At 40.8% G+C, this 60948-nt stretch overlaps 1 protein-coding gene and 1 non-coding gene across 2 annotated transcripts; both read right to left on the reverse strand.

The window, feature by feature from the left end:
• Nucleotides 1-6502: 6502 nt before the first annotated feature.
• On the reverse strand, nucleotides 6503-59502 carry ANXA3 (annexin A3). The gene is made up of 13 exons (XM_042936113.1): nucleotides 59375-59502; nucleotides 56395-56446; nucleotides 39028-39115; nucleotides 34200-34294; nucleotides 30948-31061; nucleotides 27169-27259; nucleotides 23217-23296; nucleotides 20052-20108; nucleotides 19548-19641; nucleotides 17790-17885; nucleotides 16803-16861; nucleotides 14638-14760; nucleotides 6503-7066 (listed from the first exon to the last, which is right to left on the reverse strand). Exons 2-13 carry the CDS (start codon nucleotides 56407-56409, stop codon nucleotides 7007-7009), a joined length of 972 nt encoding a protein of 323 aa, XP_042792047.1. The 5' UTR covers nucleotides 56410-56446; nucleotides 59375-59502; the 3' UTR covers nucleotides 6503-7006.
• Nucleotides 33662-33768, reverse strand: LOC122218751. The gene has a single exon (XR_006202083.1). It is a non-coding gene; the product is annotated as a U6 spliceosomal RNA (small nuclear RNA).
• Nucleotides 59503-60948: the final 1446 nt, after the last annotated feature.

The raw sequence follows: 60948 nt of genomic DNA on the forward strand, positions 1-60948 counted from the left end.
TATCATTTCTTTATTTTCTCGAATGTTTATTTTTTGAGAGAGAGAGAGAGAGAGAACGAGAGAGCAGGGGCAGGGGAGAGAGAGAGAGACAGAGGATCCGAAGTAGGCTCTGCACTGACAGCAGAGAGCTCCATGGGGGGCTCGAACTCACAAACTGTGAGGTGAGCCAAGTCGGACTTGAGCCAAAGTCAGCCTCTCAACCGACTGAGCCACCCAGGTGCCCCTCATTTCTTTATTCTGCAAGTGCGTTTTGAACACCTACTATCTGCTGTTTGCTGGGCAAACCTATACTTATGGACTAACTACTTTTGACTGAGTTCAATTCTTCACATGCTTCATTCACTTAACCCTCACAACAACTCTTTACGGTAGATGCTTTTATTATAGCCAAGAACTGAACTGTAAAGAAGTTAAGTATTCGTCAAATACTTACTGGTATAAATACTGCTTTAACAGATAGTGGAGTAATGAAGGCACCATTTCAGTCTCACTGGATCTGACTCTAAAAGCAATGCTTTAAAGACAGATTATCAGGGGGGCCTGAGTGGTTCAGTCAGTTAAGCAGCCGACCTTGGCCCCAGTCATGATCCTCTCAGTTTGTGGGTTTGAGCCCTGCATTGGGCTCCGTGCTCACAGCTCAGAGCCTCCTTCGGATTCCATGTCTCCCTCTCTCTTTGCCACTCCCCTGCTCACACTCTCTCTCGAAAATAAATAAACATTAAAAATTTTTTAAAGACAAATTGTTAAAATTAGAGGTTATCAATTAGAATTAGAAAAATGGAAAAATGGAGAAGATACACAAAAGTCTGAATTATGCTATCTTGAAATTTCCTTCAATACACTCTCAGAAACAGGCTCATGAATCCCCTATTCAACATCTTCATTTGTCATTTTGTAGCTCCTAATGAGCTACATTATCCCTCTAGAACGAGGCATGCCAACCTCCTGCCTTCTGCAGCTCACCAGTCACGGAGTCCAGGACTCCCTCCAGCTTGCTGATTCTCTCTTCTTCACGGTCCTCGGGGCCTCAACTTGGAGTGTGCTGAGACGACCTGAATGTACTCACTTGGGCAGGTGATCCATGGAAGAGTTAATGCAGATGGTCTTGGGAGTCATGAGAAACAAGAGGATTAAGTTAAATGATCCATATATTCCATTAAGAATTTTACAACAACAGTAAGATGCCCAGACCATAACAAATATTCTATGGACAATATAATGAAGATGTTTCCAACAGTTCAGATTTGGCCCAGTTATTCTGAAGCAATTAAAGCAGACTTCACCTTTGGGACACAGAGCCGTGGGGTCCACTTTGAACTCGACCTGCCACCTTGTGGAAATTGAAGGCAATAAAAACATGGCCTTTGAATAGTACACTGTGATAATATGATCTAAGCCAACATTGAGGGCTTAGCATATGCTATGTACTATGCTCAATGCTTTTTAAATGCTTTCTCATCTACTTATCAAAATAGCTTTACAAGGCAGGAACTGTTATTGTCCCCAATTTAAAGGTGATGAATATGTAACTTAGCAAGGTAAAATAACTTGCCTAAGGTCGCAGATCTGGGCAGCATGACCCCAGGGCCCATGCACTTAATCATGGCACTGCCTGTGCCCTCTACTGCCCCTCTCATTTTTGAATTGTATTTAAATATTTAAATAAGCATTGTAGTTCTTTGGAAGGATCACTAACAACAACCCTCCATCTTGAGAGGGCCATGTTCCATCACAATCATCAGAATTGTGCATTGAGCAGCTACTAGCTGGTCCAATGCATGCGAGGCAAGAAGGATGAGAGTAGAGGGTTGGAGGAGGAGAGCTTTCCTGGGAGTCTCTCATTATTTCAGTGTTCTTTCTCTTTGCAGCTTTCTATTAAGGGGTCATCACTTCCTTCAGGTTCTCACGTTCCTCCTACTCACTCACACACAGACACCAATAGGCCCAGATCCTAAACCTTGGCCTCCCTGCTGTGTAACCTTGGGCTAGTAACCTAACCTATCTGGGCCTCATTTTCCTCATCTGTAAAATGGGGATAACACTGATATGTATAACCATGCTTAGTTCCATAAAGTACTTAAGATAGATAAATAACATTACAACTCTGAGAATAAATGAGATCTAAAATATCTAGCATAGTACTGGAACATAGTAAGTTCTTGACTCATATACACAACAAAAATTGATTATGCTACATAAACTCTACAATTCTTTGTTACATTTGAGTAACATTCAATACTTTAGAAGGTAGCTGTAATCATTTTTTCCTGCGCTGCTTACAACAATCTGATACAACTGGCAGAAAAGGTCTATTACCCCACTTTACAAATCATTGTCATTAAAATTTATTATGTACCAACTATGAATAGGGAACTGGGCTAGGGATTTAGAGATATAGAACACACACTGGCATTTACAATGGGTTCATGGTTGTTCTTTGTCGTAACAGAGTATGCAGTCAATCCCTGGGAAAGGAAGAGTATGAGATAATAGAAAAAAAATATATTGGTCTTTATCTCTGGCTCCTGGCACAGAGCTCTTAAAACCCTTGTAATTTCCTAAGTGATAAGAGTACTTTTACTCTTATTGACTCTTATTTACTCTTATCACTTATTGACTTATCAATAAGTGATAAGTCTTTTACTTTAATATTTGGTCTTTGCTAATGAGGAGGAGACTCTGGAAGGGTTCCAGATGGTTCCTGGATGAGGGCTGGTCACCAGAAAGACCAAACCGTGATTAGAAGCTGAAAATGTTCACCCCTGCCTCCCACTCTCTTGAGAAGGGAGAAAGGCTGAAAACGGAATTAATGATTGATCATGCCTGCATGATGAAGTCTCCATAAATACCCCAACTGTATGGAGCTCAGAGAGCTTCCAGGTTGGTGAACATGTGATGGTGCTGGGAGACAGGTGCCCCAGGAGGGGGCAGGGAAGCTCCTCGCCCCTTCCCACACACCTTGCCCTATGCATTTATTCCATTTAGAGTTCATCTGCATCCTTTATTATATGCCTTTGTAATAAGCTGGTAAGTGTAAACAAATGTTTCCCTGAGTTCGGGGAGCCTGTCTAGCAAATTAATCACACCCAAGGAACCTCCGATCCATATAGGCAGTGGGTCAGAAGCACAGATGACAACCTGGACTTGTGATTGGCATCTGAAGTTGGCAGGGGGCAGTCTTGTGGGACTAGCCCTTAACCTATGAGACCTAATGCTAAATCCAGGTAGATGCTGATAGAACTGAGTTGAATTGTATGACATCCAGCTGGTGGTGGAGCATTGCTTGTTGGAACCCCCGCCCAACGTTGGAAATTGGTGATCGGCACCCATTAAAGAGAAAAATCCAGGTTGTTCCTAGTTTCATGACTGGAGATGAAAGCTACCTCTGTGGCCATAGTGAGGCACTATAGCTTCAAAGAAGCCTGGGGCAGGGAGGGGAGGGTGGTGTACCTGGGTAGCTTAGTCACTTAAGCATCAGACTTCAGCTCAGGTCATGATCTCATAGTTTGTGGGTTCAAGCCCTGAGTCGGGCTCTGTGTTGACAGCCCAGAGCCTGGAGCCTGCTTTGAATTCTGTGTCTCCCTCTGTCTCTGCCCCTCCTCCACTTATACTCTGTCTCTCAAATATAAATGAATGTTAATTTTTTTTTTTTTAAGCACAAGGGGTAGGGAGCCAGATGAAATTATGCTTTCCTTACTTCCTTGAGGGCAACTTTGTGGCCTCCTAGAATGATGACTTTACACAGTGGAATGATATGTGACAGTCAACATAAATAAAATACATGACATGCAATGATATGGATATCATTTTACAAAATAATGTTAAATGAAAAAAAGAAGTCCCAGAGGCTTAATTAGTAAAGAAAAACAAATTGAATGAAAAATAATATAAAAAGCAAGGGGACAATGAACATGTAATTCGAAATGAAAGGTCAGGTGGGGAGATGGAGGGAGGATGGCAGAGGAAGGTCATGTGGTTGGTAGTAGTTTAAGGTCCTAGTATTCATGTTGGAGAGTGCTTTCCAAAATGCTTATTACATTACAGAGATCAATAAAGAGAGAGAAGAATGAATGGGAGAGAAGGACAAAGGAAACAGACAAGGAAGGAGGAAGGAAGGAAGGAAGGAAAGAAGGAAAGAAAATGTATGTGGGAGAGTGCTAGTGAAGCAAACCATTTTTCCAGAGGAAAAGGGAACAGTTAGTATCAAAATCCAAAGGGGGTAGGGATTACTTCTCCATGAGTTTGGAGAATGTGACCAAGATTAAAATCTTGTAACGCCATTTCAGGAATTTAGCTTGATGTTAAGTAAAGGAGAGCCTACAGGTGTTTGAACTTGTTGCTTCTCCAGAAGTCCCAATACCCTGGCCAGCTTCATAATATATTCCTTTCTACAGTGATGGGTAGTGTGGAAGAAGTGCTCTGCATATGGGTAAAATTTCTGAACTTTTCTCCAAGTCTACCTTTAGTGTAGTGATGTTAGTTTCTTTTCCCAAGCCTGGGAAGCGGAGATTCAGGTATACCTACAAATGTTTAAAAAACTGCCCTAAATTCACTTATATAGGTCAAAGGCGTAGGGGAAAAAGAACTTCATTCACCCAATAAAGATTTATCATGTGCCTTTTATGTGCCAAGCATGTTCTAAGAATTAGGAATATTGCAGTGAATGCAACAGACAAAAACCCCTGCATTCAAATAACTTACATTGCAGGGTTGAAAGGAACAGTGAACCCAAGGCAGGATAAATTCTAAGGCAATTAGCGGCTAAGAGCCTGGACACTGGAGTTGGCTGCTGGATTTAAATCCTGGCTCTTCCAATGGTCAAGCTCCTTAATTTCTCTAAGGTTCCATTCCTGTATCTGTGATTTAGTGTCTACATTGTAAAGTTCCTTCAGGATTAATGATTTGACATGTACAAAACTGTTTAACATAGTGCCTGATACATAGTAAGTACTCAATGAGTATTAGTAATGATTTACTGCTTGGTGAGACACTCATTCACTAAATCAAGCCAAAATCATGGAGCAAACTTGACACCTAACTACCTTGATTACCATATTCTATTAGTTTTATCTTTTAAACATTTCTTAAGTGTGTTCATGGGTTTTTGTCCTCCCTTGCCATTATCTTAGCTCAGGCTGATACTTCGAGACTTGATTAGAGAACTTGCCAAGGGAGCTCCTGCCTCTAGCTTTCTTCTCCCAAACATCCTTCTCCCTTGAGCAAAAATTTGACATCATTTCCCCGATTGAAATCTTCCTGGAATGCTCCTTCCATCCATGACTCTCCCTTGCTTGAGACTCTTTAGCATGAGACAGTTGTGATCTGGCCCCTGCCTATCACCGGTCACCATACCCCCACCTTGTTTTTTAAGCCTCCATACACAACCTTTGGGTAGCACTGTGCACACATTGTGCTAGTTCATAACTCTGTGACTTTGCAAGTGCTCTCAGCTATCTGGAGAGCCTCTCTTCTTCTTCTTTACTGGTGGAGTTTGTAACCTTCGATAGGCTGAATTACTGATCCAGCCTCCATACCACTTCCGTTTCTTACACAATGTTATTTCCCTCAATGCACGTGGTACATTTGTGTTGTGATTATATGCACACGCCATGCTCCCTGAACAGATTTTAAGGTCCTTGGCGAAAGGAAATGAGTCTCAGTCCCCTTGGTGCATCCAATACCTACTTAGCACAGAGCTTGGCACGTGGTAGATAAACCGAAGTCTGTTGAAGAATGCTGCAACGCTGTCATGGTCGTTTTGATGTTGCTTGGTAATAATAATAATAACTTGGTAATTGAGCACTTAACCATAGGGCTAAGTGCTTCAAAGGCATTATCTTTCTTAATCTTTTAAACACCCTATGAGAAAGGTAGGTGCTATAATTATCACCATTTTACAGATGAGAAAACTTCGGTTTAGCAGGGTTTAGAAGTTTTCAGGGTCACAGAACTAGTAAGCGGTAGGGCAGGAAGTCAAAACTGGCAGGTGTGCCTGACTCTAAATCTTTGTGCTTTTTTCCTGTATGCAGTCTGGAAATCCCAGAACAAGAAATAATTTGCTCTCCTTCTGAAAGTTCTCAGAATGTTTGCCAGTGGAATGCATTGATTAAAAGCTCTGGATTCACACATCCCTATTTTTAGTTCTCATACATTTATCATTTCTATTCAAGTCCAGACTGATAACTCCAACTGGAAAGTTTTACCTCATATATTTCATATTAGTCAAGGTATTTGATATTAGGTCCCTTTCAAAGATAACATGAAGGATTTTCTTTAAATGCATAGTTTTGCCAACTTATTTTAGAGGAAAAGAAACTTTAAAGAATTGATTCTACATAGCCATTCTGGGAAAGTAGTATTTAGCATGAAACAACCACAATTCATGCTTGCCATTTTGACAGGAAGTGGTTAGATTAATAGTTCAGCAGATGTTTTCCGGGGGCTGAAATAACTTATCATGCACTGCCACTCCTATAGCTTGATCACAACTAGAAAGAGCAGGCCAGGATTACATTCATTTTATTCCTTTCTTAAAGATAAATGCGATTAATAAGGTAATACATAAAGTAAAGCAGCAATAGCTTTTATAACAAAAATGCGTTTTAAAATATCATTAACTGTTAGCGACCAGCAAGACAATGTTGGTATGGGCTAAAAAACAGACAAATTACCTTTAACAAAGGCAACAGCTTTTATTAATGCTGCTTACACATTCAATGTGTTAGAATTCTGCAAAGGTTCTCACTTCCTAAGCTGAAATATAATTTATCTTGTATTAGTAGATCCTTAATACCACTTAAAAATTTCATTTATGAATTCCTACATGATGCTGAGATGCTCTGCTAGAATCACTTTTTGTCGTTATTATGGAACGATGGAAGTGTGTGTTAGGAAAACAGGTTGCTGTTTACGCTTGCTTGGGGTTTTCAAAACTCTGAGAAAGGAGTAAGAGCTGTTGGAAAGGCCCGTTGTGGGAGCAGCGGCCTTCGGAGATTGCGTTCTTCACTCAGTCATCTCTTCCACAGATCTTCAAGAGCGTGGTTTCATAGTTTCCAGAAGTATCTGACTGTAAGGAACAGGACCGATGGAGAGAAGGACAGATATAGCATAAATAATGAGGGGACCAAAACGAATGAAATCCCACAGTCCTGGGTGATTCAGTGGGGTGAGACTCATGACTTGTCCCATTTTGTGAAATGCATCTGTAATTCTGTTATTCATTCATACCTGAGTGTGATTATGTTCCAGCCTAGCATCTTCTTTACAATATATAATGTTTAAATTCTTCCTGATTCATGGCAGTTAAATTTCAATTTGGATTTGAAAAATAAGATTGCATCGATTATGTAACATTACATAATATTACGTTTCTAACAAAACTTTAAAAATGATAATCTTAATAACATATTAATATTCATCAAACACTTGCTCTTGGAAGGGTTAACTACTTTAACCTTATAACCCTTATGACCCTATGCAGTAGGTAGCCTAAGTATGTCCATTTAATAGACAGATAAAATGAGAAAAACAGAGGTTAGGAAATCATATAGAGACTAATGAACAGGTAGGGCCTGGCCCCTTAACACCATACTACATTGCCTGACATTCCCAAAGTGCATACTTCTCAGTTCCTTTCCCCTAGGCTAGCCGAAAAAGATCTTTGTTTAGACAGACAACATGTGAGATTCAGGCTTGTGTACAAAGATGCCATGTTTGCTAGGCAAAACAGGTAAAACTTTTGCATAGCATTGGAGGTAAAACTTGGCTTTTAATCTAGACTGTTTAAAATCCTCACACTATTCTCATTTTATTCAAGGCAACTCAAACAGTGAGCACTTCTTACACCCAAGTTTCACACCAGGATAAATATTAGAGTAAGCAGTAATGCAAAAGACACAATGAAGAAAGGTTATTTAGAGGTTATGTGTTGCTTTCACAATGAGACACAATAGGCGTTAATATACATTCTCTTATTTTATATAGACTGTGGTTCTTCCTCTGTTGGGCTTTCCAAGTTTTGCTCTGCCAGATGTAATAATCTCTGGAACTGCAGATAAACCAACAGTGCTCTCACTGGGTGTTAAAACAGCTCCCTTTACCATCTCCGACCAAGTTGTAAACAATTATTAGTGGTTCTATCAGTTAGACAAGAAAATACATCCAAGTAGTTACAGGTGCCTGGGTGGCTCAGTCGGGTAAGTGTCTGACATCGGCTCAGGTCATGGTCTTACAGTTCATGGGTTTGAGCCCCGCGTCGGGCTCTGTGCTGACAGCTCAGAGCCTGGGGCCTGCTTCAGATTCTGTGTCTCCCTCCCTCTCTGCCCCTCCCCTGCTCGCACTCTGTCTCTCACTCTCTCTCTGTCTCAAAAATAAATAAACATTAAAAAAAAATTTAAGAAAAAGAAAATACGTCCAAGTAGCTTAACATAAAATGCAGATCCATTCTCAGTACTAAACAAATGTTCATCCTTTCTTCTACCTCTATACCTTTATGCCTTCTAGTCAAATGGCTATTCTAGAAATTTTACAACCACAAAAAAGTTAATGTATTTTCAAAGTCTTTGAACATAATTTATGTCTTCCGAATTAGGCCATATTAATTGCTCTTAAGAAGTTAAATGTCTGTGTTGGTGTATTTTAACAGTGGTACCACTGATTCTTTCTTCTCCCAACTTTGATCCCATCTTTTATTCTCTACATTTAATCCATCCTGCCAATTATTTCTTTGCAGTGGTTTTTACGTTATTCCTTTTTCCATTCTGACCATGACAAATCTGCTTTAGGCTCCCATCTCTTGTCACTAGTTTCCTTGGCTCTAGATTCATCAACTGTATTCTCCCACTGTTAATTCTTACTGTTCTCAATTCTAAGCTTTTTTCTCTTTTATATTTCTTCTCTTCTATACTCTTACCTATATTTTCTCCTTAGAGGATTTTCATTCACGTCCAGCTATTCAGTAACATAACTGACTCTGAAAATATATCTTATACCACTAGCTCCTGACATGACAATTCCACTTCCATGTTTCGAAGACATCTCTAACTCAACACGTGTAAAACCAAACTCATGAACTTCTCCCCCATTCCCAAAAAAGAAAAGTAAAAAAACAAAAACAAACAAACAAACAAACAAACAAACAAACACACCTAAAGCCTGACCTTCGTGCAGGGAATGGCATCACTATCTGTTCCCAAGTTAGAAACCTGGAAGTCATCCTTGACATCTTTTCTTTGTGTTCCTTCTACCAAGGTAACACAAGTCCCCTAAGTTTTAATTCCTAAATATCTTTTGAGCCTTTGCTCTTTGATCTCTTTGCATTATTACTTTGCAATCCCCAGTTGTAGCAGCTCCAGTATGACTAATAAAAGAACTCAACACCCCCAAATCTCTTCCTTCTTCTCTCCAATGCAGTCTGTGATCACAGGCATCTTTTCAAAATGTACTTCTGATCATGACACTATGCACTTAAGTGGAAAACTCTTCAAGGTTCTTGGGCTCAAGACAAAATCTTCAAAGGTTGACAAATGGTCCTGGGTGATCTGGTCCCTTCAGCCTTATTTCTCATTATGTTTCTTTACCATGAGGTCTTTCCCCTTGTAATTCCTTTTACTTTTGTTGAAATGCTTTACTGATTCTCCAACCCCACAACCTTTGTCTACTCATTTTTAGAACTCAATCATAACTTCTTCATGGAAGCTTTTCCTATCCCTATCCTATGGTCTGACAGCACTGTATCTCTTTCCTTTACATTTGACATAGTTGTAACTTTACATTTATTTGTAATTCCATAAGGACAGGGAAACTTTTTTTTTCTTTGCTTGTAATTGTAACTCTGAACCAGGTACATAATATGCATTTAGTAAATATCTCTAGTGGATGAATGAAATACAAATTCTGTGACCTCAAAACTCTCTTTCATCTGAATTCATCTTGCCAGTTGGATTTTGTTTTTCAGTATTCCCCAAGGTAGATCGCCTCATCAATCAAGTGCCTTACTGCTTCTGTCCCTCCTACTCCTAACCATACATACATTTCTAGAGCATTCACCTGAGTCCCTGTTGAGCAGCATAGCACCTGGCCCACAGGAGGCACTCAACACAAGCTTATTAAACCTCAAAGGTAGGCTCAAGACCCACTTCCCCAAGAAACATTCCCTATCTAACCCCAAACTTCTTTACTCTGAATTCCTGTGTTGCTCTCCTCTGTACCACAGTATTTAATTTAATTGTATGTTGTTTCATAGTATATTCTTCTAATTATCTTACTTATGTTCACCTCAAATCTCCACATAGACTATGCATTGAGGATGGCTACTATGATTTCCATTAAAGACCTTGGAATTGTACTATTTATTAAATAGCTACTTAGTTTGTTGCTCAGTGAAATCTTATTAATGTAATTTTATCCAAATTTTGTATTAATGTCTTACTACTAAGTAATGAGAGGGACACATTTGTGTTTCCTACTCTCTCTCTCTCTCCTCCTCTCCCCCACCAATCACCAACACCAGAAAGGTGTAATGAGCAGAAAAATGAGCAGAAAAATGTCCAAACTATAGGCAGAAAGAAGAGGAGGCAGAACCAAAAGTCGGGTGATATGCAATTATAGAAATTTAGAATTATAGAAATTTAATTTAATTTAATTTAATTCTATAATTTAGAATTATAGAAATTTAAACATCAAAAAAATCCTATGTGTCAGTATTGAAAATGTAATGAGATTACTTAATAGTAAATAATGTTATACTTAATAGTATACTTAATAACACATTTTCTTTTGTCATTTTTGCAATGTGATTTGTGCTTCTGAAGTTTTATTTAAAAATTCTTTCCTTGCTCCTGGGTCACAAAGGTAACTCTTGTATTTTCTTGGATTAACTTTCTAATTTTATCTTTTATCTTTGGGTTTTTAGTTCATCTGCAGTTTACCAATGATATGGGGTTGGGCAGGATCCAGTTTTATTTTTCACTGTAGAATTGACCAGATTTCCCAAATACATTTTTACTAAATTATCTGTCCCTTCCCTACTGATTTATGGTTTTCCCTCTATCCTATGAGTTTCCACAAACAATTGAATTTGTCTCTAAGGTCTCCAATCTGTTCCATTGCTTAATTTGTCTGTTCTTACTCCAAAACTACACTTAAAACAATAATGGCTTTGTACCATGTCAGTCTCTAATAGGACTAGCCCTTTCCCTATCTTTACTCTTTTTTTAAGTTTATTTATTTATTTTTGTGAGAGAGAACACAAGCAGGGGAGGAGCAGAGAGACAGAGGGAAACACAGAATCAGAAGCAGGTTCCAGGCTCTCAGCTATCAGCGTAGAGCCCAACGTGGGGCTTGAACCCTTGAACTGTGAGATCATGACCTGAGCCAAAGTGGGATGCTTAACCGACTGAGTCACCCAGGTGCCCCTTTACTCTTATTCAAGGTTGATTAATCATGAATCTTTATTCCTTCACATAAATATTAGAGTAAGTTAACCAAGTTCCTCAAAGAAATCTAGCTGGAATATTGATTGAAATTGCATTTGATTTATATGGCTTACTTTGAGGAATTACTGACATCTTTACAATATCCTATCATATTACTCAAGTGATATGAACCAGCTCTCCATTTACTGACATATTTTATGCTCTTCAGAACAGTCTTAAAGTTTTCTCCATAGAGTTATATAGTTTTTGTTTCTATTATGAATGGTAGCTTAATTCTGATTATATAGTCTAAGAAGGACTATTAATTTTTACAGGTTGATCTTTAACTGGCAACACTGTAGAATTTTTATTACTGATAATAATTTATAATTCCTGTTGATTTTTTCTAGAAAGATGATTGTATCTACTGAAAATAACGGAAGCTTCAACACTTCCCTTTGAATCTTTACACATGTTTTTTTCTTCCTTTCCAATACTGTCCAGGACCCCTAGTCCTCTGTAAGATAGCATTAAGGTATATTAATGGTAGTAGTAGCATGGTATGTATTAGTATGTAGGGAATATTATTGTTCTGATCCTTATCTTAAAGGAATTGCATCTAAAGTTTCTCCACCGAGTATAAATATGTATTTGTTATAATATGTTGGTATGTAAGCTTTATCAATTTAAGGAGGTTTGCTTCTATTCTTAATTTGGTAAATGTTTTTATCATAAATAGGTATTGGCCCTTTTCAAAAGCTTTTTCTGAAAATATTGAAATAATTATATAATTATCTTTTATATGTGTGCAATGTGGGCAATCGTATTAATTTTCTGATGTTGAGCCATTCTTTCATTCCTGGATTAAACCTCACTTGATTTTGATGCGTTATTTTTTTTGATAAACTGATACATTCAGGGGAGACTGGGTGGCTCAGTTGGTTAAGCGTCCCACTTCAGATCAGGTCGTGATCTTGCAGTTTGTGAGTTCGAGCCCCGCGTCGGGCTCTGTGCTGACAGCTCAGAGCCTGGAGCCTGCTTCAGATTCTGTGTCTCCCCCTCTTTCTGCCCCTCCCCTGCTCACGCTCTCTCTCTGTCTTTCAATAATAAATAAACGTTAAAAAAATATTTAAACTGATACATTCAGTCAATATTTTACTCTTTGCTATCTATGTTCATAAGTGACATGAATTTGTAATTTTCTTTATCCTATATCTTTGGAATCAAGATTATACTAAATTCATAAAATGAATTAGGCACCTTTCACTTTTCCTGTTTTCTGGTACAACTTGTATAAGATTTGTTCCTTGAAAGTTTGGTGAAGTTCACCTGTGAGTCTATCCGAGCCTGGGATTTTGGGGGAGGTAGGTCTTTGGTCTCCTTTGTAATTTGTTTTATACGTATTGATTATTGAAATAGTTTAATTAAGCTCTCTATTTTTTTCCCTGATCCAACCCAACATTTCATTTAAAAAAATGTACCTTAGGTGATAGAAATGAAGAAACCTTATGTAATTTTAAATTATAAACTGAATTCTTTAGCCAAGGATTTTTCTTTTCTATCAAGGCAGGCATAGTTTAGATATTTCCTAATATAATAAGCCTCAATTAGCCAGACTACTGCGGGAGGGAGAACTAATGGTTAATTTAATTTTCCAGTTTGCTGAGGGTGAACTGAAGGCCTTCTTTATGTTTCAACCTTGTTACTGGCAATCTTTATAAAATGTATGAGTCTACTTTTCTGCCTTAGTAAGTACAATATGGTTAACATTATTAAATCTTCCTGTGTTGATTGAAACTATTGTGATGTGTCAGAATCGATTCAAATTGCATTGAGTGTGAACTGATGAAATCTGTGCTAAGCCCCAGGCATAGTCTGAGAGGTGCCTTGTTGAATAAGTTCCTCAATTTCCACTTCAGCATGCAGCACCTTCTGCAAAGGTTTAGTGTAAAAACAAAAGCTCTGGCTGAAAGAAAAATAGGATTCGTTTTGGTGAATGAATCGAGTTGACTACATGATGTGCAAAGGGAAGTGCACTGGTAACATTTACCAGGATTACGAATGTATTTACATCTGCCTCAGCAATCCTACTGGCGTATGGGACTGTATCCCTTAGACACACTTGCACCTCATGACATTGGGCATGCATAGCACAACATCATTCAATTGTTTGTAGCAGCAAGAAACTGGAAACATCTATTGATATGGTGGGTGCGAATACATAAGCAATGGAATGATGTGCAGTTGTTAAAAAGAATGAGAAAACTTCCTATAAACTGAAATGAAAAGAGTTCCACAGTGCAGAACCATGCTCTTTATGTTTTGAGTAAAACAAGAGGAGATTTAACTATGCCGCACACCTGAAACTAATGGGACATTGTATGCCAACTATACTTCCATTAAAAATAGGAACTTTAAAACATGTATTTTTATTTCCTTCTATTGTCATAAAGAAAAATTGAAATAAATAAGACTATAAATAAATAAGAATACAATATAAAATATAGGTAACTGATTTGCATATATAATTCAAAGAAGAAGGACAATTAATGGCCACTAAACCTAAAAGAAAATGTTGAGTGTCTGTTATGTGCCTGGGATTTTGGAGCTGAAAAATAATCACTATCTTTGGGAGACATTTTGTTATCACTATTATTTATGTATTTATTTATTTGTTCATTCATTTGTTTATTTATGCCATCACTATTAAAAATTTTTTTTCCAATTCCTCAAGTTGTACACTTTATTTATTTTTATTTTTTTAATATAATTTGTTGTCAAATTGGCTAACATAGTGTGTACAGTGTGCTTTTGGTTTTGGGGGTAGATTCCCGTGGTTCGTCACTTACATACAACACCCAGTGCTCATTTAACATTTATTCATTTTTGAGAGAGAGACAGAGCGTGAGTGGGGGAGGGGCAGAGAGAGGGAGACACAGAATCTGGAGCAGGCTCCAGGCTCAGGGCTGTCAGCACAGAGCCCGATGCGGGGCTTGAACTCACAAGCCATGAGATCATGACCTGAGCCGAAGTCGGACACTCAACCAACTGAGACACCCAGGCGCTCCTATGCTATCACTATTTTAAACTCAGAAAACACATTCATGCATTGACAGGGAGTAAGAAAACTGAGTCACATATCTCTATGTTTACAGAGTATGCAGGAAAGAAGATGAGTAGAAAAAGGCAATATGTGTTTTACTACTTTCGAGGGGAGACTTACTTTAATTGCTGAATATAGGGAATACCCATAATGCTTCTTAAACTCTGCTCGAATGTCCAAAAGGTCAATTTCCGATCTGGAAACCATTATTCGGTTCAGAGTAAACTCATCAGTTCCAACACCCTGTTAAGAAATACAGATGTCCACAATACAAATCTCACTGGCCGCAAAACAATACATAGATCTATACTTACAGGAAATAGATAATGCTGCACAAAATATTCAACCACAGTGACTCTTCTCCACTCGTTTGTCATCAAATTTTATCATTCATATATTCAAGAAATATTTATTGAGCATTTACTGTGTGCCATCACCATGCAAAATGTCAAAAACAAAAACGAGATACCCTTTTTAAGCTTTCAATTTTGTAAAGGATACAGGCAAGAAAACAAGCCATTACAATATAATCCAACATATGGGAAATATTGGGTACTATGGGAGCATATGTAAGGAGAGCCTAAAATAGATCAAGAATTAGGAAAAGTCTGTCTGGGAAACGGGTATTTGAGCTGGGGCCTAAATAATCAGCCAGATGAAAAGAAGGTAGGGCTCACATAGAGAGGGGAAAAATGTTCCAAGAGAGGAGACAGCATGCATGAAGGTTCAGGCCAAGAAAGAATGCCACATTCAAGGATGCATAAATAATGGGGAAGAATAATAGCAAGAAATGTGTCTGAAAAGGCTGGACCTTGTAAACCACGAATGAAATTCTGACTTTACCCCAAATGTGGAGAACAACTGCAATCTGTTGAACATGACAGTGTTGAAAGCAGATCAGATTTATGTTTCAGGAAATCCCTTTGACAGAAGCATGCAGATGGGATTGCAGGGCAAGAGTGGGATACAGAGAACAGAATGCGACTACAAGCTTTGGGACCCATCCAGGGGTGACTGTGTAACAAGAAGAGAGCTCATGATGGCCTGACCTAGAATAATGGTGGTAGGAATGGAGAAAATGTGTAGATTTAAGGGGTGCTTACAAGGGTATATTGACAAAATTTAGGGATGTATCATTTGGGGAGAATGAAGGAGGGAGAAAAGTGTAAAATTTCTTGCTGAGCAGTTAGGTGGATATTGACACTATTCATTTCTTCATTCATTCAACAAACAGTTACTGAACATCTACTACATATCAGACGTTGCTCCATGTACTGTGCATACGGTAGTGAACAGCACAGATTATATCTCTATTTGCATGGAGTTTACATTCTAATGGATGGAGATGGACAGTAAAGAAAATTAACATGTTTATGTAAATAGTAGTAAGAATTACATAATGGGGTGTGACTGAAAGGAAGCAAACTGACCTGTTTAGTCAGGAAAGATCTCTCTCAGGAGGTGACCTGAAAGGTGAGAAGGAGCCAGCCAGAGGTAGATCTGGAGAAGGTACATTCCAGGGAGAGAGGGCAACAAACTCAAAGACTCTGATGGGGGAAGACATTTGGCATAGTCAAGGACAGAAAGAAGGCCAAGGTGGCTGAGGCATGGGGGACAAAGATAGGGTGAATGGTATAACTTCAGAAAGTAGGGCAAGGCTGGTTCCTGTTGGGGCTATCCACTGAGGTGACTGAACACAGGACAGGAAGCACCTTTGGGTGGGGGGTGAGGTGAGGGACTTGGCGTGTTCACTCTGAACATAACTTTTAAGGCACATGTGGACCTTTATAGGAAATTTCCAGTGAAGACCCTGAAGTAAGCATCTTCTAAAGTTCCAGGCTCAGTGCAAAGGTCTGAAGATAGAAGAGAGCAAGAAAAATGCCTGTACTCAGAGACCTCACCATCTATCAGCGGTAAATAGACAAGGAAACCCAGGGTTTCTATGGCACGAAAGGCTACTGACTCAGCTTGGTTTAGTTTAAGAAAGGCAGTTTGAGAGGCCACTGGATCTAATGGGTCAGGCTTGAGTCTTGGTGTTCTGAAACAACTTTTACTGCCTGCATATACTGTGAAGTGGAGGAAACGATTTAGTCAACACGTCACTGTACCTGTCTCTATAAGGATTAGGATACTCTCTACCTATGAGACAAATTAGTAGACAATTTAGCTACAAAAAAGAACTCATCAAAGGAGAAAAGAAACATGAAATTCCATCAATATTATGCAATACTTTTCATATTCTTCTTGAGGGAGAATAAGAATGTATATGAAATTTCCAGACAAACCTTTAAAGCTTGATGCAGTCTTTCAGCTAAAAAGGCAGGCATGCTTCTGGCACAACGGACTGTTATAAAAAAGCAAAGTAATGTTCAGTTTCATTTAATGGAAACTGAGTCAATCTGTGGTAATATATTTTTTAAAAAGATTCTTTGAGTAACCATACCACTCTACCCCCTCGTCACCACTGGCTTTTATTGAGAATGAAGAGGGGAATGCTTCACCTGAATTTCAGAGGCTTATCACGTCATATTTGCACAGAACGTTAGCACAGTAATTACCTTTAGTCATGAGGAAAATAAAATTACCTGCCAGAGAAACTCCCACAGCAGCCGACTCATCTCCAACTCCCAGACACAGCAACACCTACGCTTACACCGCTAACTCCCTAGGGTGTACCTTTGCTCTGCTTCTAGCATCTTTAACTGCTGATAAATAACAACGAGGCAGAGACCTCATTGAGAAGACCCATCCACTTATGTAACAGTGTTTTGCGTCTGCTCCTTAATTCACATGTCTCTAGGAACAGATTTGGTCTGTGACTGACCTTCTGTTTGATACTCCTGGTTGGCATGGCCAAGAGGGAGAAGACCTATAGCTCTGACCGGGGCTCAGTTTTGGGAAGCCATTGATATCTTCCAAAAATAACCAAATATGATGAATCACTAAATTGGCTTAGTTGCTCAGTCTTTCAACAAGCCCCAATAAAAATGGCAATATAAATGTAATATTTTCATCTTTCAGGGAGTTTACAACCCAAGCGTGGTGACAAACCAATACAAAATTAAAAGACAAAGTAAAACCTAAAAAGATAACTGCTTCATGCATCCATTTAACAATATTTGTTGAGCATATCGTGTGTACCATGGACTGTGCTAGGGGATATGGGAGCATAAAGATGCATCACTCAGGATTCTTACAGGAAAGGAGCTAATCTTCACATCAATTTAAAACAAGTGCAAAGTAACTCAGTTTACAAACACTCAAGGGCTTACCTATGGCCAACAGTAAGTCTTCAAAATGCCCAGATAATTCTCCTTTTATGCTGTCCTCAATGTCCTTCTGGCTAATATTTCTATATTCATCAAATGCTAGAAAGCAACACCATAAAAATATTTAAAGCATCCCAGTTGACCACACTCGAATATATTCTGGTTTTTTTATTTGATATGCGGCAAATCAAGTTGTTAAATGTCAAACTCAAAAACTCCTTCTTCAAACCATCAAAACTTGAACATGGAAGTTTTTGTTGTTTCTTTTAAAAAAAATCATCTGCAGTTGGGGCGCCTGGGTGGCTCAGTCGGTTAAGCGTCCCACTTCAGCTCAGGTCATGATCTCACGGTCCATGAGTTCTAGCCTCATGTCGGGCTCTGTACTGACAGCTCAGAGCCTAGAGCCTACTTCAAATTCTGTGTCCACCCCCCCCACCCCTCCCCACTCGTGTTCTGTCTCTCTCTGTCTCTCAAAAATAAATAAATGTTAATAAAAAAATTAAAAAAGAATCATCTGCAATAAAACCTAAACTTCATTGGCCATTTTCTTCAATGATCTCATTCTGTCTTCTCTCCTCCCCCTTCCCAGGCTGATGGAATTTAAAATCACCTGAAAGGTTAAATGAAAAATGATTTATCTAGGGCAATGGGCTACTTTTAAATTATAGCAGCACCTGGGAACAACAGTGTGGTCATTAGTCAAATATGTTTTATCTGCTAATGAAATCTTAATTATGAAGATTTCTTTCTGCTGAGTAAGTCACCCCAAAGGCAGCATGGCCTACTCACACTTACCAGAAGGCATTCAGATTTCTTGATCCGTTTTTGCCCCAAAGCAAAACCCACACATACGTCCCTAAGTATGTAGGCATACTTTGCAAGCCAAGTAAATTTTGAAAAAAAAAAATTTTGGAGAGAAATCTAGGATTGTTTGGTTTTTATGTTTCAAATAAAGATATTAATAAAGGAACTATAATACACTATTACCATTATTTTATAAAATAAGTGAAATTTTAATGCCAAAATCAAGGAAGGGCAATTTCAGAATTAAAAAGTCACAGTAATATCCTTATGCTTCCTCATTTTTCCATAAACTCAGCATAAGCCTAGTCATGTGCTGCGGTTGCTCTATTGACCGACACCTGGGAGCCACACTCAGCTATTCACAGCGAATGGAGTTCTGGGCTTCTGGGTGCTGTTGCTTCCAGGTGGTTCAGGGAGATACATGAATGAGGAGGTGGGTGCTTAGCAGTTCCATGTAATAGTCGGCCTAAGCAAAAAAACTATGCTCCCCTTTCCCCAATTTGCTTTATATCAGAAAAAGCTGAATATTCATTCTCATTAATGCATTAAGATACTCTCACCCACAATGCCTGGTTTTGCTGGAAAGTGGCTAACTAGGGAAGTGGCTAATTGGGTTGGAAGCATTGCCTCAGCTTCCTGAATACCATTAGAATACTCCTCTCTCCTCTCACCCCAGAGGGCTCCCCCTTTCTTTCTCCTTGCCATCTTCTCCCATCTGTTACCTGTCACTAGTGAGTGATGTACTCAACCTGGAGGGGAAGACAAGAGCAGTGTCAGTTGTATCTTGAGTTGGAACACAGCTCCCCCATGTTTTTTTTTTTTTCCTGAAGTGTTTATACATGCAAATGGAATAGACTTTGCTATTTTTAACTTCATTTTACATAACTTTGTATATTAAGCCAAAAAACATTTGCAAATACAACACAAAGCAAAAAGGATTGTAATGTGAGTGCATACTCAGTTTCAGTTGAGGAAAACTCCTTAAACACAGGATCTCGGTGAATTTATCTTCATCTGTACCCCATCTGTTCTCCCCAGCATTATAGAGAATCTATTGGATAAAAAGGAAGACCTAGAATGTTATTATGGACACAATCTCTCTCTCTCTCTCTCTCTCTCTCTCTCTCTCCCTCCCCTCCTCCTCCTCCTCCTCCTCCTCCTTCTCAGAGGGTATGGAATGACAAGAGGAGGTCCTTGGTTGTAGAGTTCAGGGAGATAACCTCTTTTCCAAGTCTCTCACCGTTCCACTGTTAGCAAACTAGGAATCTAAGAGGGTGGCTGGAGCCAGAAGAATAATACCCACCCACTGGGGAAGGCAGAGGGCTAGGGTGGGTGATGCCCAGACTTCAGGCTTCTCCTTCAGAGAGGACAGGAGAAGACAGCCGGTGATGCCAAATGAATGAAAAGGCAGTCAAGGGGGAAAAAGGTTACAGGAGATGTTTTCTTTGCTCTATTACTGACCTGGGCATCCTTTTTGGCCAGCTGCTCATCCACTCTTAGACTTTCATCTCTTCTGCCCTAAACAGGGAAGATGCAAACAAAGGTAATCCTTTTAAATAAAGAAGACTCTAAGACTCGGTATTCCAATCAACAGGATGTTTTAGAGATTTTTTTCTCCAGCAGAGGCCAGGAAACACAGAGGAATCAGGCACTCGGGGCTCCCGTTGTGGCTCTGCTACTCATCAGCCATGATATTTGTAGCAAATCACACAATTTTCTGAGCCTCGTTTTCCTCTTCTGAAAACTCAAAGATCTTAAGGGAATGAAAACACAAGCCACAGACTGGGAAAAATATTTACAAACACACATCTAGTACAGGATTTACATCCAGAAAACATAAAGAGCTCTAGACACTCACATAAAATAATGAAAACCTACTTTTAAAATGGGCAAGAGATCTGCCCAGATATCAGAAATACAGTTGGCAAGAAAGCACATGAAAAGATGCTCAATATCATAGGCCATTAGGGAATAGAAAATAAAAAAATAAATGAGATACCACTACATACCTATTAGAAAATGGCTAAAATCCAAAACACTGACAACACCAAAGGATTTGGAACAACAGGAACTGTCATTCCTTGCTTGTGGGAATGCAAATCGATACAGCCACTTTGACAGTCTGGACATGTCTCACAAAACCAATCACACTTTAACCATAATCCAGCCACTGTGCTCCTTGACACTGACCAAATTGAAGTCCACACAAAAACCTGTACATGGATGTTTGCAGAAGTTTCTATACCTAATTGTCCAAACTTGGAAGAAACCAAGATGCCCTTCAACGGGTGAAACAAACTGTCATATATCCACACAATGGAACAGTATTCGGCGATAAAAAGGAAAAGAGTTATCAAGCCATGAAAGACACTTAGCATATTACTAAATGTAAGAAGTCAGTCTGAAGAGACAACATACTGTGTGGTTCCCATCATATGTCATGCTGGAAAAGGCAAAACAATAGAGACAGTAAAAAGACCAGTGTTAGGCAGGGTTTTGAAGGGAGGAGGAGAAGGATGAAGAGCTGGAGTGTAGGAATTTTAGGGCAGTAAAACTATTCTGTGTGATACTGTAACGGTGGATACATGACATCATCTATTTGTCCAAACCCATGAGTGAATCTTAATGTCCACTATGGACTCTAGTTAATAATAACAATAATAATAATAATGTAGCAGTATTCAATCACCAATTACAATATACTACACCATGCAAGATATTAATAGCAGGGGAAACTGTGAGGGGCATAAGGGAACTCTGTACTTTCTGCTCCATTTTTCTGGAAGTCTAACATTTCTCTGACAAATAAAGTCTATTAAAAAGACAAAACCCTTGAAATCTAACACTGAGGGCTCTGTGGCTAAGTGCATGTGTGCTTGTGCAGAGAAACTCAGCACACTACAGAAAGAGGGGAGATAGGAAAGAGGATTGCCGGAATTATTTTGAGAATTGTAGGTGAATGGCATGTTTGGCTGTAATATTTTTAAAGCACATTTATTCCCATTTGCAGACATTAGGTCCTTGTATGTTTGTCTGATTTCCACGTGGTTTCTTTCATTTTCCTTTTCAGTGCTGCTGCCACTCCGCTGTTAGTTTGCCTTTTTATTCCGTTTAATTGCGCACTCTGCTCCAGGAAAAAAAAATGCTGACTATCGGGGCATCTGGTTGAGTTTGTGACTCTTGACTTCGGCTCAGATCACAATCTCAGCTTGTGAGTTCAAACCCTGCATCAGGCTCTGCGCTGACAGTGCAGAGCCTGCTTGGGATTCTCTCTCTCTGCCCCTCCTCTGCTCTCTTTCTTGCTCTCAAAATAAATAAATAAACTTAAAAAAAAAATGCTGACTGTCAATGGTACTACTGCTAATAAGCCACCGCCACCACGTCTCGATCACTTTTCAGGTGCTATGTACTTTACACACAGGCGCTCTCTCTCTTTATCTTCACAACAGCCCCCGAGGTTGGTACTCTTGTTATTTTAGTTTTACAGATGTGAAAACAGAAGTTTTAAGGCTTAAAGTAACTTGTCTAAATAAAGCTACTAGGCAGCCAAGGAGCGTGAGAGTCCAGGGCAGTTTGAGTCTAAACACCTGGCCTGAAGTCCTACTCTGCAATTGCCTCTTGTGGAGGTTGTGTGCTCCTGTGCGTGCACAAACACGTGTGTGCTCTTGCACACAAACCTGTGCAAGTGCATGTTTGCAGCAATGCCTCATCAATTTGGCTTTGTCGGGTCGACCTTTAAGGTTTTCACCATTGGAAGTAACTGAAACCATAATTAGGATAAACTGTTTTCTTGTGGCATAATGCCTCACTTCGACAAGTACTATTTCTACCCGCAGGCTGAGACCAGCGTTGGGACTTCGTCACATGTAAAGAGCTGTGTAAATCAGCCGAAAGGGGCCAGTGAGATATGGCTTAAATTCCTCCTCTCATGTACACACATGTGGTTATATCTCACCCTTGACCTTACCACCTTTATTATAAAGTCATGAGCCTCCTAAGAAGAGAGAGCTAGATGTGGGCTCATTTGGTCACACGCTGACGAATGGTTTAGCAACTCTTCCAAAGGCGGCAACCATAAAGTTGCAGCAATCGTGTTTTTGTTTTTGTTTTCACAAGTCTTTTTTTAAGACTTTTAAAAAAATCTTTAATTTTTTAAAATTTATTTTTGAGAGAGAGAGAGACAGAGCACAAGTGGGGGAGGGGCAGAGAGAGAAGGATACACAGAATCCAAAGCAGGTTCCAGGCTCTGAGCTATCAGCACAGAGCCCAACGTGGGGCTCAAACCTACGAACTGTGAGATCATGACCTGAGCCAAAGTCAGAGGCTTCACCAACTGAGCCATCCAGGCAACCCATTGCAAGTCTTTTTGTTTGTTTGTTTTTAATCCAGAGGCTGATATACCCATTTCTGAAGAAAATTTTTCTGTATCATGCTTCCTACTTAATTTAAATACCAACAAAAGAAATAAATATTCTTTGGAGTCCAGAAATGAAAATGTAAAACGAATGTATTATTTCATAAGGAGAATTGCAATCTCATTGTCTTAGTTTGGTTATTTTTAAACTCCCTAGAAATTATCATTAAGCATGCAGCTTATCGGGCAGTTAAGAAAAAATAAAAACTTACATCTGCCAAAGTCAATAGAGCTTTCCGGAAATCTCCAGATGTTTCCGAACTAATGTCATCTCCAAGACTCTTCTTATATACTGAAACCAAATAAGAATAAATTAAACCTTGACAAACTGAAAAACATTATTACAAAACAGAGAAAAGCTTAAATGTCAACTTTGCCAAGGAGTGAGTACCTGATAAAATAAATCTTACCTCTTTTTTTCATCTTGCTGGTTCTCTTCTGATACGGACACGTTCTTCTCATAACTATTACCATGTTGTGTGTGGTGGCAGATGTGTAAGAACAGAAAGAATTGCCTTTTTGGGTCAAATCATGGTCCATTTTATCTGACAGTGGCATTAAAATATGGATAATGGAAAAGCTAGTGTGGGCAAGCTGCTAGTTTGCCCTCCAATTACTATTTCCTTCTTCTTCAGTACTAGAACATGGACCTTGAACAGGACATAATTCACACAACTTAAAGACTACATTCTCAGCTTTCCTTTTAGCCCATTGAATCTTCTCTTAGGGAGTGAGCTGTACAGAAAAAGAGTCAAAGACAGTACAACAACAGAGAGGTGGAAAGACCCTAAGGAATAAGGCACAAAACAGAAGTCAAGAAAAACCATAAACCATGCAGCAAATAAAAGCCTATGTAGACAAACACCATGTGGTAAGGGGAGAGAAGTTACTTGGTGCTCTCGAGAACAGTAGAAGCAGAAAGGGAAAAGAGTTACTGTACCAGAAACATTAGCACAGGGAGCAATGAATGCCTGATATTGAGGGAGGGACAAGAGGGCTGAGTCTCCAGGTTAATGCTGTGTCCTGAATCTCATCTCCGTAAAGCTTAGCTACACATGATTAAGACTGTTTTCTTCTTTTACTTCTTATGTATCATTAATCCCTATTAATCAAGGTAACCTAAATGCTGTCCCATTCCTTATAGCCTTAGAGAGCTTATCTCACAGAGATATAGGGGCCTCTGATAACTTTGAACTACTACCACAGTTCATACATGCAAAACAACAATCTTAAAAGCTAGAACTTTCACTTGGCTCTTAAGACGACAATCTCAATCTTGAGGATATTCATTCAATGCATATTTGAATTTATTCCCCATTGTTCTGGCCACTGGAGCTACAGCAGTGAACAAAACCAGACAAAGTTCCTGCCCTCATAGAGCTTACGTCTTAGGGTTGTTTATACATAGACGCTGGACCCCAGAAATCCATCAAGTGGCAAGTCAACTCATGGAGTAGTAACTCTTCTAAGAAATACCCAGAAGTAACAAGTCACCTTGGGATACAGTCTCTGGCTCTGATGACTTTTTTATATGCAAATCTCATTGAACTCAGAGAACCAAATATTTTAAACACCTACAATGTACCTGTTTATGGCTATTATTAAGCAATTATCTCATCTACTCCAAATTCAACCTTCTATACCTTACTTTCTGGAGCTGGGATTGGGACACTGCAAATTATACTTCTCTTGTGTACCCCTCTCCCCTGCCCCAACTCCCTGTTAGGTCCACCACTGGGGAAGGGGGCGGGTAGAGGGAGACTGGAAGGCAGGGGAGAGCAGAACAGGTTAGTTGTTTGCTACTCATGTCAGTGCAAACCAGTGAAGGTCTTTAATCCTGGCAGCAGCGGTTGGCTCCAGGCGCCTAGAAAAAGTCACTTAGCATGGAGGGTGCCAGCTCCAGCCAGATGCAGCCCTTTTGCAGAGATCGGAACTCTGGTTCCTTAAATCTCTCCACTGAGCCCCTGAGGCACCAACACTGGCCAGGTGATACCCCTCCCCTGAGCTTCTAGTTCCTGAAAACTCCAACTTCTTTCCCTTGTTGTTCCAGCCCTGGGGTTTGTTTATACCTCTGTATCATCCCTGTGTTCCCTTTTAGCTTTTTCAGTCCTCCAAAAAAAGTGTTTAAACAATTCTCTATGTTAAATTCTGTTAAAATGCCTAGTGCTGATTCCGTTTGAATGGAGCCCTTATGAGCACATGAGTAAAACAGTCACTTACCTGTCATTAAGCTAAGTGAAGGTATTTACGTTCTAATGAGAATTTCTCAAAGTGACCTATCTGACACCCATCTAAGAGCCAGTATATCCCTTCTCTGGACTTCTACTGCAGAACCTCTCTGATACAGAAACAAAGAAACTGTGGCTCCCTTGGGGTACTTGGAGGGGGCTACAGGGGGCTGTTGTATAATACAGAATTTGGGCTGGTCTTTGTTCTGGTTCCTAGCTGGTAACTTTTAAATCCTTGGAATTTCCCAAATAATAGGAATGTCTGTTATTCGTGGCAGGTGCCCACAAACCACAGCTGAATTTATGCTAACAAGACAACTCAGGGTAGGGGCTGGTCCCACCAGAAAGACCAACCATGTGATTTAGAAGGGTTGGGGCTTTGAGCCAGAGGATGTCAGCCTGACCTGCAGTGAAAGGAGGGGGACTGGAGATGGAGTTCAATCGTGTGGCCAGTTATGCAACCAGTCATGCCTATGTAATGAATCCTTAATAAAAGCTGGATACCAAAGATCCAAGGAGTTTCCCTGGTTGGTAATTACATATCGATGTGCCGGGAAGGAGATACATCCAGAGAACACGGAAGCTTTGTGTTTGGGACCCTCTCAGACGTCTCCTCTGAATGTCTTCACTTGGCTGGTCCTCATTTCTACTCTTTCAAGTAGAATTATAATTGTAAGTACAACTGACCCGTGAACAACATGGGTGTGAGCTGCACAGTCTACCTATATGTGGGTGTTTTCAACAAATGCAGTACAATTTTGTAAATGTATTTTTTCTTCCTTACGATTTCCCTTTTTTGTTTGTTTGTTTCAATGTTTATTCATTCTTGAGAGCGAGAGAGAGAAAACGTGAGCAGGGGAGGGGCAGAGACAGAGGGGGACAGAAGATCTTTAATGGGCACTGCGCTGACAGCAGTAAGCCCAAGGTGGGGCTCAAATTCACAAACCATGAGATCATGACCTGAGCCAAATTCGGACGCTCAACCTCCTGAGCTTCCCAAATGCCCCTCCTTGTGATTTTCTTAAAACCATTTTCTTAACTCCAGCTTACTTTATTATAAGAACACAGTATATAATACATACAACATACAAAGTATGTGTTAATTGACTGTTTATGTTACCAGTAAGGCTTCTGGTCAACAGCAGGCTATTAGCAGTTAGGTTTTGAGGGAGTCAAAAGTTATACATGGATTTTGAACTGTGCTGGGGGTCGGTGCCCCTAACCCTCACATTGTTCAGGGGTTGACTGTATAATGCTTTCTTAAGTTCTGTGAGTCATTTTAGTGAGTTATTGAACCCGAGGAAGTAGTGGGAACCCCTAAATGTGTAGCCGTTTGGTCAGAAGGGCACACGGCCTGGGAGCACTGAGCTTGTGGCTGGTGTCTGAAGTGAGGGTAGTCCTGTGGGGGCTGTGCTTTAACTTGTGTAGTCATGCTAACCCTCGGTAGTCTGTCAGAATTAACCCTCGGTAGTCTGTGTCACAGCTGACAGATTATTAGGACTTGAGCCAATTATACTGAATCCACATGCTCAACACATTCTCTAAATGGTTCGTCTCATTTTCCACACCAAAAATCATGAGGCTAATCTGAGCGGTTTTTAATATATAATATTAATATACCATGATTTGATGAAATCTTACATTGATGAAAATAGTTGGTTCAATAAATAGTGATTGCCAAGGGCAAAATCCCCTATAGCTATAATGTTATAAATGAGAAATGTCAATGCCATTGTTATGCAGCAGTTTCTAGCTTGGGTCATATTCAAAATTTCTCTGAAAATCCACATTTAGCCCATTTTAGAATGTATCCTCCTTTTTATGTCTTGCCTTCCCCAAATGCCTTGCGAAGAAGAGCGTGGTGGGTGTCTCGGAAAAGCAACATTGGCTCATATGTGTGTGGACAGTGGGAAAAGTAAGCAGAAAATAAGACTACCTGTATAGTAGGCTTGGGAGATCTCCTTCATCTGCCTGCTTGTTCTGGTGGTGAGGATTTCAATCAATGCATGTTCGCTTGTTCCGACACCCTAAAAAGAAAAAAGAAATCTATTTTTAGAATACTTAAAACACTTAATTTCATGCATTTCAGGCTTGATATCTTGTTTTATACAGATGAAAAGAAGTTTTAGTAAATCCACATAAGGTTGCATATTGCTATAGTTTTCTAATTTTTCCACATACTTTAGTACAAAAATAACACAAATCATCTAAACTGACACCAACATTTTGAAGAAAATGTCCTACTCTAGTATAAAGAATAAATTGAATAATTGCAGAAAGAAATAGCACAAAGGGAAAAGCCTATGCCATTCAAGATCAGAAGTGAGCATTTGAACACACCATTATGTTTATTAAGGGCTCTGCAATTCTTTTGAATGGGTTCATCCTTCTACCATTGCACTAGATGGTCAGCAGGTATCATCTTCATATAGGGAGATTGTTAAAGGCTCAGTAATGTGTGTCATGGGCCTAGTTGACCTGGGGACTAGTTACCCTGAGCCTTGATTTATACTGAGGTCACTGAATCACACTGTGACTCTATGAAAAGCCATTTACACTAGCACTTGATCAAATAATGTTGATGCAGCTTATGAAAAGAGGCTGAATTCTGTCCCTCTGTGGCACAGATTCCTAGCTGCCCTCAACATCTCTCCATTTTAATTAATTAATTAATTAATTAATTTAAAAACAGACTATTTTTTAGATCAGTTTTAGGTTCACGGCAAAACTGAATGGACCCCATCTCTTTTACCCTCTTTGCTTATAATAAAACCCTTAATTTATAACTTAGCACATAGCTACCCAAACAGATACTATATTACTCCCTAGCCTCCCTTAGAGCTAGGTTTGTTCATATGACTAAATTATGAGCGATAGAATATATGTAAATACCACATACGATTTCTGAGAATCCTTAAAGAGAGGGAATGAACCCTTCTTTGTCTCTTATTCTTTTTAGCTGACTGGGGTAAAGACATATTGCCTGGATCTTGAGTTGCCATCTTTAGCCAAAAAGTGTAATCTACAGGCTGAAGATGGACAAACCTCAAGATAGAAGGAGCCTGAGTGCCTGATAATGATAGTGCCATGACACCCAGCTCTGGACTGCTTACTTTGGATTTCTTTTGCATAAGACAGAAAGTTTTTGAATCTTTATTGGTGAATCTAATCCTTATTATTGTACCTGTTAAACTGCCCCCCATGTGGCAGTCATAGAAATGCACCACTCAGACTTCATTTTAAGAGAATCTGCTGCAAAGAACATAGTTGGTTGATAGCCTCCAACTGCCATAGCTCTGGATCTGCCACGTGGTTCACGAAAAGGCTATTCTCCCTCCAAGCTGTCTCAGCAAGTGACTCAACATGGAAGGGGTACTGGAGCTGGGCCATTTCTGCCCGGTGTAGGACTTCTCCAAAGGGCAGTCTTTGCTTTGGAGCTCCCCATCGGCCTGCCATGGTTTTCTTCGAGCTGCCCTGTGCACAGAGGCTCCTCCTATCTGAGCCTACTTCTGTCCCTCTGTCATGTGTGTAAGCCCTGTATTGCCATCTGAAGCTTCACCCAACTTACCCTGCTCTGACACTTCTTTATCCCTCATAAGATCTCCCCCAGGGAGGGGGGTGCTGGGTGGCTCAATCAGTTAAGTGGCCAACTTCGGCTCAGTCATGATCCTGCAGTTAATGAATTCAAGCCTTGCTTCGGGCTCTGTGCTGGCAGCTCAGAGCCTGGAGCCTGCTTCAGATTCTGTGTTTCCATTTCTCTCTGCCCCTGCCCCACTCATGCTCTGTCTCTCTCTGTCTCTCAAAAAATGAATAAGCATTAAAAAAAAAAAAAAGATTTTCCCCAGGAAATCTCTCGTGTGTCTCATCCCATCTTGGCATCTGCTTCTTGGGTGCCCCTACATCTTCCACAGAAAAGAAAAATATCTCCTATCTCTGATAAGGAGGCAGAATACAGCTTATGCCTCAGATATAGACTCCTTCCTTCCTCTCAACAAATGCATTGAGCACCTACTTCATTTCAGAAGATGCAGACCAAAACTGATGAGGTTCCCTGTTATGATGGAGATATACCTTTTAATTGGATGGAAAAAAAAATAAACAAATAGCAAAAAATAAACGACATAATTTTAGATGGTATTAGGTGCAATTAAGAAAATAAAACTGAGTGCATTGATAGAAAATATGTGGAGGGAAACATTCCAGATGGAAAGAACATCATGTATAAAGACCTCAAGGTAGGAATAAGCTTAGAATGTTCAAGCAGCAGAGAGAAGGCCGGTGTAGCTATAGTACTGAATCGGGGGAGAGGGAGGAGAGGGTGTGATGGGCAGTTTTATGGAACTTTATCAACTTGGCCAGGCTACAGTCCTCAGTTAACTCAATCAAACACAAATCTAGGTTTGCTGTGAAGGTATTCTGTAGACATAACTAAAGTCCATTATTGAGTGTCTTTAAGTAAAGGAGATCATCTTAGATATTTCAGGTGGACCCAACTTAGTTGAAAGGCTTTCAGAGCAGAGCTGAGGCTTCTCTGAAGAAGAAGAAATTCCATCTGCGGGCAACAGCTCCAGCTTGTGCTTAGAGTTCCAGCCTGCCCTACAGATTTTGGATCTGGCCAGCCAGTTCCATCATTATGTAACCAATTCCTTGCAATAAATCTAGTAATATATATCTCCTGCCTACTGCTTCTGCTTCTCTGGGAAACCCTGACCAGCACAGATAGAATTTTTAAGAAGTCAAGAGATAGGAGCCAGACTGTGATGGGTGATGAAGGTCATAGTAAGAAGTTTGGATTTTAAGTATTCAAAGCCATTGGAGATTTATGCAGGTGAATAGTATAATATGATTCCAAAAATGACTTTATAAAAATAATTTTGGCTATTCTGTGGTGAATGGATTTCAAGTGGGCAAAAATAGAGGCAAAGGACCAACTAGAGAGCTACTGATATGGTCCAGTCAGGAGATGGTGGTGGTTGAAGTAGAATGGTAGCAATGAATCCTGAGAGACATGCACACATTTCTTTCTTTCTTTCTTTCTTTCTTTCTTTCTTTCTTTCTTTCTTTCTTTCTTTCTTTCTTTCTTTCTTTTTTTTTATTTTGAGAGAGAGAGTGTGCACGTGCATGCAAGCACGTGAGCAAGCATGTGAGCTAGGGTGGGGCAGGGAGAGAAGGAGAGAGAATCCCAAGCAGGCTCTTCACTGTCAGGGCAGGACCTGACATGGGGCTCAAACTCATGAATCATGAGATCATGACCTGAGCTGAAACCAAGAGTTGGACGCTTAACCAACTGAGCCACCCAGGCACCCTGCACACATTTCTGATAGATGGACTTGCAGACAGATTTGGGAGCTTTGAAGAGTGAGGGAAAGCAAGGGATCAAAGATTCTTTTGGGTTTCTGACCTAAGCAATGGGGTTGATGATGGTGCCATTTACTCTCAATGACAACAAAGTAGAGAATTTGACTCTTTGGGTCAAAAACCATGGAAACAGAATTAGGATATGACAATATCCTTTCAGCCCAAGAACATGTGGGCACAAGGTTCCACAACCGTTCCCCATTTCAGTATTGTTTTACCACTCGGATAGTATAGCATCAAAATGACATCCAATCTGTCCTTTTTACACCCATGTCTCAAGTGTGCACTGGAAGAAAGTCACTACTCTTGATGACCTAGTCAAATCTCAGGTGGAAATGGCTCAGACTGGGCTCATACCTTCATGGATTTCTTCAGCTGCTTCGCATCAAACATGGCTGGAGGAGTCACAAGGGCCACCATGAGTTCCTTAAAGTGGCCAGAGAGATCACCCTTCAAGTCATCTTTCAGTTCCTAAGATAAAGAACCCCAAAGAAGAAAGTGTGAAATACTTTTCCTTTCTCTTTCTTTAGAGTCACATAGTGAAAGATAAACATATGTATCAATTCAAACAAAAACATGCCAATTCACAGGGAATAAAAGGAAATGGTGAACTATTTCTAAGGATTTAATCTGCATTTTGTGACTGCTTCCAACATGTTCTGTTTTATAGGTTTTCTGAAGGAAAGCCAATGGAAAGGGTTACATGAGTGCCACTGATAGGAACTGTGTATCACAATGCATTTCCCACACACCAAAGATGCTCTCAATACTTGGGTTGGGGTAGGGGGAAGAAGAGGAAGAGGAGCTCTGTAATTCACACCCAGATTCATGGGTAGTTGCTCGATTCCTTGTTTCTCAGTGACCGCTAAAGAACTCTGGAGAGAAAAGGGAACAGAGGACAGTGGCGGTCACTTGCCTCTGCTAAGAGTGTGGAACCACGAGCCATCAAAAGCAGTTTCCTGGCAACAGCAGGGAAAACCCTGAATGTAATGGGGCACCTATTACTTAGTATTGTCCCTTGGCACTGTTTTCACTTATTACGTAAGTACAGTCCATCTTCCCTGCTTGAAGGCAGGTAATGTGGTTTTTATTTTCAATATTCAAAGGAGTGTTATTGAATTATTATTTTCTTGCTGCTGATTATTTTCAGCTCTGAGACAGAGGCTGGCAGCCTCCCAGACTGCTATGACAATGTGGATACATACCAACATCTACCATGCCACTGGGGGGCCTAGTGGGTGGGGAACAGGCAAAACAAATGGGAGAGCGCCAAGGGTCACTAGCTCCACTTTAATCGCCACAGGGTGTTTCCTCTCTAAATGCTAAACTGTTATTACCATCTGTCCTCAACCCAGGACTTCCCAACTGAATCCTCCTTCACATGCTCTCATTCCATCCCACTGTGAGAAATGGGGTCACCCTTCACCTCCATCCTTCCTTCCTCCATATTTTGGAAATACTGAAAGGCCAATGGATCATTCATGTTCCCTATACGTGAGTGTTTTGCCTTTTTGAGAAGCTTGGCAATTCATTAAATTTAACAGACATTTACTGGGCACCTGCTCTGTGGTAGGCTTTTAAAGGTGAGTTAAAAATCTTTACTCCTAGGATATTATACTCTAATGGGAAAACCAGAAATATTTGAAGATAAAATTTCAGTATAATATGTTAAGTATCTGATAAAGTGTGAAGGTTAAACATTACGAAGGGTGTCTTCATAGAGTCCGGGTGTGTGGAAAACACTGCCAGGAGGTGATGCCTGAGCTGCCTGTGGATGGTCACTATATACCCTCAGTCCTCACCTGGACTCAGCAGGCTGACTGCTCTGTTACCACTCTTTTCCCACCACAGTTTGTTAGCCACAGAAGCTAAAATGATCTTTTGAAAATATAAATTAGTTTACAGTATTCTCTTGCTTACAGACTTTCAATGATTCTCTGTTGTTCTTAGAGTAAAACCTAAACTCTGTAGCAAGACGGCAAGGCCCAGCATATTTGAAATCTCCCCCCCCCACCATGGCATCTTTCCCATCTGCTCCCTCTATTCTCCACACTTCTGCCATATTGGAAGTCTTTTTGTTTCTTAAATATTCCCGGCTTGTTTTTGCCTCAGGGCTTTTGCATTTGCTGGGCCTTCTGTCTGTAATGCTCTTCCCCAGATCAAGCAAATAAAAAAACAAAAGCAAAAACAGAAACAAAAAACCAGAATCTTTAGTACTGTTTACTTTCAGCTGAGAGTAAGGTAACACCCTGTCACTGATATGTCTTCACCACCCTATTTCAAGGAGCCATTCACCAGTCACTCTCTACCACACCATCCCATTTTAATTCTTTCATAGCACTTACGAAGATCCGAATTTATTTTATTCACTTATTTTTCTTTCTTTAAAAAAATTTTTTTTTCAATGTTTATTTATTTTTGAGAGACAGAGGGAGACAGAGCTTGGGTAGGGGAGGCACAAAGAGAGAGGGAGACACAGAATCCAAAGCAGGCTCCAGGCTCTGAGCTGTCAGCACAGAGTCGGATGTGGGGCTCAAACCCACAAACCGTGAGATCATGACCTGAGCCAAAGTCAGACGCTTAACCAACTAGGCCACCCAGGCGCCCCTACTTCTAATTTTTCTAATAAAATTTTAACCTCATAAGAAAAAGAGGGAACTGCTTTTTAGATCAGTGAGTCTCCAAAGACAAGGATATCTCCTGACACAGAGAAATATCCCACTCCTGACACATCGTAGTTTATTATTGAACAAATACACTGTGTGGAAAAGACACAAAATGTTCTTATATACAAGTAAGTTTTCATTTGCTGAATGAATTAAATCTACAATTACAAAAATATTTTAAAGTTGGAAGACAAATTAAAGATCATCGAAGACAGGATCTACCAGATAATTGATCAGATAATCCTTTTTTTTTTTTTTGAAAAATTTATGTCTTTATTTTGAGAGAGAGAGAGAGACAGACAGAGCACACAACTGGGGGAGGGGCCGAGAGAAGGGAGACAGAGAATCCCAAGCAGCCTCTGCCCTGTCAGCACAGAACTAGATGCAGGGTTCGAACTCACAAACAAAAATATGGAACGCTTCACGAATTTGCACGTCATCCTTGCACAGGGACCAAGTTAATCTTCTCTGTATCGTTCCAATTTTAGTATATGTGCTGTCGACGTGAGCACTGGTCAGATAATTCTTACCTATGGGGGCTGTCTTGTGCATTGCAGGATCTTTAGTGGCATCCCTGACCTCCACCCACCACATTCCAGAAACATCCCTTTCTCTCCCACCGGGTGTGATCATCAAAATGTCTCAAGACATTCCCAAATATCTTTTGGGGAGCAGAATCATTCCTGGTTTAACGTTACTTGTCTAAGGCAACCCTCCTTATTCAGCAGGTGGAAAAATTGAGGTCCAGAAAGAGCAAATAACATATGCAAAGCCATTCAGCCAGTTAAGAGCAAAACCAGGACTCCTACCTGTGACTGGATACACAGGGTACGTTCTGTTACACTTGGGCTGAAACAAAAGATCTGCAGGCATAATCACGTGGGAGCATCCCTGATCCATAGTGATTAGCTCTTTACTAGTTGTCATGTTAATCAAATCATACCTTTCCATATGCTGCTTGATACGCCTGAACAATCAGCTGCCGCTGTGCATTTGTCCTTTCAGTCAGAATGCTGATGAGGGTTTCCTCATCGGTTCCTAAACGAAACAAAAAGAATATTACTCACCATCAACCCAAAGATGCCTAATATCTGTTATGAACAAAGGAGAAATGATCAATGGTTTGAAACAAATGCAGAGAGGAAGGCATTTTAATTTTTAATTTCCAGGTTCTTACCCGGTTGGAATCTGCATTTCTTTGCCAGGCTTTTGGAAAAGAAAATTAATTTAGGGGAGTTTGGGGGAAAGACAACAATTATTGTCCAAATATTCCTCCCTGTATATCAGACCGAGGGAGTAGTGCGAGGAATGTGTTGCTTTTGAACTAGGGTTTTTTCCCCCCTTATGAGGTTCAGTTGCTGTCCTATCACCTTTTATCTCTCTCTTATCTCCATACTTGATGTCAAATATTTTTCTCTAAAAAAAAGGAACTGACATGTATTGAGAACCTGCCATATTCTAGATACCTTTTATTCATGGTCATAATATTCACTGAAGCTCTGGGCGGTAGGTAGGATTCAGCTGTTCCAAAGATGAAAACACAATATTTAGAAAAGTTATCTCATTTGCCAAAGTCATGCAGCTTTTTAGTAGCAAGAATGTAAAACCAAATCTCTGACCCCAAAACATATATTTCCCTCTCTGAGTTGTACCACTTTCAGACGTACCAGACCCATAGACTTAAGCACCTGTCGTAAGTAAAGGGCTGATGCTGGCCTGTTTGAGAATGTCCTCAAGGTCACTATTTTCTTGGTAATTAAAGTATGAAGTAACATGGGGAGTTGTGTCCACCTCATTTGCAGTGAGGACTACCCCTGGGTTGGGGAGCTCTGAGTTGGCTTATGTGCCTTGGGCCTATGTGATTCATGGTATAAAAAATCAGTTGGAACTTAAGGCTCAACTTCTCAGTGTTGAGGTGACCCACATGCTCCTTGGCTATATATGCCAGTGGCCATGGTACATACTCTATATACATCAAGGATGGGGCAAACAAACCATGTACTTGGTTAGTGGCTGGGCCTCCCAGGGAAAGATGCTGTCCCACCACATCTCTGGTCCTGGATTCTTCTATGGCATTAAGTAAACATGGAACTCAATTAAAGCCTAGTTGTGTCCTGTGAGTCTGATGATCGATTTGGACCTGTAATGGCATCTGTGTTGGGGCACGACTAGCCACCCCCAACTGCACAAGTATCTCAGATGCTCTGGGTTGAATTCATTCTCTTTCCTCTCTAACTTGTGTTTCATTCTATGCACCCTCATCAATGGCACCACTATGGATACAGTCACCCAACCAAAGACCCTAGTGGTCTACCCTTTTCTTTTCTTTACTCCCTACAGGGTAGCAATCATCAGCATCTCTTGAATTTTCCCTCTCCTTGGCCCTTGTGCATGCATCATATTTTATCTAGAAACGTCAATAGCCTCCTGACTTGACCCCCTTCCAATTCATACTGTAATTACTGCCTTAGTAAATTCTTAAAAAAATTTTTTTTGTAATGTTTTTATTTATTTTTGAGACAGAGAGAGACAGAGCATGAGCAGGGGAGGGGCAGGGAGAGAGAGAGAGGAAGACACAGAACCCAAAGTAGGCTCCAGGCTCTGAGCTGTCAGCACAGAGCCCGATGCGGGGCTCAAACTCACGGACTGTGAGATCATGACCTGAGCTGAAGTCGGACGCTCAAGTGACTGAGCCACCCAGGCACCCTGCCTCAGTAAATTCTTTAAAATGGACCTGATCATGTCAATCCCTCGGTTGAAATCCTAATGGTTCTCTGTAACCTTCAGGATGAAGCTCAAGCCCCGTAGCTCATGCACCTGCTCTTTAGGGTCTAGCTTCTGCCTCCCATCTCTGTTCTAATTTTCTACCCCTTCTCTGCATCTCTACGCCTTATGGCCCTAGACTCCAGACAAAGCTACTGCTCGCAGTTGTGTGTAGTTTGTATGCTAGGAGGTTTTTCATCTCTTGCTTTTGCATATGCTCAAGACAGGAAAGTAAAACAGCTGCCTCCTAGTTCAGAGACGGGATCAGACACATGTCTAATGCAAATGCCATTAGGATACCTGATTCTGGACTGAGAACACATAGGTAATGGTTCTGCTTCTGCAACCCCAAATGCAAAAATTTGTGAAGAAACATGATATTAAGAAAAGAAAAGACAAGCAATAGAATTTAAAGACTATTAATTTGTTCAATTTGACATTAACCTCATGGAACAGTCTACTCAACATTGAGCATAAACAGGGAAAGCACAGAGAGAAAGGAAGAAATGACTGTCATTTAGAAACAGAAAGAAAATGTAAAGCCAAACAGACAGAAATGAGATAATATTACACCAATAAAAAAAACCTAACAGTATATTTCATGGAACCTAACAAACTGACCCTAAAATTCAGAGGGGAGGGAATTGGGCCAAGAAAAGCTTTTGCCCTATTAGATACTAATTATAAAATTATAATAATAACTATGACAATGTGATATTGAGACAGGGATAGGCAAACAGACCAATGGAGCATAGCAGAGAGCAGAAAAAAAGAGAAACTTACAAGACACTAGTGGCATTACAAATCAGTGTGGAAAGGATGTATTCTTCAATAAATTGTGCTGGGACAATGAACTAGCCACTCGAGATAAAATAAAATTAGATACCTTTAAATACACAAACGTTAAGTCCAGGTAGATTGAACATCCCAATGTGAAAAATAAGACTGTAAAACTTTGGAGAGAAAACACAGGAGAATATCTTTATGAGCCCGTTACAGAAAAGGCACAGTAATAAGTATATCATAAAAAAATACTGGTAAACTTGATTTCACTAAAATTTAAAATTTCTATGCAATATAAATTACTATAACCAACGTTAAAAGAAAATCACAGACTGGAAGAAGATATTTTCATGGATTGTAATTTTAAAAAAAAGTTTATATCCAGAATTTATAAAAAAGAAAAAATTTTGCCAGTCATGAAGAAGACAATCCAACTGAAAAAATGGGTAATAGATATGAAGAAATAATTCAAGAAAGAAGAAGCAAATGAACAAGAAAGGAGACTCAATCATATCAGTCTTGGGGGATGGGGAAGAGAGGAAGCAAACATACATGCAGAGTGAGATACAATTTTAGAGCCACTCAGTTGGGAAAACAGAACAGTGTGACCTTAGCAAGTACTGGTGAGAATATGGAGCAGGACTAGGTCTCATGTACTGCTAGTTAGGAATGTTAATTTGCATATTATTTTAGAGAGCAGTTTGGCAAAATTTCTAGTTAATTTGAAGATGAACATCTTCAACTCTGAATTCCATTTGTTATGTTCTAGAGAAATGCTAGCAAATGTGCACAAGACGTACACAGGAATATTCAATGCAGCATTTTTATACTGTAATAGAAAAGAATTGTAGGCCGTTTACATGTTCCATCAATATCCCATCTTATGATCTAATAATTCAATAGACTACTATGCAAGTAAAGTTAATGAAGCAGAGCTAAACATATCAACATGGATAAATCTCAAAAACATAATATTAAGAGGGGTGCCTGGGTGGCTCAGTTGGTTAAGCATCAGACTTTGGCCCAGGTCATGATCTCACAGTTCATGGGTTTGAGCCCCGCGTCGGGCTCTGTGCTGACAGCTCAGAGTCTGGAGCCTGTTTCAGATTCTGTGTCTCCCTCTCCCTCTGTCCCTCCTCTGCTTGCGCTCTCTTTCTGTCTCAAAAAGGAATAAACATTTTTAAAAAATTTAAAAAAATGTTAACAGACAAAAAGAAGTTGCAGAAGAATGTACATATAATACACAACATGGTTCCAATTTATACTGTTTGAGACCATAGAAAACAATACATACATACACATGTAGTTACAGAATTAAGTTTCACGAGAATACACTCTAGTTTAGGATGGTGAGAAAAATGAGCAGAAAAATAGAGAAACTTACAAGACAGAAGTGGCATTACAAATCAGTGTGGAAAGGGGATTGAGGAGGAAAGAGATCCAGGAAGAATCAGCAGGGATGGTATCTGTAATGATTCATTATGATGACCATTCTTGTTGGTCCATGGTGATGGTAGTGTTTCCTATTAAGTAAATATGGCAAATATTAAGATTTAATAAAACTGGGTGTCCCATACATTTTTCCTTATTATTTCACATTTTTTAAAAGTCCTTATGATTTTAAATTTTTTTTTTTTTTTTTTTTTTTTTTTTTTTACTGTTTATTTATTTTTGAGACAGAGACAGAGCCTGAGCAGGGGAGGGGCAGAGAGAGAGCGAGACATAGAATCTGAAGCAGGCTTCAGGCTCCGAGCTGTCAGCACAGAGCCTGATGCAGGGCTTGAACTCACAAGCCCACGAGATCATGACCTGAGCTGGTCGGATGCTTAACCAACCGAGCCACCCAGGCGCTCCAGTCCTTACAATTTCTATAGTCAAGTAACCCAACTTGGGCAAATTGAATCATGCACTTTTATTTTTTATTTTTTTAAATATTAAAAAATATTTTTTTAGTTTATTTATTTATTTTGAGAGAAAGAGAGAGCACAAGTGGGGTAAGGACAGAAAGAGGGAGAGAGAGAACTCCAAGAGAGGCTTTGCACTGTTAGCACAGAGCCAGATGTGGGGCTTGAACTCACAAACCGTGAGATCATGACCTGAGCCAAAATCAAGAGTCAGACACTTAACTGACTAAGCCACCCAGGCACCCCTGAACCAATGCACTTAAATTGTAACTTTCTTGATTTGCTTCAACATAAAGAGAGGAATTACAAAGCAGTACTGACCAATTCCTCTGATTGCCTTGCGAATCGCTTCAGCATCCACTGATGGGCTGAAGCCCGGATAATCTTGCATTGTCCCTCGGTGTCCAACCTGGAAGGAAATATTTCGAAGTGCCACTAATTCAAAATGACCTCTTTGTTTGTATTATGTACATTCCCACATGCACGTTGGAAGCATAACAAACCCATAATTTGCAGCAACTTCCTTTCTCTTCAGGAGTGGTTCAGGAGACTCTCCCATCCCCAGACAGGCAGGCAATGTGACATTTGCTACATATACAAAGAGGCCTTTCATTTTTCCCCTCTGGTGTAACAAATTAGAAATATACAACATTTGTTCTCTAGAACAATAAATTATGTTAATCCTGGTGACTCCGAAAAATATTTGCTATAAAGTGGCAACTGCGTGAAAGCAATGAGAGAGAATTTCCTGCATCCTCTTTGTTTTCAAGTGATAGCTCAAGGCTTTTCACTACATCTAACACAGAAGTAACTGTGGTTTACAGACTTCAAGATGTTTTCATTAATGCTGACCACTGTCCTTGGGGAACCTTACACTAAAGGATCCACAAATGAAAACCCCATTAGGACTGTGTGTTCTTAAGCTTTGTTTAAAGGATTGCGGCTGATAAACTCTGAAAGCCATTAACATAAACCTTCAGGAATAGCATGGAAATGAAAAATGCCATGATACTAATTTTAAACACACAAATTAGAAATACATCAGTAAACTGGGAAAGACCATTTTACAGAAAGGATAAAATATCTTAAAACTGCTTAAGAGACTGTACAACAGCCACAAAGATGTTGAGAAAAATCCAAGTAAACATGTATTTATATGTTATTTACTAACTCTTGGAATAAAAACGTGTCTTTACAGTAATAATGTTTTCTTTCTAAGTTGATTTTCCTATCCTGTTACTGAATAATATTGGTTCTGTTGTCTTGTGCTAACATGGCTTCATTTAGGCTCTCCTGAAGTGTTTAATATTTTCACAATTGGACATTATCTTGCCACATTAAAGTGAATGGAAAATTAATGTTCTGGCACAGTAAAAAATGAGAAGCCACTGATTCAGTACATTAGGTTGAACAATTTGTTTCAATACGATCAAACACTCTTTATTTAATCTTAAAGCATCCAAAATAAGGAATTCTAATTCTAAAAGAGTGTTTATAACAGGTTAGAAACTAGTTGTGAATGCGTCTGATCTAATGGCACCTGTAAGAAATCAGTCACTTCAATATAATCTTTGGAGAATCATTTCTCCAAGGCTTAGTAAATATTTTATGGACTCACAGAGCCAACTGGCTTCATTTCAGTTCTATCCATCTAGGAACTTTTGTGTTGATCTTATCTAAATATCTGGCATTTTAGAAGATCTACCACAATATTGGAGCATTTGAGTGCTTCACACCCAGCACTGTGCTAGGCACCTAATAGATATGTTAATATGACCTGCACAACAGCTCTGATAAATGAGTAAGAATGACCCATTTCACATATAAGATACCAATGTTTAAGAAGATTGGAGGGGTTGAGCATCTAAGACTTGATTTCGGCTCAGGTCATGATCCTAGGGTCATGGGATCAAGCCCCGAGTCAGGCTCCATACTGAGCCTGGAGCCTACTTAAGATTCTCTCTCTCTCTCTCTCTCTCTCTCTCTCTCTCTCTCTCTCCCTCTCTCTCTCTCTCCCGGGGCACCTGGGTGGCTCAGTCGGTTAAGCGTCTGACTTCAGCTCAGGTCATGATCTCATGGCATGAGTTCAAGCCCTGCGTTAGGCTCTGTGCTGACAGCTCAGAGCCTGGAACCTGCTTCAGATTCTGTGTCTCCCTCTCTCTCTGCCCCTCCCCCGCTCACACTCTGTCTCTAAAATAAATAAACATTAACAAAAATTTAAAAAAAAAAACAGATTCTTTCTTGGGGTGCCTGGGTGGCTCAGTCGGTTAAACGTCTGACTTTGGCTCAGGTCATGATCTCATGGGTCGTGAGTTCGAGCCCCACATCAGGCTCTGTGCTGACAGCTCAGAGCCTGGAGCCTGCTTCAGATTCTGTGTCTTCCTCTCTCTCTCTGCCCCTCTCCCACTCATGCTCTGTCTCTCTGCCTCTCAAAAATAAATAAATTTTAACAACAAGAAAAGCTTCTCTCTCTAACCCCCCTCACCTCAACCTCTCTCTCTCAAAAAAAAAAAAAAAAAAAAAAAAAAAGACATTAAGAAGATTGGCGAATTTGCTCAAACTCACACAGCTAATTAAGCAGCAGAACCTGAATTTGAATGCAGTCATGACCATTCCAGCCTACTCCTAGTCTTTCTGGAAATGTAATGTCTGTATTACCTGGGGTGATTCTTTAAAATGCATTTGACCAGGTCCCTCATTAGACATTCTGAACCATATAGGAATGAGGTGTTAAGGTAGACTCTACGCGTTTAAGAAGTTCCCTGGTGGTTTTGTACCACGCGTGTCTGCTTCTGAAAACTAGAAGGCAAAACTGCAACCAGATTCTAATCGTTCATGAAAACTCAAGGTTTGCATTCTAGCCTTGACCTTTTCACTGTCCTCTACTACCTACACATCAAATTATGCTGAAATTCCAACGCGCAAAATCAGAGAAGGCTGGAATTCTCAGTCTGTTCTGTAATTTGCCACCTAGTAAGAATTAAATGGGGAGGAACTGCTTGTTTAATTAAAAAAAAGACACACACACACACAAACACACTCACATTCACACACACATACACACACACCAGATTGAAAAATGGCATAGAAATTCTAAAGTGGAAGCTTTGTGAAATTTTTCAGAATGCCTCAGTTATTTAAATAAGCAGTATTATTCATTTGATAGACTTGGTTGCCCGGAACATTCGAGAATATTTACATGACTTATGAAAAAAATTGTACAGTAAAATAAATTAATAGAATCTTTTAAACCAGCACATGCCAGTCCATGAACAAAGTGCTTTACAATTTATTTCAGTCTTACAATGACCTTAACAAGGTAGATTTTATTACAGTATTTCCATTTAAAAATGGAAGAAACTTGATTTCAGAGAAGTTATTTGCTTAACATAATTGCTGCTAAGGACAGCTGGAGAATTTGAATCTGCCTGCTTTCGTGTCTAAAATGCCCTGTGCTCTCCACCATATCTCAATGTATCACAGTATTCCACATTAGCTGTTCTCAAAGTGTAGGTACTAGATCAGCCACATCTGCACCACTTGGGAACTTGTTTGAAATGCGGATTATCGGGGCGCCTGGGTGGCTTGGTCGGTTGGGCGTCCGACTTCAGCTCAGGTCATGATCTCACGGTCCGTGGGTTCGAGCCCTGTGTCGGGCTCTGTGCTGACAGCTCAGAGCCTGGAGCCTGTTTCAGATTCTGTGTCTCCCTCTCTCTCTGCCCCTCCCCTGTTCATGCTCTGTTTCTCTCTGTCTCAAAAATAAATAAACGTTAAAAAAAAAAATTAAAAAAAAAAAAAAAGAAATGCGGATTATCAGGCCCCATTCCAGTCTTACTGAATCAACTTACTGAATCAGCCTTAGTCACTGAGTCAGCCCTGGGGCTGTGTTTTAACTCGGGATCTGTGTTTTAACAAGCCTTCCAGATGATTCTAACGCATGCTAAAGTTTGAGAACCACTGCTCTATTTCATTCTCAGCTGCCCAGAAAACCAAAGCAAAAGGAGTAAACAAGCCATAGATTCTCTTCTGGGAGGTGGAAGAAGAATTTGATGATGAGCTCACTGTTTCAGGAATGCTGGCATTTTTACAGACAACCGAAACTATTTGCATCGCCTGCTTCCTTGCAGGCTTAATTCCTTAATATTTAAACTACTACTCAAGGCTTGACTTCATTTATTTCCACTAACCCTGACACCCTAGCCAAGTGTCATGCTAGTGTAGGACATGGATACTTAGCAAAGTCTTTTTATTTATAAAAAAAAAAAATGTTTTATCAGATTTCCGCATTCTTTAAATACATTTAGTTTCTTCCCTTTTCTCAAACTTGACCTTCGGATTCCCCCAAAGGGGAAATGATCTTGAAAGCAGTTGGAAAATAAATTAAAGTAAGGAATGTCTAAATAAAGGGGGGAAAATAACAGGAGGTCTTGACATTAATAACAATTGCTGCTACTGTGTGCCAGTCCTGTGCTAAGCCCATTTCCTGCATTAGCTCATTCAATTTTCACAATTAGCTTGTAAGGCAGGTGTAGTACATACTATTTACGGATAATGCAAAAACCGATAGTTGAGTAACTTGTCCAAGTTCACCCAGCCAGGAAGTGGACAGTCTCATCAGCTTCTGCTCCTGATTACCAGGCTAGGCTGCATCTCGTTTAAACTGTCTTCTTCATGTCAGTATCATCTTGTCTGATCTTCTAGAACTATCCTTTGGAGGTCACTAGAGCGCCTGATTCTTTGAAGCCATTGGTGTGGCCAAGCTGGGTCTGGAGAGCTGTCTGCTGGCACCTCCCCTCACCAGCCCCCCGCCCCCAACTGCCCTGAGAGAGGTCAGTCTGTCCTTGACCATGAAACCCGGTTGTACCTATTTCTTCAAACCCAGTGTATTGGGTTTGCAAGAAGTTTAACACGTATATTCAGAAGGATGAATGAAAGAGAAAAACACAAGGCAGCAATCCTGTTGACAGGAAACATATTTAAAGCCAAATGCTTCAGAGCGAGAACAGCTGCTGTTACAAGGTACATTTTGAGGGTGAGGTAGAGCCAAATCACTCATCACTTCATAAAGTCCTGTAAAGGCCATATCCTAAAATTAAACTTTCAAATAAATGCCTCATATAAACTTCCAGGACTCAGGAACTCTTGAAAAGCTGGGGAGAAATGATCACTCTTCGCTCAATGTCAAAACAGTCTGTGGGGTCATGAAGATTTATGAGAGAAAGAAAGGTGGAGTAGACTAAAAAAATAAATAAATAAAGCAATCATGACTTGGAAAATGTGGGGTTCTCACTCAATTTTTCTAGTAAAAGCTGGTTTTCAAAAGCAAAGAAAGCTGATTGTAAAGGGCCCTGAGATGAAATATGGTCAAGGGAGGCAAGTATTATGGGTTGAATCGTGTCCCTCCAAAAAGATGTGTCGGGCCGAGTGCACAATACTTCACAATGTGACCTTATTTGGATATAAGCTGACTAAAATGTCATTAGTTAAGATGAGGTCATACTGGAGTAGGGTGGGCCCCTACTTTAATATGACAGGTGTCCTTAGAAGACAACCCTGTGAAGACAGAGACATGTCGGAGGTGATGTGACCGTGAAGGCAGAGACTGGGGCTGTGCAGCTGAAAGCCAAGGAACGCCAAAGATTGCCAACAAACCACCAGGCACTGGAAGAGGCAAGGAGGGATCCTCTTTCAGGTTTCAGAGAAAGCATGGCATTATGGACACCCTGATTTGCCCCCAGAACTGTGAGCAAATACACTTCTCTTGTTTTAAAACACCCAGTTTGTGAAACTTTGTTAACAGCCCCAGGAAATGAATACAGCAGGGATCCCTGTAAACAACAGGCTCCTCATCACCACTGCTGGAGTGTTTCCCACCCAGGGGCAGCAGAGAGAAGCAGGGGGTGGGAGAAGCAGGGATTGGCGGCCTCCAGTGATTGAGAGAAGCCAGTGACATCATAGCTTCGTCTGAAATGCGTCCAAGAGGTCCAGAGGACATGTATGCATTTCTACTTGTCTCACTCAACTGAGGAAAGATCCATACTTGCCTTCTTTTCTTGTTTTAAACACAATGATTTCATCAGGGGAGTCTCAGAGCAAGAGCACTGGAAAGCTGTAACAGAGGAGGGTGTTGGGCTGGAGTAGAAGATGTGTGATTCAGAAATGAGGAAAGATAGGGACAAACTATTTGTGTTATGCTTTCCATGAAACACAGTTTATCATCAGAAGACACCTTGACCTCTCAGAAGCATGTGTCAAACATGGTCAACCCAGCCAGACCTCTGCCTTCTTTTGGCTCCTGGGACCCATCCCTGGGGTTTCTTCTTGCCCCTCCAGCTTGCATTTATTCTTTGTCAGGTTTCCTCTTTGCCTGACCTCTATAAATTAGGTACTTGCAAAATGGAAAATCTCTTTTCTTTTCCTCTAATCCTGCTGTGGGTTATTCCCACCAGTACCCTCTGCTGCATGCAAACAACTCCCACAATTATAAATCCAGCCCAGACTTCTATTTTGAACACTGGTCTTATATATTCAATGTGTACTTGATGTGTCTGCTTTTATGTCTCACATATCAATTCATTATTTTCTCTCAAGATGATTTCTTTCCCCACATAGCAATTACATTGTACTTACTTCTGCTTTACCCATATATGCTCATCTAATCCTCAAAGCCACCCTATGCACTTGGGACTATTATGATCCCTACTTTAGAGAGGAGAAGACACAGAGAAGAGACTCCTCCAAGGTCATTTGGCTTGCCTGTGGCACAGCCAGGATTTGAACCCAGGCAATCCGACTGTAGTCTCTGAGCTCGTCCCTAATTTGCCCTTCTTTCTCAGTACCCGACCCTTTAAATGGTACCACCAACCTCCACAAACCTGAGTCTCCTTTGATGTGTCTGTCTTTCCTTGCAAATGCAATCCATCAGCAAAGCCTACTGTATTTAGACTCTCTCAAAAAGATCATCTCCTGTGTACTTCTCCCCATCTTCCTTGCCCCTACTGTTGTCCAAGTCACCATCACCATTGCCCTGGACATGGACATCTGCAGCGGTCTCCCTTCCTTCCATTGCCCACCTCCTACCACCTCCCACAAGCAGCCAAGGGCTCTGTGTCAGTCATCCCCATGGCTCTGCGTGGCTTGACCCAACTCCCCTCTTCATCCTTACCACCCAGAGCTACTCTCCCCTTTGTCTAGCACACCTCAGTTCTCTGAGAGCCCAGCTGACATGTGTTGAATTCTTCTTCATCTTACTGTCTTTGTTTGTGCTATCCCCTTTATCTGGAATGTTCTTCTGCCTTCATTCCTCTGCTTAAAGGCTATCTTCTCTGACAAGCCAGCTCTGGCCACCTGACCTGAGTGGGTCCTCTCCTGTTGGTCTCCATCTCAGCAACCCTCCCCGCTTAGGGCACTCAGCTTTCAGTATTACCTCTCACCGTTTATATCTGCACCTCTATCTCCTCTGACATAAAATTCCAAGGGGCAGAGACCTTTTGTTTTACTCACTACACTGTATCCAGCTCTAGCCCAGTACCAGTCTTCAGATAGGGGCTTAATAAATAACTATGAATGAGTTTGCTGGAAGAAAATGGAAGCAAGATGATGACATCCCAAGGTGTGGAATTTCTCCAAGATGTACACAACACAATTGGCTGCCTGATGAAATTGCTTCCTTCAAACATCAGTAGTTCAGAGATCAAAGTGACCATTGTATCCTAGGAAATCTGGAATATGTTAGAAATATTTCAGTGGCTACTTTCAGTACCACAGGCTATTCCAGATCTTTCCAAGCTGGTTCCAGAAGCCAGGGTGGAAGCCTGGTGAACCAGGGATGTTTCCAGTGACTCTGTTATGTCTTTCTAACTGTCTCTCCAAGCACTCAGGGGTTCTTTGGTGAAGGCAGCAAACCTAACTAACTGGATTGAGTCTGAAACACTGAGCCTCCCAAAAGTCTTTATCAACACAAACTTCTTTCTCAGAATAATTTTCGTTATTTGAAGTGGATTATAAATAATTTATATTCATCTTCTTTTGAGTTATTTAGTAGCAGTATTTGAAGATTACATTTTTAATCCACAATCAGTCAGGTTTAACTTAACTTAGCTAACAGTTCTTGACCAAACTCTGCTTGGCCAAGAGCCACAGAGAGTGGAAGACTAGTATGGCTATGCTGGCCACATCCTCAGTTAGATGAAGTACATATCCAACTTCATCCTCCAGGAGAGACACTTCTGTTAAAGGGACCTACCCTATAACTCTGGAAGATTCTGGAAGATACAGGGAAGCTGACTTATTGGATTGGGGAATCTTGCATCATCTACATCTTCTAAAATGGGTACCTGGCTAGAAAATGGCACTGGTTTGGCAGGATGTTGGGAATGTAGTGGTGACACCCAGTCTGCTCCCACATCACTTCTATGGGAATGGAAATCCACCCATGAGGGACCGAGATCAGGGACGTTTACTGTTTGTAATATTACAGAAAGAACATTTCTTGTGTCTGTGGCCAAGGTCATTAATGCCCACATAACACGATGGCTACATGCATTATTTTATGAGTTTTGTACAAGTGTGTGTTTGGGAAGTGACAATCCTAACGAGTTGCTACAGATCTAAGAACTCTTCCTAATGCAAAGTAAACCTACATAATGGAAATTCCTTGAAGAGTTTATACAAAGGCTATTGGGACTACTGAGATTCTCTGTGGTCCTTGCAGGATCCCCAAAACAGAAGTGTCATGCCTCCCCAAAACTCCTTGTTCCCCTCCTGTCACCTCAGGGGGTGATACATCTCATCTCAGACTTTATACCTGCTGTTCCTTCTGCTGGATGCTCTTCCCCAAGATATTCTCCCGACCCACTCTCTCACTCCATGTTGACTTCTGCTCACATATCTGAGCAGAAAAAGCACACTCTCCATCACTGTCATTATCCACCTTTGCTTTCCTCCAGAGTACTTAAAACTGACTTTATATAATACACATTTACTTCTTAGTTTATTAGCTACCTTCCCTAATAAAAATCAGAGGCACATAAGCTCCATGTTTTTTAAATTTCTCTTTCTCTGTATTTTCAGAGCCTAAAAAAGTATCTGGCACATAGCGGATGCTTAGCGAATATTTGTTAAATGAATACGTGAATTAAAAATGTCTTCTTATCCTAAGTCTTGCTTTCTTTGATAACTCTCAAATGCCACTATGTGCCTTTTCAGAGCTCCATGTCATACCTCAAAAATCTGACTAATGCATTCTTCAGCTTTGTACACGCTGTTCAGACGGAACTGTCACTACGCCTATTTAAACATGCCTTCAGAACCCAGGTGAAGTATTTACTCCAACACAAATGGTTAGAAACCAAAGGAGCAAAATCTGATAATGGAGGAAGGGACAGATTGAGAATTTTCTGCTCTTTTGACTTATTCTCTTCTAATGCACGTGAGACCTCTCCGTCTGTATTATCTTCTTGCTCTGTACTCTAAAATGCTTGTGCTTTCTAACTACTCCACATGCATCAAAACACAGGTTTTCAAGAGAATCAAATTATACCTTCTTCCCTTCACATTGCTTGCTCTCAATCTAAAACTTTTTATTTTCCTCTTTGCCTGTGATTTAGCAGGCTTCTCCAATAGCGACTCATAGATTTGGCAAATTACACTTTTTATTATGATTAAGTGTGAAAGAGGGGCCTTCACGGGTGACCTGGGGCCAGGGGGTGGCAAAGGACAGCTCTTTAATGCTCAGTCCATTCATTGCCAGTGAATCCTCTCTCTTCTCACTCAGATTAGACAGTGTTTCTTTCCAGACTCTGTCCTGAAACAAGGCTCTAATGTTTTGATTTGAAATCCAGGTCTTACCTGTTTTTCATTAACTTCCTGCAGAGGACCATTTTTGCAACTGTCTGAGTGCCAATATTTATCCAAAGAAGCTTTAGGGAACACGGCTTAAAACACACACCAGACAGGAAGTTGCAGTCGTGTTGAAGAGCACCTAATCAGGCATGATGCCCATCTCCTTGGGATGTGAGTCTAGTTCAATGAAAACAGTTTTAGAGCCAGATCCTCCAGCCTTGAGATGCAGTAGGCAGGCAGATCAGAGGAGAAATTCAACACAACCACATGTGTGTCACACAGGTGTTCTCCCCACACATGTTTTAGATTTGTGTGGTTAGGAAGAGAAAACACACCAGGAAAGAAAGGTCAGGTGGGATGTCCCCACCAAAATTAGATATATGAACTGGACAGGGCTCTCACCAACTCTCTGTACCCAGGACCAGTAGCATCAACAGCCTGGGGCTGGTGTCATCCATGGGAAAGGAAGAGAAAGGCATCACTTTCCCTAATTCTCTCTCACAGTAGCACACGGCACCTCTCCTAGGCATCCCTACTGTTGGTGTCATTACTCCGGGTTACACAGAGGAAATGGAACCATTGTGTCCTCATGTGTCAAACTGCACCAATATTGTTCCCGGGGAAAGAGAGGAAGGGTTGGGTGGGGAAGAAAAGTTGTGCTCTCTTCCTCACAAGAACACATTGTCAGGGATTAATTTTTCCTATTAGTAAGTTTCCACCCTACATAAGCCTTCCCCAACCTTTCCACCGTCAAGAATCCCTTTAAGTATTTCTTCTCCATGGACCTCATGCTTTGAGTGATTTTGCCTGCTAATCTGTATTTATTACAAAACATGTACTCATTTTCCCCTGTGTTCCTTATTATTAAAGATAGTAACTTCCAAGCAGAAGTTCTGATCAGCACAAGGTAACCAGTACCTTATTGTTAATATAATTTTAGTAAACAATAAAGGAATATGATATTTTGGAAATTCTGTGCAGCCTTGATGTGAGTTATATATGTATGATAATATATACATATATAGATAGATATAGATAGATATATGTATATATACATATATAGATACTCATTTAACAAAGAATATCTGGTCTTTTTCCTGGGTTCCTGGCATAGAGCTTCAAAGCCATTGGGATTTCCTGAGAGAGGAGTGTCTTTATTATGCTAACAAGGTGACTCAGGGTAAGCCTCTAGATAGCTGTAGGATGGCAGTTTGGGAGGGGAAGGAGACTGGAGATTAATTTCAGTCCCATGGCCTGTGATTCAATCAATCACACCTATGTCATGAAATCCCAGTGAAAACTCTGGAGATCGCTGGCTGGTGGACACACGATGTGCAAGGGAGGGTGATGCGTCCTGACTCCATGGACGCAGGGCCTTTCCAGACCTTGCTCTATGTCTCTATGTGTAGGCAGGCTTTCTAATAAAACTGTAATGGGGTGCCTGTGTGGCTCACTTGGTTAAGCATCTGACTTCAGCTCAGAGCCTGGAGCCTGCTTTGGGTTCTGTGTGTGTCTCTCTGCCCCTTCTCCGCTTCCGCTCATGCTCTCTCTCTCTCTCTCCCTCAAAAATAAATAAACATTAAAAAAAAAAAAAAAAAAACCCTGTAATCACAAATACAGCACTTTCAGTGAACTCTGTGAGTTGTTCTAGATGATTACTGAAAGCTAGAGGGTCACAGAAATCCCTGAATGTATAGGTCAGAAGAGCAGGTAGCTCTGAGGCATGCAGCTGGTGTCTGAAGTGAGGGCAGGGCTCTTAAACCTGGAGTTTAACTCCAGGTAGTGAACGTCAGCACTGTTCTGCAGTATACACAGTTGGAGTGGGAACAGAGCATTCATATCTTTAAATGCATACAAATATCCAAAGGCACAGAATGTACAACACCAAGAGTGAACTGTAACGTAAATTGTGGACTCTGGTGATTCTGATGAGTCAATGTAGGTTCATCAGTTGCAACAAATGTACCGCTCTGGTGGGGGATGTGGATAATGGAGGACCCTACACATGTGTCTGAGCAGGGGGTATATGGGAAATCTCTTTACCCTTGCCTCAATTTTGCTATGAACTTAAAACTGCTCTAAAAATAATCTTCAAAATAGAAGTGGTCAGAAAGAATCTATTTGAGGAAAATCCATCTGTTTTCAGATGGCTCAGAGAGAATCATTCCAGTGGGGAAGAGGATGCTGTTGATCTGTCATAAAATCAGGCCCCAGAAACTCCTTCACAAAAACAGTTGCAGGGATACTAATTAGCTAGGAAGATGATTTTTAAAAAATAATACGTTGGAATGATAATGATTACAACTAACGTTTACTGAGGGCTCACTACATGCCAGGCACGGCTAGTGCAATTTTACATGAACTGGGTTAATGCTTACAAGCACTAAATGATGTTGGTACTACTGTTATACCCATTTTACAGGTGAGGTAACAGAGATAGCAAGAGACTGAGAGTAACTTGCTCAAGGTCATAGTCAAGGGCCCACTTCTTAACCCATTAAAGGGTTATGTGAGAGAAGAGCTGGGATTGTGGCTGGACTGTCTTCCTTCTGTTCCCAGTAGAGCCCAATGTGGCAGGTACTTGCTGCTTTGTTTAACTGCCTTTTGATGAACTTCTTCAAGACAAAGTTTGCAGGCATCACATTTATGTGAAGTTACATTTTTGTAAAATACCTTTTATCCCTTGGTTCCTCAGTGGTTCCATGTTTTCCTCATTTATAAAGTAGAGTTTGGACTGGGGAAGGGAGAATGTATAGCAAGTTAAGATGTTATACTAGCTCATAAGGATTACGGTGGTTATGAGTTTAGAAAAAAATTAGCAGCATAATAAAAATGCTAATTTGAGGATTCAAACAAATAGCAGAAGATTCAAACAAATAGCAGATTGCATTCATTATTCTGTAAAAATAAGTTAGGAATTGACCAAGGAGCAAAAACCCCAGAATATCTGCTCGAGAGCGTCAGCACTGTAGAAGGCATGTATAGGAAATATACTGCTATGACATCTTCATAAAGTCATGTTCCGGCTCTTTCCGACTCTGCTGCCCTGTCCGCCCACTTTCAATGGATAGTGGTGCCGAACTGCTCCAGCTTCCTGATGAAGAGGAGTGAGCAGACACATAGCATGAGGCCCATAACCTGAAGGCTCACAATTCCTTCCTCTACAATGGGGTGATTCACAGCAAGACTGTGGGTGTTGACCCGCAGCGGATGGCAAAGGTCTAGTGGTAGTCATGAAGCGGGGATCCAACCAGCAAAAACCTGACACCTCCTACGTGCAGCCCATTAACAAGAATGCCCAGGCAACCCTCAGCAGCATCAGGTACGTGGTCCTCAAAAACAAGTACCGCCCCGATGTGCGCATGGCTGCCACTGGCAGAGCCAATGCAATCGTGCACAGCCAGAAGCCTGTGGTGAAGAGGCAGTTGGCCCGCCCCCCCCCCAAGAGCTCCTGATCACCTGCCCCCCACCCCCAAAGCAATGAAGGTATCAAACACACACACACACACACAAAGTCATGTTCCTAAGACTAGTTCTAATTTGTGGTTGCCTGAATGCTTGCTATGACCTAAAGGCAACAGAAGACAAGGGACCCTGGGTCCAAAGAGTACAAACTGTTACAGTATCAGGCCCTTTCCTTGGGTTTTAAGTAGGAGAACACATGTCTGAACAGAGATATGCAACAGTTCCAAAGGAAATAGTAATGCAACATAGATTGTTGACTCATCTGACACAATGGATGGTTGCCAACACACCTCAAATTTATAGACCCAGGAAACCAGCTAGTCTTTCATCTTCCATGGCAATGTACTAAAATAGCAACCAAAGTCTTCCCTCTTGATCATAACACTCCAATAAACTCACCATCCACTGGTAACTGCAAACTGATCTGTAGTTTAGGAGAAAAGCATGGACTTGATCGCTTATTTGTTTTTAGGCGTTTAATGTGCTTTTGTGTGTAAGGGGGAAAAACAGAACATATAAAAGTTAGTGATAAGAATATTTACAAAAATCTGAGGGTTTGTTTTTTTTTTTTTACTATGGTAAAACATAAAATTTACCACCTTAATGATTTTTAAGTGTACAGTTCAGTGGTGGTGAGAATATTCACACGGTTGTGAAACAGACCTCCAGAACTTTTTCACTGTGCAGAATGGAAACTCCATACCCATCAAGCAGCAAATCCTCTCCAGCCCAACAACTGGAGTTTTTGGTCTCTATGTGGTCCAACCACAACTCTGTTTTTGGTCTCTATCAATTTGACTACTTCAGATGCCTCACAGAAATGGAATCATAGTATTTTGTCTTTTTATTACTGGTATATTTCACTTAGCATAATGTTCTCAAGGTTCATCCATGTTGTAGCATGTATCACAATTCCCTTCCTTTTTAAGGCTGAATAATACCCCACTGTATGGATATACAGTAGCCACCTCCCCACCATCCACTGGGAGGCATTCTAAGACCCCCAGTGGATGCCTAAAATTGCAGATAATACTGAATCCTATGTATACTATTTTCCCCTATACATGTATAGCTATGATAAAGTTAAATTTATAAATTGGGCACAATAAGAACTTAACAACAACTAATAAAAAATTGTAACAATATACTGTGATAAAAGTTATATGAATATGGTCTCTCTCTCTCTCAAAATATCTTAACTGTACTCACCTTTCTTGTGATGCTGTGAGAGGATAAAACGCCTTTGTGATGAGATGAACTGAGGTGAATGATGTAGGCGCTGAGATCTAGAAACTAGTGAAAGAAAGTATTCCACTACTATTCACTTTCTGACAATTTGTCAGAAGGAGGACGTTCTGCTTGTGGGCTGTGGTTGACTGTGGGTAGCTGAAACCATGTAAAGTGAAATTGCGAAAAAGGGGGACAGCGTACCACATTTAATTCACCCATTCATTTGTCAATAGAAGTAAATTTCGCCAACAACTTAAATAAGCTCAGAGATGGATGCTTCCCAGAGTTTGCAGAAAGGAACACAGCCCTGCCAACTCCTTGATTTTAGTGCCATGAGACCAAGTTTAGGCTTCTAACACACAGGAACCGTGAGATTAAAAAAAATGGGTGTTGTGTTAAGTTGTTAAATTTATGGTAATTGGTTATGGTGGCAATAGAACACAAATACACCCTCTCTCACACATTTGGGTTTCTCCCAGCCCTTCAGAAATGAGCCATGACTTTGAAGGTCTCAGCGGACCCACTAATTAGAGAGCCTGACCAACTAATCTCAGGTTGAATTACTAACGGACAAGGACTAGAGGGAGATTTTTTTGTTTTTGTTTTTGTTTTTTGTTCCCCATCTGATTCTACCAAGTGTTCACAATAGCAGCAGGAATTTCAGACCTGGAAAGAGGACTGATTGGCCTCCTGGCCATGGTAAGGGAATAACTTGGGGCCAAGCAAATCTTGCAGCAGCACACCTCCGCCCAGCACCACCCATGCTTAGGGCTGGTACATCTCCATACAAGCTATTCTTTAGGCCTTTCTGCCCCTCACTCATGAAATATAATGTATGTTCATGATTCACAAAAAACTTAGAGCATGGAAGGTGATGCACTAAAAAATAAATGTGCCCTTGCTCACAATTCTGCCTTTCTAAAAAGTTTTCATGTAATTCAGTCTTCATGGATATTTTTTCTTTTTTCTTTCTTATAAACAGAATCATTCTGTAGACATATTCTGCAAATTGATTATTTTTCATTGATTACGTTTTAATTTTTTTTTTTTTCACTTCAGAGAGAGAGGGTGAGTGGGCAAGAGGGGCAGAAGGAGAGAGAATTTTTTTGTGTGTGAATATTTATTTTGAGAGAGAAAGAATTTTCTAATGTTTATTTATTCATTTTGAGAGGGGGGTAGGGGCAGAGAGAGAGGGAGAGAGACAGTCCCAAGAAGGCTCCATGTGCTGTCAGCACAGAGCATGACAACACGAAGCTTGATCCCGCAAACCATGAGATCATGGCCTGAGTCGAAATCAAGAGTAACCAACAGAGCCACACAGACGCCCCATAAGAGAGAAAGACAGAAAGAGAATCCCAAGTAGGCTCCACGCTGTCAGTGGCAGAGCCTGATGCAGGGCTTGATCCTACGACACTGGGATCGAGACCTGAGCCAAAATCAAGAGTCTGACACTCAGCCAACTAAATAACCCAGGCACTCCTCTTTGGACATTTTCTTACGTCAATATATAAAGACCGGACCCCCTTTTTTCCCATTCTTTTTAATGATCACCTAAAAATGGCTGTAAGTTACAAATGAGTCACTTACCCACTTCATACCCCATGGCCATTTATGCTGCCTGCATATTTTCATGAATACAAATGAATGTCTTTTAGCCTGTATTTTTTTCAGCCTTATGTAAGTATATCTATAGGATAAGTACCCAGAAGTGGAATAACTGGGTTAAAGAGGGTGTGCATTTAAACACTGATAGATATCACCAAAATACCATCGAAAAGTGTGCCAGGTTTAATCTCCCATGATCAGAGTATGAGAGTACTTGTCTTATCGACATACTCTCCGACATTGGTCTTACTATATGTTTTCCTCGCCTCTACCAATACTTAGGTAGAGATGGTTTCTCATTGTGTTGTTTACATTTCTTTATTTCCTAGTGAGAGATAGCATCTTTTCATATATTTTCATGTATTACATCTGTAATTCTTTTCATGTCCTATTCATGTCCCTTACAAATTTTTCCATTGAGTTTTTTTTATTGATTTTTTCAAGTAATTAAACAATTTTTTAAACATTTATTTATTTTTGAGAGACAGAGACAGAGCTCGAGCAAGGGAGGGGAAGAGAGAGAAGGAGACACAGAATCGGAAGCATGCTCCAGGCTCTGAGCTGTCAGCACAGAGCCCAACAACGTTGGGCTCGAACCCACGAACCATGAGATCATGATCTGAGCCAAAGTCAGACACTCAACTGACTGAGTCACCCAGGCACCCCTATTAAAGTAATTGTTATGTTAAGGAAATAAGTTTTTTGTCTGTTATCCTGTAAATATTATTCCCCTGTGGTTGTCTTCTGACTCTATTAATAGTGTTGTTTGCATGTAAACCATAAGTTTACATGCAGTTAAGTAGATCAATGTATTTCTTTTAGGCTTTTGGTTTGTGTCATAGTTGTAACTGCCTTTCCTACTCCAAGATTATTTTTATTTTTATTTACTTATTTATTAAATGTGTATGTACTTTGAGTAAGAGAGAGATCACACACACAGGGGAGGGGCAGAGAGAGAGAGGGAAAGAGGGCAAATCCCAAGCAGGCTCTGTGTTGCCAACACGGGGCTCAATCTCACAAACCTTGAGATCATGACCTGAGCCAACATGAAGAGTCACACGTTAATTGACTGAGCCACCCAGATGGCCCTCCAAGATTATTTTTAAAATTCACCCATATCTTGTCTCTTTCATTTCAGTGTTTTATCCATCTGAAATTCTTTTTAATGTAAGAAGGGAGAAGGAATACAGATTTACTGTTTTCCCAAATGGCTAGAACTTTTCCTAACATTATGTATTGAATAAGCTATCTTTTCCTCTCTGATATGAACCATTATATTTACCATATAATAAATTCCCAAATCACAGATGAAATTTACTGTTATTGATCTCTAATTTGGTATCATCAAAAATAATTTTAATTATGTACTTCTACAAATACATTTTTATATTTTATTATTTTTAGACATCCTCTAGCTTTTTTGGCATGTTATATTTTCCAATGAACATTTTATCAACTTTCAAAACATTTTTACTAATATTTTGACTTGACTTTCTATATTTTGATTTGACTAGGATAAGTTATGAGGGCTTGGTTTTTACTTACCCAGATAGAGGCCATGATATCCCACTTTTGCTTGAATTGAGATCACACTAAACTATTAAAAGAAAAAAAATTACTAAACAGAATAAATCTGGGATTCAGAACACAATAATCTCAGAATAACCCTTAATCTTTAATCCGCAAACCAGAAGTCAACATTCAAAGAGAAACCATCTCAGTAAGATGATGTGTCTCTAGCATCAAGTACCTTATTTGCTAAACAAACATTTGCTGAGCACCTACTATATACAAGGGATTGTGCTGGATCTGGGTAGGGGTCAAAACAAGCCAGAAAAAAGAAAATCTCTACACTTGAGAGGTTTATACATATGTTTCCTGGAAAGCAAATTCTTGACTCATTTAAAAATCCAATAGAACTATGTTGATTGCTGAGTTCTTTTAACCAGAATCCATACCATCATAAGGAACAGCAGCAGAAAAAGAAATGGTCAACAAATTCTAGCTGGCTTCACTTTGATTCTTCGTGCTTGATTGTGATATCTCCATTTACATTTTACAAGGCTCCAAGCCTACAGCCTGTTATAAACAGACATGCCTGCTCTTTAAGAAGGCAGTCTGGTTCCTGGTAGGGCCCAGAGGTGAAAAGGGCAATTCTTTGGTGGAGCCCTGTTTGGGAACCCATGCACTTTTCATATGTAGACATTATTCAAACATGCTGGTATATCTCCATGGTTGATTTAGAAATACAAGTTGCTCCCACTGATCCTGGGAACAAAATAATCTAAAAATTTAAAGATAGCTCCAGAACAAAGTTCATAGGAAATCAACACTATTAGTTCCTGGAAATATTTAGCCTGATTTTCTCAGGCGCTCTGTAGCCTAGGGCAATGGGCCCTCTACTTACCAGGTCTAACACTGCATCCCTCTGTATACACAGTGGATACAAGGTGTCCTAGTTCTGATTTTGCCTCTTTTTTTTTTTTTTTTTTTTTTAAGTAGGCTCAATGCCCAGCATGGAGCCCAACATGGGGCTTGAACTCACGACCCTGAGATCAAGACCTGAGCTGAGAACAAGAGTTGGATGCTTAACTTAAGCCACCCAGGCATCCCCTGATTTTGTATCTTAAAACTCAATTTCTTTGAGCTTCAGTTTCCTCATCTGTAAAAAGAGGAGGGCTGCTAGCACAGAATGAAGTAATATGTATTATAATATCAGCTAGCATTTTGAGTTCTTACTATGTGCCAGGTAATATAAAAAGCACTAGGTCAGTTCTGCAAGGCTTTTTGTCATATTTGTTCCCTGGGGCATGGATGGCACTAAAAAAGTACTTTTTTTTTTTTTTAATTTACATTTATTTATTTTTGAGAGACAGAATGAGACAGAGCACAAGCAGAGGAGGGACAGAGACAGCAGAATCTGAAGCAGGCTCCAGGCTCCGAGCAAGCATTCAGCACAGAGCCTGACGTGGGGCTCAAACCCACGAACCACGAGATAATGACCTGAACTGAAGTTGGACACTTAACCGACTGAGCCACCCGGGCACCCCCAAAAAGCACTTATTGAATGAATGAATGAATGATTTAATATAAACCTCAATAATCTAAGGAGCTATGTGTCATTAATACTATCCACTTTGCATTTAAAGAAGCTGGGGCACAGAGAAGGTACAACAATGGTCCAGCCACACAGCAAGTGAGTGTTCCCCTCCTCAATCTAGACAGTGACACTCCAAAGGTATGAAGTTAACTTCCATGCTTCTGCCTTCCCCAAGTGCCTATCCCAAACACTGTCAAAGCTGATGTTCAATATGTGTTGATCCAGTACAATCTGGGAATTGTAAATTATTAACAATTATTACTGATTGAAGTTTTAAGAAATCACTCCATACTGGAGGCCATGTGACCTAACAACAGAACTTTAATGATGCTTTTCAGAAAGGGATTAGAGTACCTCCCTCATTTCCTCTACTTCATCCCCAATTCCTATTTCTCAGCAGATTGCTCTACACAACCACCATAGCTCTGAGAACAAGATTCTGGTTTTCTTTACATCTTTAAATTCCCTTTCTCATCAGTCTGAAATTTTCTGCCTTCATGAAGCCAATGGTAATATCTTTGCAGAATAACATTATAATGAGTTACAGTTTTTACGATGTTGATAAAACAAGTTGTAAATGTAGCTCTCCCTGATGGTAGACTTGTGTAGAACACAAATCCTGGGAAAGAATTTAAGTCTGGCTGTGTATGTAACTCCTTATCAGCAGCCAGAGGAGCCATCAGGGACCCAGAGCCCCTGGGACCTTGCACAAACCACAGTTTCCTATATACGGTCATTTGCAATCTAGGAGTCAGATTCCCCACCTGCCGAGTTAAATGCCAGCAAGATGATTCATGAGCCGTGAAATGGACTCTGTTGCAATCAAAGAAAAAGGTGAGTCTTTTCAAGGAAAAGCAAATTCCTCCGATTCCCAATACTTAATAGCTAAATGTACTTTTCTTCTACCACCTAAAAATAATTAAGTGTAGTAGGATAAATGGCTTAACTTAAAGAGGAGAAACTGCTCACAGGGATGGGTGGGGTTCCAAGTCCTCAGAATGGAGCTCGAGCCAGCCCCTCCTGAGCCCCCAGGGACCCACAGGACATTTGTGACTCCCTGCTCTTTTTCTGTCCCCAACACGTTCGGGACTTGGGAGGCCGAGATGGCCAGCTGGATCCGTAAGCTGCTAGCTGTGATGGAACCTGAAGGGTCCAGGGCGCAGGGCCAGCTGGGGGTCGGTTTGCGCCCCGCCCTCACCACAGCTGGGTGACTCCCCGGGACACCCCCATGGTTGCTCCTCTGGGCCTCAGTTTCCTCCAATTTGAAATGGGAGTCGTGGACTCTCTTCCCTGAAGCCTCTCAGGCCCCGCACCCCCGCGGCCCGCTGGTATGCGGCGTGGGCTGCGCTCGCGGGGAATCGGCCCCCGCGCCCACCTCTCCCAGCTGCCGAGCAGCCGCGCGACGCGCGGGGAGGCTGAACTTACCTGAAGCGGGGCCGCGGGGACCCGGGGTGCGGGAGAACCGCGAGAGGGAGTGCGCCCGGCCGCCGGTGCTCCGCGTCCGCTGGGTCTGCGACCGCGACCGCACCCCTTCCTCCCGCCCCTCCCCCGGCCTCCGGGCCCCACCTGACCGCCGCCGGAGGCCCTGGGAAAAGCCAGCCGCGCCCCGCGGCCGCCGGGGCTCCACCTCTGCACCGTGGCGCCGCAGCTCTCCGCTTTCCGGGGTGGCCACGCTTTCCCGCCCTCGTCTCCCAACACCCTCACACCGAGACCCGTTTCCTCGGTTTCCACGTCCCCTTCTCTTGCGTTAAACTCTGCAGATTGATTGCAGTGCTTATTTCGTTCGAGGCGCGTGGATTCAAAGATTACACTGTCCCGGCTCCCAAGAAGCTCAGGCCTGGAACGGAGGGCGAACACTCCACACCAGTGCCAGCCCATAACATTTCTCTAGCATGGACTTTGGCCGGGCACTGTTCTAAATTCTTGAGGAGGATGCCCTAATACCAATCTTTCAACGGCCCTATAGGGTAGATACCGGTTTCCCAGGTATTTGGAAGTAGTGTTCCTGCGAAACCCTCCCTAAGCCAAAATGGCAGGAAGTGAAGAAGCCATCACCATTAATTTATATGGAAAAGCTTTTGAGTGCTCCCAGATTCTGCCCCTGTTTTTGGTTTTGCCTTTTTTCCTTTCTTCTTTCAGTTAGGAAAAACAGGTACTAAGGATGTCAGTATTTGGTGAAAGCGAAGTGGCCTCACAGGAACTTTGGAAAATCAGGAGATACCTGTACTGTTACTGTCCCCCATTTTATAAATGAGGAAACCTAGACAGAGAGATTAAGTGATTTAAGCAAGTCACACAAGGAGGAAACGATAGAACTTCATTTTTGAACCCGGGGAATTGTATTATCCCTCTGCTAAGCTTATTGGCTCTCTAGTATGAGGATTAGAACCACAGACTTGGGAGATAGGAAGGTAGAAGGGCATTCTAGGCATTAGGAACAACAAAACAAACAAAGGAGGCTAAAAATGAAGGCCCTGGTTGAACTGAGGGAATCGTGAGTTGGGTGTTGAAGAATGTAGTACAGAACACTAGAAGCTACCCGTTGATTGGGTATCAGGCATTGGACTAAGTGCCTGATGGCAACTCCTCTTTTATTTCAAGGCAACTCTAGGAGGTGCTATTTTTATCACAATCTGCAACAGAGGCAACTGAAGCTTAGAAAAGCCAAGTGATTTATCCAGAGCCACTGGAGTAAAAAGTGTCATAACTGGGACTCAGCGCTGGCCTCAGTGCTTATGTACCTTTCCTCTGGGCAGGGCTGAATCTTGAATGACACACTTCGAGTGTTTGGGCACAACTTAGTAGTGGGGAAGCACTGAACGTGTTCGAGGGAGACTGGTCTAGGGATCCAACTCATCCTCTAAAAAGGCAGTTATGCAGGTTCCATAAACTGTGAATCAAAAGAGAGAAGAGAAAATTAAAATCCTACAGGGAGACTCTAGATCCTCTGCCATTTGGACTTCAAATGAAGTTAATGAGAGGTGGAATGAGGGCAGTGT

This window comes from Panthera leo, chromosome B1, assembly GCF_018350215.1.
Source record: "Panthera leo isolate Ple1 chromosome B1, P.leo_Ple1_pat1.1, whole genome shotgun sequence".
Taxonomy (NCBI): domain Eukaryota; kingdom Metazoa; phylum Chordata; class Mammalia; order Carnivora; family Felidae; genus Panthera; species Panthera leo.

Coding starts and splice junctions, on each gene's coding strand:
- ANXA3 (XM_042936113.1), bottom strand. Junction 20,109..23,216: donor CTCTATTGACTTTGGCAGAT/GTAAGTTTTTAT, acceptor TTCCCTGTTTAG/GGCAGAAGAGATGAAAGTCT. Junction 7,067..14,637: donor CCCTATATTCAGCAATTAAA/GTAAGTCTCCCC, acceptor TGTTCCTTACAG/TCAGATACTTCTGGAAACTA.